Source organism: Mustela putorius, unplaced genomic scaffold, assembly GCF_011764305.1.
Source record: "Mustela putorius furo isolate JIRA1106 unplaced genomic scaffold, ASM1176430v1.1 tig00000585_pilon_pilon_pilon, whole genome shotgun sequence".
In the NCBI taxonomy this organism is placed as follows: Eukaryota; Metazoa; Chordata; class Mammalia; order Carnivora; family Mustelidae; genus Mustela; species Mustela putorius.
Window position 1 is genome coordinate 10,827,055 of NW_025421424.1, and position 70,658 is coordinate 10,897,712.

Below are 70,658 nucleotides of genomic sequence, written 5' to 3' on the forward strand. Positions count from 1 at the left end.
GCCGGGGACTGACCCCTCCTTCCCGAGGCCCAGGTCAAGGAGCCAGCATCCTTTCCCAGCCTGCCTGGCCCCCCAGCCCAAATAATTGAAAGGTTTTTCAGCCATCATCATTGGGGGGAAGGTGATAGAGCCTTTCCTTCCCTCTAGTGAAGGCACTAAAGAAGAGAGCAGGAGGAGGCTGGAAGGTTCCTGTTTGCTTAGAAGTTCTTTGAACCTACCTCCTGCCCCCACCCGCAGGCAGCCTGCAGAGACTAACAGGCTTCAAGTCAAATGCCGAGAGCCCTCCCAGGAGGGACCTGGGGAGAGCCCAGCATGGAGGACAGCCCTCGGGCCTCGTGGAGGTCAGCTATAATGGTTCTGCACAGGGGCAGAAGGCAGGGTTGGGTGGCTCTTAAAATCCTATGAAGGTGTATTTGGAACTCAGGAGATGCATTCTGATGTTCCAGCCCTTAAAGGGAATGGACAGAGGGGTGCAGGCCAGAGGCTCAGGCTTGGCCAAGACTCAAATCCTCATAACTCATACTCGGAGTCAGACAGTTGGCAGGGATGGGAGCGCCAGCTCCCAGGTACAGTCTGCTTAAGAGATTTCAGGCCTAAGGAGCAGCAGTGAGCTCTGGGAGACTGAGCAGGGCCTATGGTTGGTCCAAGTGTAGAGAATGATACGGGATCCCACATGGCCTCTGCCTGTAGGATAGTATTCATGGGAGTCACAGGACCAGGGCCAGCTAAGTCGACCCCCAGAGCCCTCTTTACTCAAGGCTGCTGGGATAGAGACCCAGTCTTCAACCAGAGAAAGCGGGTGCGGGTGCGTATGCGTGCACACACACAGACACACTAGCTCAGGGCCCAGCTGGCAGGACTTCTTGGCACTCAGCATTTCTCCATCTAGAAAAGTACAGATTCCTCCCACCTGGGCTAAATTCCAACAAAACTGGTTCATTCCATTAGACTGGTTAATTAGTTATGACGGTCCCAGCCCGCTCCAGCAGTGTCCTGGGGAAAGGGGAAGCCATTGTCTGGAGAGGCAGACCCAACATTGGCTCCTCTTGGATGCTTATAAAGCCCAGGGATCCCTCCCTGCTTGGGCCAGCCCTGGGAAGAATGGAGAGACCCAGAAGCCGGCCAGCTCTGACCCAGGGTGCTGCAGGGTGGATCTCCACTGAGTCTTTCTGCTCTGCACCTGGCACTGTGGCTGGCATGGAGTAATCTTAATAATGGTTTGCGGTTGAGTGACAGACATCATCTTCTCCCCATTTCCCGGGTCTCCTCCCACATAGGACAATGTCAGTGAAGAATGCACCTGGGTGCCTGATACCAGTGGGTAATGAATGACAGTGGTGGGACCTCCAAGTCAGATTATGAGTGCCTATAAGAGGCAGATGGCCCCTGCCTGATCCTTATTTGTATATTCCCAGTGCTGAGCACAATCCTTAGGATTCAGAACACTTAGTTCATGCTTGACGCATGGAACTCGTAAGGTGGGATAAGATGGGGGGGAAGGTAGAAGCCCTCCCAGTCAGAACTTGCATTCTCTAGACTGGGAGTCAAGAAACCCACGTGTCAGCCCTGGTTCCCCACCCCCCCCACACACACCCCATTTGCTTGCGGGAATTCTGGGTCGAACTCTTCCCCTCTCTGGGCCTCAGGTTCTCCAATTGTTCTAGAAGGAAGTTGGGCCAGATCATCACTAGGCTTCATGTTCTGGTTATTATCGCTGTGAAGCAAATGTCCTCCAGAATTTAGTGGTGTCAAAATGACAAGCATTTTATTTTGCTCAGGATACTCTGGGGCAGCGAATCAGAAGGGCTCAGCTGGACAGTTTTGGCTTCGGGTCCCTCCTGCAGCTGCAGTCCACGGGGGCTGCCGACCTCTCGAGCTCAGCAGGGCTGCACGCTCACTGCGGCATGTTCCCGTGGCTCACAGTAATGGCAGCCATCGGCTGGGAATTGAGCTGCGCCTTTCGACAGAACTGCCTCCAAACACACAGCTCCTCTAGCATCCTCGGGGCAGTTGGACTTCCTACGTGGCGGCCAGGTTCCCCTAGAACCACTAGCTCTAGAATGCCAGGTACAAGTGGCATGTATTTTCCTAAGCTAGCCTCGGAAGCCAGATAGCATCACTTCTGCTGTGCTCTGTGGGTCCCGGGAGACGTTTGCTCACCCAGATTCAAGGGGAGGAACACAGACTCCACTTGAAGTATTAAAGGATTGTGGTCATTTAAAAAAAAAAAAAGATTTTATTTATTTATTTATTTATTTGACAGAGAGAGAGAGTGCACACAGGCAGGGGGCGGGAATCAAAGGGAGAAACAGGTTCCCCACTGAGTAGGGAGCCCAGGGCTCGATACAGGGCTCGATAGGGAGCTCAATCCCAGGACCCCAGGATCATGACCTGAGCAGAAGGCAGATGCTTAACCGACTGAGCTACCCAGGTGCCCCCGAGGCCATTTTTTAAAAACCACCACATCCTGTGGTGTGTGGAATCGTTCAACCCTGACGCAAGCCCTTACAGGTGGGCTGAGGCTGTGGGGCTGGCTGTAGCTATTTTCTGGGGGGAGCAGGGCAGTGTGTAGGATCAATGATACTCCCTTCTTTGGAAACGATGCCTTGCCCCTCCTTTCTTAGTTTCTTTGGGTTTGGGGCCGAAACTGTCCTTTCTGAATGGCTCTGTGAGAATGGTTCATTGCATGGGTGATGGGACCCCCCAGAATGAGACAGGTCCCCCTGGACTTACTCCAGTTGCAAAAAGGAAGGAAGCAACTGTTTAATGAGTACTTGTTGTATTCCAGTATGGAAAGAATTCTACACTGTATTCTAGGAGGTGTTCCAGAAGGAGTTCCCTTTTCCCTCACAGCAATCCCTGTGCAGAAGAGATCTGATTGCCATCCTCCGTTTACAGACTAGAAATGGAGGTCCAGAGGCTTGTGGCCTGCCTAGGTTCACACAGTCAGTGACAAAGCCATGATTCAAACCGAGGCATGCCACCTGCCCCAGGCAAACTCGGGGCAGAATGAGCCGTTCTCAGGTCTTCCCACAGCCCCAGCTCAGACACTCACCTCCCCATCAGAACAAACCTGTTCTGTGCCCCCACTTTTGTGTCTGTAAGTTGATATCCCTCCAAGGAGAAAGCTCCCACCCAGATGTCAATGGTTGCAAATCCCTAGGACCCCATGATGGGCCTGGGGCATGGGCTGCCACAAGTTCTGTGGCCCCCCTTTCCCATAGGCAAGAGGGGTCTATATGCCCTTCCGTTAACCCTGGGCAGATACTGTGATCATAGAACAGAGCAGAAGAGACATTGCGTCATTTTCCAGGCCCTCATCTTAAGAAATTGGCAGCTCCCACTCTTCTCTTTTGAAAGGGCCTCTCTGAACACCCTGAGCCATCACTTAAGAAGTCTGGCCACCCAGAGAGGCACTATGCTGGAGAAGCTGGGTGTGACACTCTTCTGGGGACAGTCCCAGCTGAGTTCATCGGGATGAATGTGAGTGAGGCTCCCTCGGGCCCTCCAGACCAGCTTCTCTGCAGTTCAACGCTGCTGAGGGACCTCGGTTGCCACCAGAAGAGTCACTCAGACAAGCCCTGCCCGAATCTCTTATCCCCAAACTCACAAGATAGAATAAAATGCTTGCCTTAAGCCACTAAGATTTGGGGTAACTTGGTATATAGCAACACACATAATCTCATCCAATTCATTCCTTATACCTATTTTACAGACTAGGACATTTAAGCTCAGGGAGGTTAAGTAACTTGCCCTAGGTCTCCTGGGAGGCTGGCATTTCAGTTTGAACTTGGAGAGTCAGACTCCATAGCTCCTTCACACCCACTGCTTCTTAGTGGGTCTATGTGCATCTCCTGCAGGAATGGGGCGGGGGGTCGACATTTCAACCAAAACCCTTCCCTTCAAACAAATGACTGAATGAATTTACAAGGAGGGACATTTTCAGGACAGGGACTTTCAGGATTGAGAGGTACAGTGGGGTGATTTGGAGTCTGGGGATGGTGGGAAGAGGTGTTCCCTTCTGAAAACTCAGGACAACAGGACGATTTACTTATCTTTGTGCATCCATCACTGGCATGTGACCTGTCACTGTGGACACTTAATATATGCTCATTCAACACTCAAACTAATCCACAAAGGCAGAAGTGCTGGAGTTGGAAAGAAGGGGCAGTCCGAAGGTCTGGAGGGAAAGGTTTTCCTGCCATCTGGTGGCTGTTTCTGGAATGACACTGTTTTCTTTAAAGCAGGAGAAGGAATCGGAGGGCTGCTTGGGGGACCTTGGCTGTACATGCAGTCCCCGGTGTGGGGGCGGGGCGGGGGAAGGTGAGACAGCAGCATTCCAGACTGGAGTGGGGTGCGGTAGGGGGCGCCTTACCTTCCGCTGAAATTTGCAAAAGATGAGAACTTAGAATGTGGCTCCCCGTGACCCCTCTAGCCCCCTGCCATCCCTCTCCTCTCTCCCAGCCCCCAGCTCTTCATCCCTAGGTGGGTTTCCACCTGTGCCCTTCCTTGCAGAGTGATAGGTACCGGCTCTTCCTGGCACTGAGGCAGGATTTACCCCCACAAGACCCCACAAGCACTAAGCACCTTTCTCATGTCAGACAGAGCCTCCTTCTCCTTCCTTGGGAAAACCCGGAGCACAAAACACCTCCCTCTGAAGTTGTTCATGTGAGATTTTGTGTGTGGAGGACTTGGACCCCCGAAAGGCCTGCTACCAGTGTGTGTGTTGTTCAACACCCAAGATGATTCTCAGGAAAATAAACATGCATCCCTCCCCATGGTGCCCGAACTCCTCAGCCAGCCAGCACCCACAGCCCCACCCCAGTCCCCTCTGCCCCATCGCATCCCACACTTGTCCTCCAGAGCTTCTGTTGGGACCTCTGGCCTTCCCATCCCCTCTCCCTGGGTCCAGAGAAGGTCAGAAAGACAGGAAGGGTTTGGTAAGAACAGACACTTTATTGTACACCATGGGTGATGGGGCGGTGAAGAGAGGGGATCTAGGGCGGATGATGCCTCATCCCCTCCCCTGGGTTCAGTGGTCTTCACCCAGGGCTCTGGCCAGTCACGGGGCACATGGACTTGAACTGTTCTAAACTTGTACCCAAACCAAAAGTGATACCGGCTGTATGTGCTTGGGTCTGTACAAAGCAGCGCTCGGGTTGAGGAGGGACCCTGGGCCCTTCTTCCCCACCTCTGGTAGTTAGGCTCCAGTGAGGGGGCAGCAGGCCCCCAGTTTCAGGGCCTAGTGGATGCTCCGGGAGTCAGGTGTTTTCTAACCTGTTGTCTCTCCTCTTTTCCACCATGGGAGTACTCTGGTGGGGGAAGAGGAATGCAGCTGTGAGGAGGGACTAGAGGGGAGCCCCTGCCCATAATACTGTAGGCCTGCTCAGGGCCCGGCACCATGCAGCTTCCAGCCCCCAGCCTTAGCCTATGGCAGGTGACTCAGGAAGCCTTCTCCCGGCACTAGGAGAGTGCAAGTCCCCTCAGATTTATTGCTGGAGGGATGAGGCCCACCCCGCTGGTATCAGCTAGAATGCCCTCCCTATCCATCCCCATCTGGATCTCGGGCTTCACGCTGCCTCAGTGGAGAGGGCTCCCTGAGCAAGAAGCTGGTGACTGGGGCCAGAGGACAGAAAGGGGCAGGGACCAGGGGACTCTTCCAGGCACGCCCCACCCTGCCCCACCCTGCCCTGAGCCCGCTGTCCCCTGTGGGCACTGCTTGGACAGCACCAAAACCAGTAAGGGATGGGGACCCTGCACAGGGATGTGGGGGCCTGCCCCTCTCTGGCCCCCTCCTGCTCCTCCGGGGCATCTGGGGAGGGATCATACCTCATCAGATGCCCCACCTGTTCTTGACTCCCCCACAGGCATCGCCTCACTCCCAGAGGACTGTGCATCAGAAGGAGGAGAGGAGTGTGCATCAGAAGCTCAGGGGAAGGGCAGCTGTTCCTTTCAGAACTCTCTCAAGGACAAATGCGGGACAGAGGCGCTGCGAGCTGCTCTCCTGAGGTGTCACCATCTCAAGAAACCCAAGGCTTTTCCTCAGGATGAAGAGCTCATGAGTCCCGGAGGAACAGGGAGAGGTTAGCTAGAAAACAGATTTAGGAGCTCTTCGGCCCAGAGCCCCTCCTTCTCTGCTTCTGGCAAGCCCAGTGGTGTGAAGGCAATGAGTCCCCAGCACGAAACACCCGCCTTTCCCCACAGCACCCTGCCCAGAGGCCTTGCCTGACAGAGCTGGGAGGAGAAGGAGGCAGGGGGAGGGCAGTGTGGTCTTCAGGAAGGTGGTGAACCCTGGGAATCACAAATCACCCTACACGCACACACACCCACTTATGCGCACCCGCCGCGCACACACACACGCGCACGCGCCAAGCTCCAGGCCCTATGTCTAACACAGCGGAGACACAGCCAGGACAGGGCCTGGCCTACGGCAGAAGGCTGCAAGCACTACCCAGCTCTTGCGATCCAAGCAGACCGCCCAGCTCCGCCGCCCCGATACAAGCTGGCGGGCTGGGGCCTGGCCCAGCCACACGCTACAAAATTAAAAATATATCAAATATACAATTAAAATAGATCTGTACAGCACTGAGGATGAAAATAGTCCACGAGCCACGGCAGAATATGGGGTTTGTCAGTTAACCGCATTTACACCCACGTGTACAGATTGAATATACAATAGAAATAGACTAGAAGAGTATATATAGTACAGTGTCTCTCCCGGGGCCTTGCTTTTCCTGTTGCTAAATCTGCCGGGATTAGGCATGGGACCAAGCAGGAGGCGTTAGGTGAAGGTGCCTCGGGCGGGATGTTGTCCCCCAAAGGCTCATGTCTTTGGGGAGACGTGGGTCTCCTTCTCCCCTCACACTCCGAAAGGACGGGTGTGGCTGGAGGGCTGGGAATGGGAGTAGTTGTGGGGGAGGAATGAGTCAAGGAGATGGCAGGGTGAGAGGAAGGACCCCCCAGGGAAGGTAGGGGTCGGGGGGTGGACCAAGGGGCTAAGGGATGAGGGAGGGAACCCTGGGTCTTGTCTGTCCCTCCCCGTGCTGAGAACACGGGAAGAATTCAGGACCTTCCGTGAAGGTGCCGAGACCTAGCACTGTGGCCTGCAGCCACTCCACCCACCATGGCGCTCACAGATGGAGTTGGGCCGCCCTGGCGTGCCTGCGTGCGTGCCATCCATCCACAGCTGCGCACCATACACAAGTCCCTCCACCGGGCCGTCCGTCGCTCTACAGACACGATTCGCCAGCCAGGCTCTGATCCTCCCAGCCTGCGTTCTGAGGGCAGCTCTCTTCTGGGGGAGGCCTCAGGTCAGGGTGGGTGGGGTGCTGGGGGTGCTGGGCCCCAGAACAGAGACCCAGCCCTTCCCTTCGGCAGCCTCTAGTGTCCACAGCACTGTCTGCACCCTCCCCACCACAGGCTGGGCATCTTGGGGAAGGTTCCCAAGGTTATTTGCACAAGACGGGCACACCGCGCACAAGGAGAATAAGCGGCAACCCAAAGGGGCAGTGAAATTATCCGTCTTTCCCCAGGTGTGAGGTTTCCTGGGTTTGAGCCCCTGAGCTCCAGGGACCCCCATTCCAGGAGAGAAGCTGCCGCAAGCGAGGAAATTGGGCCCCAGGTAAGGGAATGTGCTTCACAATTGTGCTCCAAACTGAATTGTGCTGTGAACCATCAGGTGTGCTCTGGAAACCTCTCTGTGTACTGTCCCCTCCTCTCTCGAGGAAAGAGGCACAGGCCACAACTGTGGGCTCCCGGGTGGGGACAAAGAGGGCAGGCAAAGCCCGAATGGAGGTGGGGAAGGGTCCCGAGCAATCATCACCCTCCCAGGCAGGATGTGACAGGACACACCCTGCCCCAGGCAGGGCCAAGGACATGGGAGATCCCACCCAGAGCCTCGGGCTGAGGGGGCCCCCATGCCTAGCCCCCTTCTGATGCCAAGGCTGGCACTCAAGGCAGAGCGTGCCATCTGCCTCGCAAAACAGAACTTGGCGACTTCTACGAGATTCCATCCTAAGGCTGAGCCCTGAGTCCTGGCACAATTGTCCCATCCCCAGTCTTAAGTCAGCCCCTGGGATGCATCACCCCTAGGATAAATCATCAGCATCCTAACCCCACCGGGTGCTTCTCATCAGCACAGAGGAATGGCCAGGACTTAAGACCTACAGGTGCCAGGTTACAGAGAGAGAGAAGGTGTGGGGAGCAACCCCTACAATGGCCACTTGCCATCTCTCCTGTGCTGGGAATCAGGGCTTCTGGACTGTTTGAGTTAGTCAGCTGCAGTTTGGTGAGAGGATCTCAGGAGGTTAGACGAGTGGGGAGCCTGCACTGGGGACAGAGTCTCTCCCAGCCCCTGCTCAGGTGTAGGGGGAAGCTGGCTGGGACTGGGGTGGGGGATGAGGCAGGGCAGACCCCCTCTCCTTGGGCAGAGGGCCTGGCCTAAGAAGACAGGCCAGGTTGGGACAAGCAGGCTGGATGGGCGTGGTAGGGGAGAGGCAGGCAGGGGGTGGGGGGCGGTGGTCACAGCTCCGACTCAGGGGTGCCGGCCAGGAGGTAGCTGCTTCCGTAGCGTCCATTGGGGTTCCCGCTGGTCTCCAGGGGGGACGTGCTGCCAGGCCCCAGGTAGGAGCGGTGGGTGGGCATGGGGGATGGCGCCTCACTGGGCACCTTGCTGAGGATGAAGCGGGTCTCATCGTTCTCCTCCAGGTTGGAGATGTCTTTCATCATGCGGCCTTTCTTATAGGACACGGAGAGGGTGTTGGAGCCGTCAGAGAGCAGGTGGAAGTGCCGCAGGACGAACACCACGGGGATGGGCAGGGTCGCCACGACGATGAGGGTTATCAGGAGTGCCATGGCCCAATTGGGGAAGTACAGGTAGCGTTCGGCTGCCTGGTGGGGGGTGGGGATGAGGGCTGTGAGGAGCTCACCCTCCAGGACCTCCAGGCCCATCTCTTCCTGCCCTTTCCCACCCCACCCCTTGCCATCCTGGCCAGGCCAGCCATGGAGGCCCTCACTGTCGCTCTTTTAGTTAGCTGGTCCCCTTGGTTAAGGGGCCAAGCTCCCCTGGGTCTCAGTTTCTACATCTGTAAAATGGGTGGGTGATTCTGCTCCACAGACATGAAGAGAGAACACGGGTGAGACCTGGACGAGAGTGTCAACCTTTCTGAGCCTCGGTCTCCCCATGTGTGCTAGGGGATAGTGCCACCTCTCTCTCCCGGCTCTTGTAAAGACAGAGGTCCTGGCAGGGCCTGGCACACAGCAGCTACCCTCTGAGGATTCATCTCTATTACCTGTTGTATTAAAGTGACCCTGGGGTTTCAGGTCCCCCTCACCTCCTCCTTGATCCAGGCACTGTAACCTGGGGGCGTGACCCCCAGCTGGATGACGCTGGCCGTGGTGAGCACAGCCATACACAGTGGAGACACGAACTTCCACATGTAGAAATAGAAGCGATAGGGTCGGAAGCCCAGCATCTCCGTTAGCTCCTGCATGAACCTGCCAGGAGCAGAGGGTCCAGCATTGGCATCCCCACAGCGCCTGCGCATTCCCCCACCACCGCCTCCTCCAGGAAACCTTTACTGACCAATCCCTCCCTCCCAGGCTCTTCCATTCCTCACATCCAGGGATACCAGTTTATTATTTGGTGGCCCAGCTGGCCTCTGGGCAGGTTCTGGTGTCGCCTGCTAACCTCCTCTGAAAACCTCACGTCACACCGCACCCAGGGATATGGTATAATCCGCGGGACAAGCCGGGCAGCGGGGCAGACACCTGAGGACCTGGGCGGACACCATGCGCCCCGCCCCATTCACACTGGCCTGGGCCTGGTCTCCCCCTGCTGGAAAGAAGGTGAAGTGCACTTCCGTAGAGTCCAGAGGCCCTGACTTGGGGTTTCTAACCTCGGGGTCTGCGGGTGGGATGACCGTAGCTGCACGCTGTGTATATGAATGTCATGAGAAAAAAATCATCTCTACTTGAATAACACCTAACTGAAACCTTGCGTTTCTTTCTACTATAAATGCAAACCACCACCGTGGTATTAGCCACAATGACATGTATCTCCCTATCACATTACAACTGAACCTACCTACAAACGTCATTTATATTCATCACTATTTCACAATTACCATTATTATTACCCTAGCGAAATCTTCTGACTTAATGCAGTAAAAATAACACATACATGAAAAAAACTGCACATACATTCCCATACCAGATTTTAAAACAGTGTTTTTGCTGTTTTTCAACTTAACTCGTTTCCTATAATATACTATCTATTTTGTTTTGTCCACCTAAAAATAATATTCTGAGAAGGTGTGCAGGGTCTTCACCAGACAGCAGAAGAGTCAGAGCCCCTTCCAACCATGAATCCCAGGGCTGCTCCTGACCCACCATTGGGCCGGGCCCCACCTGCGTTCTTGTAGGAAGGAGATAACTGTAGCCAAGGCCATGAGAGAGCCTGATTCTGAGACTCAGTCCAGACATCAGGGGAGCCCTGGGCCTTGCAGAGGGAGTGGGAGGGGCCTGGCCCTGGGGCTTCCCAGGCTCACAGATTTGTTAAATGAGGAACAAGGCTAGGAGCTAATGGGGAGTGTGGCTCTGCCCTAGGCTCAGGCCACAAGACCCAATCCTTTCTTACTCCTGACTTCCCTGACCCAACCTGACCCCACACTTCCGGCCCTAACCACACCTTGTCGCACACCCCGAGGTCGATCACCTGAAAACAGCCACAGGCTGCTGAAGTTCCAGAATTCTTTGAGGGTGGATCCCTCTTAGATACCCACTAAGTGCTCAATAAAGTTAACAAAACTGAAGAGTTTGGGGTCTCAGGTAAGGGGGCTATGGTAATTTAAGGCAGTTTAGGGCGATGCCAGAAGCTGAACCCAGGAGACTCACATGCTCAGCCTGGCTCTGCCTCTCACCAGCCACATGGCCCTTGGCAGTCACGTCCTCTCTCTGGGTCTCAGTTTCCCTGAGGATCTCTGAGGGCACTCTCAGCTCTTACATTCTGTCTCTGTGATCTCCTGTCCCACTCAGAAGCAGCCCGGGGGGAACATGGCACTCTCCAGGGGGTCAGGAGAGGACAGACCCCTCCTTCCATCCCACCCTTCCCTGGGGCCCCCTTACTTCTTGGTTCCATAGATCCAGGCCACGGCGATGTTCTCAAGGATGACGATGACGGTCAGCGGCAGGGTGGCCGAGTAGTCATCAAACATAGTGACAAAGTAGTTTCCGGAGCGCTGGACGAACAACAGCCCCACGAAGAATGCAAAGACACAGCAGCCCACTACAGAGAGCCGGGAGGCCGGTGTGGGGGCACAGGCGCAGGGTAGGTGGGGCCCGGAGGGGTTAGGGGGGCACCCAGGCCCCTCCCTTCCCACCCCTCCTCCCTGAAGGCCTTCAAGTGGGGAGGGATCCGGTGCTGGGGTTGAGCCCCCACTCCTTTAGGAGAGATGGAACAGGTGCAGGCTGGCACGGGGAAGGACACCCCTGCCCAAGAGGATTCAGCAGTCCCTCAGAGAGAGGGGCAAATGACCCGAGGAAGAGGCCACCCGCAGCTCAGGCTGGGTCCAGATTCCCAGACAGCCTTCTCCTGGCTCTTGAGCGCTCTTCTCTGGGAGGCAAGCCAGGCTCCAACTGCATCCCAGTGAGGGCAGCGGGGAGCCTTCTCAGCATGGAGTCTGTCTAAGTCAGAGGCCTGTCCTGCTTGTCGTCCCTGAGGGCAGCCCACCGGGCCAGCAGGGGCTGCCAGGAGGAGTTACCTGTGAACATCTCTTTGGGCACCTTGAAGGTATCGATGATGGGTGTGGTGATGCCAGCCATGGTCCCAATCATACTGCCCAGGCCCAGGTTGATAAGCATCAGGAAGAACATGACAGACCAGAACGGGGAGGCAGGGAAGTGCGTCATGGCCTCGGTGAAGGCGATGAAGGCCAGCCCTGTGCCCTGCACGGACTGAGGGTGGGGCCCAGGCGAGGGCTCAGTGAGGCCCATGCCACTCCTGGAAGCCCCGTGCTCTCTTATCTTTGCCCCCAGAGCTTTAAGAATAACTCTCGCCTCTTTCACAGGAAAGGCGCCTAACGAGACGCCTAACGCCTCGTCTTTCCGCTAGTGGGTCTCAAACTTGGGTAAGTATCAGAATCCGCCCTACCCCAGGGAGTAAGATACCAATTTAGAAGTTCACCTGTGGGATCTGGAAGCTACGCCTTGGACAGGGACCCCAGGTGATTCAGATGGAGATGCTCACATTTAGAAATAACACCCCTCTTGAGACCTTCCTCCTCTAGGAAGTCTTCCCTGATTGCTCCAGACACAACTTCAGGAGCTCCTAGCCCTGAGCTCCAGACTTTCATAGAGTGGGCTCAGCCTCAGCTGCCTAATGGGACCACACTGGAGCCTTTAGAACACCGATGCCTGGGTCTCACCCTGGAGACAGTGCTTTGATAGGTCTGGGGGTAGAGCTTGTATCTGGGTTTTATTAAGTCCCCAGGTGTCTCTGATGGGTAGCCGAGAGAGAGCTACTGTGTTAAAGCTTGGGCCCCTGCTCATGGGGCAAGTGACCACACGCTGCCCACTGACGTCACTTTTCTGTTGTCCTGTAAGGACCCGTGAGGTGAGGGAACACCTCCTCCAACTGTATGAGTGTGTCTTTCTTGTCACTTGGCTCTTACTGAGGTCCTATTGTATAAGAAAAACGGCTACCATCCTAGTATCCATAGCACTGGCCTGAGGGCCAAAGAGGGAGAGATAGCAGAGGGTAAACACTAATAGAAATGCTTATTTTCTGTGAGCCATGTACAAAGCACAGTCACAAGGACATTACAGACAGCACTGACTCTCCTCCCCCCACTCAGAAACCGATTCGATGAATCTGAACACCATTCTGTACAATTCCTGTGATTTCGATGCCAGGTGTGTCTGCCTCATTTCCTCCTCGAGCCAGCCTACCTCGGGGCAGGGGTTTAGCTGATCCCTTTCCTCTCTCCCTCCCTGGATCCCTAGTTCGTCCTTGTTTCTCAAGCAAGTGAACGCGTCCCACGCAGCCTTCTGAGGCCTGCTTGAGAGCTCCAGCCACCCCAGTCCCATCTCTGGGTCCCATGTTCCCACATCTGACTTCCTGCCCACCCCGGCTGGGAAGGGCAGCCTGTCCCACACCTTGTCCAGCTCGTCCTCCAGAAGGCAGGGGTCGAGGCCCAGGGAGGCGAAACGGTCCTCCTTCACGGCCCTGATGACTTTGTACATCTCCGTGTAGTCCTTGGCAGTCAGGTGCGAGAAGTTGACGTGGGGCGGGATGAGGTCCCGGCTCAGGATATTGGTATGGAGGTACCCAAGGATTTTCTCGGCATTCCTGTGGCACAAAGCGAAGAGGGACAGGTAAAAAGGCAGGGGTGGGCACAGTCCCAGAGGCACCTCCCAGGCACTCAGGCAGATAGCCCCACAGGCCATCAATGGAGACACTTCTGAGCCTGAGCCTGGGATCCAGAGCCGGGGACAGAGAGAGCTCCACCCCCGGGAGGACAGGGACTCTGCGTCTGTGGCCCGCCCGCCCCACCTGGGTAAGACGGACAGGAGGAGAGAGGCAACCTACTCGACCACACACTTCTCGTTCATGATGTTGGCCTTGAAGCCCAGCACGGCAAACACCACGAGCGTGGCCAGCACCGAGGTGAAGAAGTTAATGAAGGACACCAGCGCGGCGTCGAAGTGGCAGTTGTTGTCTTGTTTGTTGTAGCTAGAGAAGGCGATGACGCCCCCGAAGCCCAGACCCAGGGCGAAGAAGACCTGGGTGGCCGCCTCCCTCCACACCTGGGGGTCCAGCATCTTGTCCAGCTGTGAGGGGGAGGACCAGAGACACACAGATAACGGTTTCCCGCCACACCCCTTTCTGCATGGCAGAGTGGGAAAGCCGGGGCTGCGTGAACTTGGCCATCCTCCACGCCCCTCGGAGCTTCAGTTTCCCCATGTGCAGAACACCGATAATGGGAATATTGACTTCAGAGGATGGTTGTGAGGCTTAAGATCAAATAAACGCTATGTGCTTGCTCAGCAACTTCTCAGTCAATTTTAACTGCCATCTTTGCTTACCATGGAGCTATTATACTGAGGAATAACTTCAGGGCCATTATGTATGAGGCCTGGTGCACAACTCCAGGGAGTGCCATTCACTTGAATGGTGCCTCCTAGAGTTGTGCAGTGTACAGCCTGTACAACGGTACCAGAGCACTAAGAACACCAATATTTCCCTGATACCTCCCCTCCACTTCAAACCATGAGAAAGGACACCAACTTCTCCCTCCTGCCCACCTGACCTCCCTTTCCCTCGGGGAGAGGGGGAAAGACCAATGTTCATTCATATGCATTGACATACTCTAGGTCACAAAAGTCGCCTTCCCCCTTCCCACCCACCCAGATTAAAACACAGCATCCAGATACTTCTGGAGAGGGGAAGCCCCTGACTAACTCTTTACGTGTCCTCAGACCTGAAAGAACCCTGAACCACACCAGCATGTAGAGAGCAGGGGACAATTCCCAAAGTGCTTTTAGTATCCATTTTCCTTTTGCTGTTTGCTCCTCAAAGCAGGGACCATGGCTTGGACCCAGCACAGAGCTGTCCAGTCAGACAGACCCAGGTCTAAACCCAGGTCTTTACATAGCCGACAAGGCTTAGGAAAATGACAGTGCCTATTTTAGGAGGCTCAGTTTTCCCATCTGAAAAATGAGAATAATAATACCGTGTCCCTCCCACAGTGATTGTGAGGATCAGATGTGGCAGCAACAAGTAAACCCAGCACATAAATAGCAAAATGAATCCTGCCGAAGTTCCTCTGACCTAGTCAGGACAGGTTTCTTTGGTGAGGAGTAGGAATTATTATTCACATTTCGAGAAAGAGTGAACAGAGACCCCCTAGGTGGAAATTCCTTGCTCCCAGTGACAGAGCTGGTTGCTGGGACAGAGGAGTTGCTCAAGCACAGGTGGTCTGATGTGGCCCAAGACACTGTCCCACACCATCCCCTGATGCCTCTACTCCTCTGAGCACTGCCCCTGGACCTCTGCAGCTGAGGTCCATCCAAGTGACAGACCAGGGAGGCGAGGAGGCACTAGACAGCCCTACTTGGTCTTGGCTTACCTCCCCTCACTGAGGCCCGAGGCTCAGTCCTTCCTTGTGTGCGCACTGAGGCATTGGACTTGAAGCTCTGTTACAGCCCTAACATCCACGACAGAGACCTACTCACCTGCCACCTCAGCAGCTCCCTGGGTCTATGTGAGCACCTGGAGTCCCTCCACTAGCTAAGAGGGTGTTGGCAAGCTTGAGGGGGGGCTGCTGCTGGGGGAGGCGCTGCAGGCTGACGGGGAAGAGGAAGACACTGGTAGTAGAGACTTTAGGATCGGTATGCCATTGGAGCCTTGGCCCACAAGCATGTGTGTTCTAGGGGAGATTAGGTCCCCCACCTTGCACAAAATAAAGTCATCTCTGGTCCACCAAGAAAGCCCAGAAGCCAGGCTTTAAGGAGCTACGAGCCGCCAACATCCATGAGCAGGCGACACTCCCCCCTGTCCCTCCCACTCTCTGCAGCCTCAGTAGTACCGTGTGGCCTCCCAGTGACTACAACTCTGAGCACCTACTGTGGGTCAGGCCCGGGGCTAGGTGATGGGGAGCCATGGAGAGCAAGCACAGGCAAGGTCCAGCTCCTATGGAGCTGACATTCTAATGGGAGAGACGACCATTGTCAAGTGACTCTGCAAACAGATGCTGAGTTGCAAGTAGGACAGGGGCCATGCAGGCCAGGTACCCAATGCTTGGAGAGCTTGTAGAAGGGGGCCTTGAGCCAGGCAGGAAGGCAGGGCAGGCTTCCCCAGGACGAGGGGATCCTTGAGTGACATCTGAGAGATATGAAGGCAAGGCTAAGAGGGGAGGAAAAGCATACCAGCAGAGGGAACAGTGTGTGCAGAGACTTGGAGTCAAGGCGGAAAGAGGAGGGCATGTGAAAGTTAGGGGAAGAGGCCAGGCTGCCTGAAGCCGCAAGGACAAGGCGGTAGAGGTAGAGGTGAGGCGGGGGGGGGAAGGGGGTAGAAGAGTCCGATCAGAGGTCCTGTAGGGATCCTAAGTGGAGGAATCCTAAGAAAGCACTTAATATGGGAAACCACTAAGGGATGGGGTGTCGGAAGGAAGCAACCAAACCATCCTTAGCCATGGACTGGAGATGGAGGGATGCTGGAGGGTCAGATGCCAAGGGGACAGCCACCCTTTTGGTCCGCGTACCTGGCAGAGTCCGAGAAGAAGAGAAAGATCTTGATGGGGTTGGAACAGGGCAGATCAAGGCATTTGCTGCAGAAATGTTGAATTTAATGTGTCTTTACGCTATCTTAGAGGAGATGTCTAATGGGCAGGCAGACAAGTGGGTTTGATGGCCAGAGAGAGACTGAGCCAGAGAGGAGGAGCAGGTATGCCAGGAGGAACCCCAACTGTGGAGTCGTGAGAAGAGGCAAGCCAGGCAGCAACTCCAGGTTCAGTGCAGCAAAAATGGTCTCCCAAGGGAGGGAGAGGAGGTACAGCAGGCCAGACAGGAGGAGGAGCAAGAGAGGGCTGGATCCAGAGGCCACAGGAAGAAAGCAGGGCTGGGACGGGGAGAGGCCCATGCTACCCAGAGAAATATACCAGGGTGAGCCTGTCCCTGGTGGGCTGGGTCGAAGCTGATGGGGCCAGAGTCAGGTAGGAGCCGGGAGAGCTGAAAAGCAGAGGGGAAGAAATGAAGGTAAGGTGGAAAATCAGCTCCTTGGAAAGCTCGTCTTGGAACAGGAAGAGAAAGACAGCAGGTTCAGGCAGAGGGTATGAAATCAGTGAATTTTATTTTTTTAAAGATTTTATTTATTTATTTGACAGAAATCACAAGCAGGCGGAGAGGCAAGCAGAGAGAGAGCAGGAAGTAGGCTCCCCGCTGAGCAGAGAGCCCGATGCGGGGCTTGATCCCAGAACTCTGGGATCCCAGAACTCTGGGATCATGACCTGAGCCGAAGACAGAGGCTTTAACCCGCTGAGCCACCCAGGCGCCCCCAGTGAATTGATTTTTTATCTGTTGTCTTGTTTTTGTCTTTAATGCAGTGACCTGAAGATAGGTAAAGGCGGAGGGCAGGGGATCTAGAGGGGTGGGGAGCTGTCTCCCCTCGGAGACCCTGGAGCTGCTCACGGAGGGACCAAGACAAGAGAACGGGATGTGGCAGGCAGGTACAGACCGGTTTGGACGTTCTGGGCCTGTGGGCGAGTTTCTGTCTCGGTGGTTCCTGTTCACCCTGGAAAGCAGGAGGCCAAATCATCTGTTTGGGGTGAGGTCAGGACATGCAGACAGGTGGAAGAGGTTGAAAACAGTCACAGTGAAGCAGGGAGAATGAGATGCCAGGGAAATGGGGTACGGTTAGCCCACATTGTTGCGGGTCCCCTGTGCTCAAAATGGCATCTTTATAAAAGTAGGACAGGCCCACATTTCCTTATCTAAAAGCCCTGAGGCCAGACTGGTTGTGGAATTTGGGCTCTTGTTCCTAATTCTATTTTAGAAAGGTAATGTGGTGCGTATGCGGCATAATTACATAACACCCCCTGTGGGGTCTGGGGCCGCACCCCATAATCAAACACATCAGTATTTCTGTAGCAGAATATGAATATTCACACCAAGTGAATCAATAAAGACTATAAATAGCCTCACATCTGTTCAGGTCACTTTGCCGCCAAACGAGTTCCAGGAGAAAGAAAAAACAACTTTTGTTTTTCGGGGCTATTTGGATTTTGGTATTATGAGTAAGGACACAGGGGCCTATACAGAAATTCGAAGATTATTTTTAAAAGGAGAACAAAGTCATCATTGTCCCACTGGGAAAGGTCTCTGTATCTCCCCTCTCCTGGGTGGGTTCTTAAATGATCCTCCCAGAAAGTTCTGGAAATTACTTGCACCTGGAGGGCAATGATGCTCACAAATGTCAGTCATGTCAGTTTTACCAATCGGCTGGAACCTGGGCACCTCCCTTGGGCTAGAAACCTAGACCTAAAGGCTAGCCTCTGGGTGGTCCGGTGAGTTCTAAGCAGGAGGAAGCACAAGATTTTGTAAGAGAGGGTAGATTGAGATGGACACAAGCCCTGGTCATCCCCCTTGCATTGGGAAACATCCTTGATGGTTGTGTCTGCCAGAAAATCTTTCCCCACTCTTTGTCCTTATCTCTAAAGGCAGTGAACTTACTCTTCGAAAGCATAGCAGTCTCCTACCTCTAGCCTCTGCCCAGGCTGTTCCCTCTGCCTGGAATTCCCTTCCTCCTACTCACATTGTGGTGAAACTCCCATTTATTTCTCAAAACTCAACACAAATATCACCTCCTCCCTGAAGCCTTTCCTGATGTCTCTGGCAGAGGTCGTCATGGTTGTTGGGCTCTTGCCGCTCTGGTCCACACCTGCATCTCAGGTTCACATGTCTGCCTTCTTTTCAACACTTTGTGTTTCTGAGGGGCGGAGCCCATCTCCTGTTCGTCTTTGTGTAAGCAGTGTCTGGTACACGACAGACAAGGAAAAGAGTCGGGGGCAAGAGACAAGGCTGTCTCCTCAAGCTGAGCTGAGCGGGGAGGACCACACCAGGCACTGTGAAATTGTCCTGGCCTTTTTCTAGGAGGATGCAGGCTTCTAGGACAAGAAGATCCTTACGGCTTTAAACTTCTGCTTTTTAAAGCATGGCTATTTTAATATTGGCTTCCTTTCCTTTTCTCTTGCTTCCCTACCTCCCCCTTCCGCGCCCCCCCACTCCTCCTCCTCTTCTTCATCTCCTTCTGGTGATTATTTCATTTTTCATCTGTATCAATCATTACTAAAGTTTTTACAGAAGGATCTGGATCATCTGTGATACCCAGGCATGTCATTGTTAGGATTTTTATCACTCCCTGATGCTAAAAATAAGACATGGGTGAATTCCTAGACCCAGCCACTGTTCAGGGCCAACCTCCATCAACATCGCCAGCCCCCCTAGGGAGGCTACCATAATCAGACTGCATCATCTGAGTTCCCCCTCCAACATGGGGGACAGGCGCTCTAAGGACAGGGTAGAAATATCTTAGATAATGTCATGATTTGGAATGGGAATAAAAATTATTTGTATGTTGTGAAGACTGTATTTGCTGATCTTTCCTCATTTTTAAAAATTATAGAACAGTTACTATAAAATGCACAAAAGTGGAGAGGATAGTATAATGAACCCACATGTACCCATCACTCATTTTCAACAACAACCAACATAGGGCTTATCTGGTCTCCTCTGTACCCCCAACCCCCAGCCCTAGATTATTTTGAGGAAAATCGGTGGATCCAAGTCTACTATTAATGAGGCCCCAGGAAAGAACCTGACAGTGCCAAAATTTGACCTTGAGGAGAAAAGTGCCCCATGTGCGCCTGGGCACCCCTCTCAATGGGGCTTGGTGATAGAGATGACCAGATCTCCATGTTCATCTGGGGGTAAAGTGAGTCAGTCACCTTTAGGATTCAATGCCTGTCGTTGTTTGAATTTAAAGGGGCTCTATCAAGATTTCTGAGATGTTAGTGCATAATTCCAACAAGGTCCTAGGAGCGCCTGGGTGGCTCAGTTCGTTAAGTGTCTGCCTTTACCTCAGGTCATGATCTCAGAGTCCTGGGATCGAGTCCTGAATCAGGCTCCCTGCTCAGTGGGGAGTCTGCTTCTCCCTCTCCCCTCCGCTCTTGCTCTTTCTTTCAAATAAAAAATGAAAAGAAGACAAAGGGGACCTATGAGGATTTCTGGGGTGCTGGTACATAATTCTAACAAAGTCCTGATCATAGTGTCCAAGAGGCTGAACTCATGGCCAGACCTCAGGAAGCCCAATGTCCTTGCCGAACGTCAGGATGTGACTGCAAGAGGAGAGGTGGGAAATGGGCTCTCCCCACCGAAGACAAGGATTGCACCCTCCTCAGTGTCAGGAAGGAAGAGCAGGGGGGGTGGGGCAGATGCCCTGAAACACAGCAAGGGCTTCCTGTCCCCTCTTTGGCACAACGGCTGAGTCACTTCCTCACACAGAGAACAAGGTGTTTCACGCACTTGACTCAGAAGCACGAAGATGCTTCCGGAATCCACAAGCAGCTCTCCAGCTCCTGGCCTGACCCGGTGCGTGACCACAGCCCACGCCCTTGCTTCTCAGCCCTGCCGGGCCCCTGCCGGTGCGTGAGACACCAGATGGCACTGGAGCGCCAGGTTCCCACCACCCAAGAACAGTGTCACCTTCACGAGGGAGAGAATAATAATCACTAGGGCTTCCCATGCACTCTCTGCACACGGGGAGCAGCCCTCCATTCTCTCCGGAAAAGGCTGTCAGGGAACTACCGTGGTTCATCCCATCTCGCAGCTGAGGAAAACGGAGTGAGTTCCCCAGGGATCTTGCCCTCGGACCACAGACCTCAGAGTGATGAGCCGGGACCCGCTCCAGCCAGTGTGGCTTCAGAGCCCATCCTCTGGGAACTAGCTTGGCCTGTTTTGGTCATCCTTTCTAGAAGCCCTCCTCTACTCACGGGGGTCAAGGTCACTACCCTCTGCCCCCGGGCCTTCAGTGCCTCCGGTCCACACCGGAGATGTCCACCGCCCTGCCCCAGGCTCAACACTACTTCATCGTGCTGAGTTGGGGACCCACAGAGTTAGTTCTTGGGCTTCTGGAACTCACAGTCCATCATCCCTCAAATCCCCCATCTCCACACCCTTCCCTTGATGGTCCTCCTTGCTCTGACGTGGTGGTTCTCCAGTCTGGCTGCACCTCAGAACCACTGGGGGCTTTCAATAGTTGCTGCTACCTGGATGCCATGCCTGGTGATCCCGATTAACCGGTCTGCCGGCTGGAGTTTGATTGGTCAAGGGTGGGCCTGAGGCCAAGGCTTCCCCTCAGCCCCCTGTGGTAAAGGCTGTTCTCGAACTTGCCCATGCTGCCCTCAGGTCTGGAGGTGGGCGGGGTGCCGCCCCTCCCCCCAGGTCATCATTGCTATCCCAAGGTTCTCTCTGTCCCACTCTACTGCCATCAGAATTCTCGGTTCCTTCAGCTCCTCCCTTCCACCAGTCCTGTCCTTCACCCCACTCCTAGGGTCATTCCATAGCCTCTGTCATATCTGAGAGCTATGCTCCAAGTAGGACCTCAACGTTAAGGACCCTGAACCCCCAAGCACCCCATCTTTCCAGCTCACTCCTTTGAGTATTTTTTTTTTAAAGATTTTATTTATTTATTTAACAGAGATCACAAGTAGGCAGAGAGGCTGGCAGAGAGAGAGAGGGAAGCAGGCTCCGTGCTGAGCAGAGAGCCCGATATGGGGCTCAATCCCAGGACCCTGGGATCACGACCCAAGCCAAAGGCAGAGGCTTAGCCCACTGAGCCACCCAAGCGCCCCATTCTTCTTGTATCTTGATTCCAAAATTCTTTGGCCTCCCTGGGACCTACCTACATTTCACTCCCCCTGACCCTGTGTGTCCTAACTTCCCTTCTTAATGGGCTTAGTCAATGGCCCATCCCTTGGCTACTCAATTGCTACCCTCTTAACTCCCCAGCCACCTCCCTCTGTGGTCGTCGCTTGTCATTGCCTCCTGACCCTGGCCCAACCCCCCACCGACCCCCAGCAGCTAAGCCCAGCTGGAGAAATCACACAGCGCACACCTTGGGACCTTGGACGGATTATTCAACCTTCCTGTGTGTCAGTTTCCCCAAGCACAAAATGGCAAGAATAACCTCTGCCTCCAGGGTCATCATGGGCATTAAATGAGCTGGTGTATGTCAGGTGCGGGTAACAGTGCCCGGCACCCAGTGAGCACAGTCCACTGTCAATCACAGGATTATTCTAAGTAGCCCCTCACTGTGGGAACTGGCATGCTTTCCGAAGCGTGAACCTGGAGGAACTGTCCAGCTTGGAACCAGATAAATGTTAGCGGCGCCATGCTGGCTGACTGCACCCCACACCCATGACCCTGACTGCCAGGGTCCCCCCACTCCACTGTGCTGCACGCCTTCCCCATCCCCTGCACCGTCACCTCACACTCACCCTTCCTTAGGCCCCCACCATGCCTCCACCATTCGGACTCTCAACTGATGCCCTCACTTCCTCCTTCCCAGACAAAACGACATACTCCCCCGCGTCCTCCAGCTGGGCACCGGGTCCCACCTCTCCCGCTCATTCAAGCACTCTGGTTCCCTCCACCCAAGAGCAGTGATTTCCCACTCTGTGCTGGATTTTTAAAAAGTGTACAATTTAACAGTTCTTAGTGTATCACAGAGTTGGGCAGCCATTGCCACGACCAATTTTAGAACTTCTTCACACCCTAAAAAGAAAACCCACACGCATTAACGGTCACTCCCATTCCTCCTCCAACCTCCCCCAAAACCCAGCCCTAAGCAACCCCTAGTCTGCTTCCTGTCTCTACAGATTTGCCTATTCTGGATGTTTCATGTAAATGGAATCACATGATATGTGGTCTCTGGCAACTGGCTTCTTTCACTTAGCCTGATGTGTTCGGGGTCCACCTGTGTTGTAGCAGGTGCCAGTACGTCATTCCCACTTATGGCCTAATCACATTCCAACCCATAAACACACCATTCTTGATTTTTCCATTCATCTCTTCACGGACGTTTGAGCTGCTTCTACGTTTTGGCTCTTCTGAACAATGCTGCCAGGAACATTTGTGTACAAGTTCTCATGCGAACGTGTTTTGGGTTCTCTTGGAAATGTGCCTAGGAATGGAACTGCTGGATGATATACTAACATCCTTGATCCCATGGCCCTCTCCAGTATCTACCCCTTTCTCATTTCTCTGCTCCCCTGTAGAGCAAAACTCCTGAAAACAAGTAGTCTTTACCACTTGTCTCCTAATTCCTCATGTCCCATTTTCCCTTGAACCCACCACACTCAGACTTTGTCCTCAGCACTCCACCAAAACAGCTCTTGTTGAGCGCACCGGGGACCCCTCTGCAGCCAGGTGCACTGCTCATTTTCTGATGGGTCAGGCCCATCGCCTGACCTCTCAGCAGCTTCGGACATAGCTGACCATTCCCTCCTTAAAGAAGTTGCTCCTCTCTGCCTCTGGGATCGACATATCCACATCTCTCTCCCCTTCCTCCTCCTCTTCCTCTTCCCGCTACCCTTCCTCCAAACCCTAAATGCTGGGTCCTGATGCTCAGTCCTCTTCTCTATGTTCATTCTATAGGTGACTTTCATTAGTCCACAGTTTCAAATTCTCTGATTCCCAAATTTATACCTCCACCTGACCTGCAGACTCATCTTTCCAACTGCTTACTCAACATCTCCACTTGAATATCTTTTTTTTTTTTAAGATTATTTATTTATTTATTTGACAGAGAGAGATCACAAGTAGGCAGAGAGGCAGGCAGAGAGAGGAGGAAACAGGCTCCCTGCTGAGCAGAGAGCCCGATGTGGGACTCGATCCCAGGACCCTGAGATCATGACCTGAGCCGAAAGCAGCGGCTTAACCCACTGAGCCACCCAGGCCCCCTGAATATCTTTTTTTTTTTTTAAGATTCTTATTTATTTATTTGACAGACAGAGATCACAAGTAGGCAGAGAGGCAGGCAGAGAGAGAGAGAGAGAGGAGGAAGCAGGCTCCCTGCTGAGCAGAGAGCCTGATGTGGGGCTTGATCCCAGGACTCTGGGATCATGACCTGAGCCGAAGGCAGAGGCTTTAACCCACTGAGCCACCCAGGTGCCCCTATCTTTTGTTTTTTTAAGATTGTATTTATTATTTATTTGACAGAGAGAAAGTGCACAACCAAACACAAGCAGGGGAGAAGCAGAGGGAGAGGGAGAAGCAGGCTCCCAGGGAGCCTAATGTGGGGCTCGATCCCAGGACCCTGGGACAATGACTTGAGCTGAAGGCAGAGATGCTTAATGGACTGGCCACCCAGGGCCCCTCCACTTGGATATCTATTAGACATTTTGGACCTGCCATGTCCAAAACAGTAGTCTTGAACCTGCTCCTCTCATCATTTTCCCTGTTCTCCATAAATAACGACTCCATGCTTCTAGATGTTCGGTCAAAAGATGTTGGAATCACCCTTGACCATTCTCTTTCTCTTGCCCCTCAGGTCCAATCCAACAACAAATCATGTTGACCCTACTTCCTAAATGTATCCTCAATCCAACGACTTCTCATCACTTCCATTGCCATCACCTGGACTCAAATCACAGTCACCTGTCACCTGGATGGAGCTGTCTGGCAGGTCTTCCCATTCCACCCTTGTCCCCTCAGGTTCTCTATAGCAGCCAGAGGGATCCTTCAAAGACAGAAGTCAGACCATATTGCTCCTCTGTTTAGAATCTCTGATGGCTTCCATTTCACCAAGAGTAAACACCAAAGTCATCCCTGGCCCACAAGACCCTCATGGTCTGCCTCCCATGACCTCCTTGACCACCTGTCCTTACCTCTCTCCCCTCCCATTCCAGATCCAATCGCCTCCTTGAATTGGATGCCAGGCACATCCAATCTCAAGGCCTTTTGCTTACTGCTCCCTCCAGAATGGAATGTACTACTTCCAGATATCCACACAGCCTGCTCCCCCATCTCCCATGTCTTTATTTTTTTTGCCACTTTCTCAGGGAGGCCCTCCTTGAACCCTAGCTGAAGCAACCCCTCTCCTTGGTGTCCCTAATCCTTCTTTCTCTGCTTTATTTTTCTTCTTAGCAACACCACCCAACAACTCCTTACTCTTGTATTGTCTGCCTTCCTAAAATACAAGATCCAGGAGGCTTGGGAAGTTTGTCTGCTTGGCCCAGAGCTGGACCCACAACAGAGCCTGGAACATAACAGGCATCCAGTGAACCTTTATGGAATGAAGGGATAAATGAATGATGGCCATTCAGGTTGTTTTCAATCTTTTGCCACTAAAACACGGGCTGTAGTGACCAATGTTGTGCACAGATCAGTTTGCTTGTGAGTGAATATATCAGTAGGACAAGTACCTGGGAGTGGAATTGCTGGGCCAAAGGACATGAACAGCTGTAATTTTGATAAACACTTTCTGCAAGTTTTAGTGGTGAGAAGTCTACCATAATCTGTGACTTTGTGTTGAGAAAGTCACATGGTGAATTCTGTGGCCCTCCATGCTAACTTGGGTTTTTCTTTCTTTCTTTTTTTTTAAAGATCTTATTTATTTATTTGACACACAGAGAGAGAGATCACAAGTAGGCAGAGAGGCAGGCAGAGCGAGAGGGGGAAGCAGGCTCCCTGCTGAGCAGAGAGCCCTATGTGGGACACGATCCCAGGACCCTGGGATCATGACCTGAGCTGAAAGCAGAGGCGTAACCCACTGAGCCACCCAGGTGCCCCACTTGGGTTTTTCTTTGGTGGAAAGAAAGTTATCAGGAGAGAGGTTGCCCAAGGAATCCAAGAACTTAATTAGCCATCAACATGAGTTATTGTCCCATCAAAGATGCTAGTGGGTCATCATGGTATCCTGGCCACACTGCATTATTCCTGATGTTTGAAGAATTTGTAAGAGGACATTCAGCATATCCATGGAGAGTCTATGCTTTTTTCAAGTGGATTCAGAGATGCCCTGGCCAAAAGTCTTCTTGGACTCTGCCATGGCTGCCAAATGGCATGACCCCTAGGGATTTCATTCCCATTATGGTCGATATAAATGGAGCAGTGCACAGCCTGAGCAGCTGTGTACAATGACCCTAGTATTCAATAGCACTGTTCTAGGTCAGGAACTTGAAATGGTTCCAGGGTTCCTCATATCTCACCAATCCTGTGCTGGAATAGTCCCAGCTCTACAAGAGTAGACTGCCCAGTATGGACAGTCAGAAGACAATTTCTGAGAGTGGATCCACCTTTCTTGTAGATGACTTGGAGGAATTTGTAAATAATGGCCTCACCCAGCCATCATTACTAGCTTTGTCTGCAGCACAGGTTATGAAAGGAATCCTTGACGGAAAAGTTAGGCCTTCCAAGGACAAGGGCTGCCCCCAAAGAACTGCTCAGACAAGCCCACAAGCTCTATCCAGACTAAAAGTCCCAAGAGCTAGATGGGTCAGGGCCACCTGCTGGGTCTTGATGACCTGGCTCTTCTAGGGCCTTCTGGGTTCCATTTCTTTAAACTTCACTTCAGGAGGACTCTGCCCCCTGCAGATGCTGAAGTGGTATCCCGCCAGGAAAAGGTTTTTGAAAGGAGGGTCTTCTATTGTTCCAAGGGCACACCCACCATCTTGCAACCATCTGAGTGGCAAAAACAGAAGTCCCTGGAGCCACAGGGATTCTCCCATACAGCTGGTGGGAGTGTTGACCTTGGCTGCCATTTTGAAGAGCAGTGTGGCCACCTTCTAGCATTACTGAAGGTACATGTACCCTTTGAGATGGCAATTCCATTCCTAAACACAGACACCCTCAGGAAAATTGTGCAAGTGGAGACCTGTGTAATAACATCTACTGTAGCATTACTAGCCATGGGGAAAGCTGGAAACAATATAAATGAACCTCACGTGCTCATACATGAGCACAGTTTAGTGCTACAGTGGACTACGACACAACAGGGAAGATGGATGAACTAGAGCTGCAAACAGCACTCGAAATAAATCTCAAGTACCAGTGCTGAGCAAAAATAAAAGCCAAAGCAAGCCACAGGAAGATGCATTATAACATGATGCCACTTTTGAAAGTACACACAAATGCGGTATGTTGTTTACACATATGCATACATGCATTACGAGATAAAATACATGTATTTTAAGAAATGTATTAGGAGGGGGTGCCTGGGTGGCTCAATTGGTTAAGCAACTGCCTTTGCTCAGGTCATGGTCCTGGAGTCCCAGGATCAAGGCCTGCATTGGGCTCCTCGCTCAGTGGGGAATCTGTTTCTCCCTCTGCCCCTCTCCCCTCTCATGCCCTCTCTCTCTCATTCTCTCTCTTTCAAATAAATAATAAAATCTTTAAAAGAGATAGAGAGAAAGAGAAATGTATTAGGAGGATACACCCCACTTTCAGGATAGTGCTTATCTTTGGGGGAGGAAAGATATGGGATCAGGGCAGGCTATGAGGACACTTTTATGGTCTCTGTAATATTTTATGGCCTCTCCAATGTTTATTATATTATTATATATGTGTATGTTTACATGCCTGAGACATTGTATGATTAAACAGATGTTTGAAAGAATGTCTGAGTCAAATGGGGAGCTGTACTGTGTGTGCTGGGACCAGAAGCCAGTCTCGTGAATCCATCCCGTCCTAGGCTCTCTCAAGATGGATGCCACCAAGGGGCCCGCCCATTTGGAGACATGTGTGACTCTCCCTTTTTATGAACATCTCCAGAGTATACCGTTTCCTCCCAAAGCCCAGAAAAGTATAACTAAAAGACTCAAGTGAAAAGGTTAGACTGATCCTCATTCTAGAAATACAGTAGAAGTAAGTCATAAAAACCACTAGCTTTCTTCCCATGGCCGTTTCTCCCCCCAAACGTGCCAGGTTTGCATTTTGCTTCTTTGTAGGGTATCACAGGTTCACAATGACCTCATGGCAGCCGCATGGCTCAGGCGGCCCACTTCAGCCTCAAATATTACATCCAAGACTGCTGGGAGCCAGCATTATTTCCTACCTGACGAATATGAGTGCTGTGTGTCTTACTCACTGCCATCCCCCAACATCCGGGGATGTTCCCAGCGGCAGAGCCGCTGGGAGGGAACAAGGATTCCCCATCGGATCTGGGTTCTAGTCCCTGTCATCTCTATGAACTTCCCGTGTGAGCACCAGTGTAGGTGAGCACGTGTGTGACACGGCACTGTTGAGGACCAAGGTTGGGGGCCTCAAGATGGTGGCATTCTGACCCATGACCGCAGCCTAGTCTCACCGAGGAGCTGGCTGCTCACTGATAGGTTGGTATTTGGAGGTGGACATCCCCAGCCTTTCCCGCTGGGGTTCCTAAGGTACATGGCTTGGGGCACCTTGAAGGCCTCCCAGTATGCGTTTGCAATCCCCTGACTCCTCAGGGGACCGGCCCATGCCAGCCATGGCCGGGGGGAATACAGAGGCAAGGCCACATGGTGGCAAGACCACCATCAAGAAACCTGAGTGTAGATCTTCAGGATGCCTATGGCCCTGTGACAGCCCTGTGAAATGTGCCCAGCGGCCCCTCGCTGGGCTATGGGAGGATGAAGTGAGAGATGAAAGGAATGGATTTGGTAAGGGTAAAATCGTGCCCCGCATGGTCTAGTATCCTGAATAAAACAGTAACACTGTTCCCCTGATTTGGGAACAAGCTGGGATTCCCGGCAGGGAGATAACTTTTCTTAGGCATCTCCTTGGTTCTTGCTGTCACAGATCCAGTGATGAAACCGCCCATGCCCCAGCCAAACCTGCCTTCCCACCAGGGCCTCAAGCATACCCAGTGCTTTTCCACACTTGCTCCTGCCCTTCCTTTGACTGCAATGTCCAACGGCCGTTCGTTGAAATAGGATCTGCTTCCAGGTCATGCCCTCCCTGAAGCTTCCCTCCGGTTCCACCCAAACTGACACGCTATCCCTCTCATTGGAACCTAGGGGGCAGGTGCATGCCCCTTCCCCAGTGCATGCTTCCAGGGGTCTGTGATGACTGCTTGACCCATGACAGGTCCTCAGTGAGTGTGAAATTGCAGGATGCTGGCCAGGCCCACCAGAGCTGTCAGTGCCCCCAGATGCTTACCTTGGGGGTGAACATGTGCAGAATGCCATCGACAGCCCCTCGCAGCAGCAGTCCCCGGACCAGGAAGCAGGCGAGCACCACGTAGGGGAAGAGGGAGCTGAAGTACATCACCTACAGAGAGGACAGGGACCTACAGTGGGGCAGAGGGCCCCCTGCGGCCAGCACCGTCTCCCTGCTCACAGCTGGGGCATCCCCCTCCCCGCTCACAGTCAGAGCACCCGAGCCTCCTCTGATGGCAGCAAAAAGAGAAGCCCTGGGACCCCTGGGCACAGGGCCAAAACCACCACACACCTGGCACTGAGCCAAGGCAGAAGCAGGAGCACAGACAAGCTGGAGTCAGCATGGCTGTGCCTGGGGCTAGCCTCCCCCTTTCGAGAGCTGGCAGGGCCGGGCCTGCAGCCTCCCCACCCCCAAGGGCCGCCAAGGGGGCGAGGAAGCCTCTCCTCTCCCCTCCTCACTTTTTCATGTCTCATGCCCGCTCTTCGATCCCTGACTCCAGTGGACCCCCTAAGGCTCTCCCCTGTCCTTAGAGTTCCTTTGATGGAAGGCATCCGGGAGGTTACAGGCATGGCTCCCAAGCCAAAACATCAGAGAAGGTCCTGCCTCTTGTGATTATACATCACCCGCTGTTTTCCAGCACGTGCATTTCTCATGCATTTCTACATCCCCCGGGCAGAGAGCTGCCCAGGAAAGAGATGCTCACAGCACATCTGCTGTGCTGAAACAATTCAAGAAGGCTGTTTGGGTGGGATGATGTTGAAGGTGTAAGCATGTATGCGTCCAGAGCTAGAGCACCTGAGTTCTGATCCTGGCTCTGCCATTTACCTACCATGGGATCCTGAGCTATTCATGTAACCTCTGTGTGCCTCTATTTGTGCATCTATGAAATGGGTGTAAGGCTTCTGAACTCAATAAGGCTGCTGTGGACCAAAAGTGTTCATATGTATGGCAGTACCTGATAAATTCGCCCAAGTGTCAGCTACTATTTTGGCCTGTGGAGAGGGAAGAGGGGTTGGCTGAGACCAAGTTACCTTCCTAGAGCTTAGCTTCCCTACTTGAGAAGCACATTATGGAACCTGGAGCCTTCCAGCTCTGGGACTGACTGGCTGTGTGACCTCAGGGGAGGGGCTTTCCCGGCTCTGGGCCTCAGTTTCCTCATCTGTAGAACGGACGGATAGAGCCATGGCTTTGGCAGTCCAGGAATACTGATATGTCACAAAGAAGAAAGGGCCCTCACTTGAAGGGGGTGTGTGGGGTTGGCTGGACTACGCCCTGAGAGAGTAGGGGAAAGCCACCCTCAGATGCCCCAGGCCTCTTCACTCACAGCAGCTGCCTGCTCCAGGCACCCTTTAGTTCACACACGGTGATCTGCCGATTTTCACCAAAACCTGCTCAGGGAATGCTCTTCTAGGCCTTTTGCTTGGGAACCTAAGGGACTAGGATCTCGACGAACATCCCTGGGTCTGTACTCCTAGCTTTCTTCCTCTTTAAAGTCTGTGGAGCAGGTCTGAGGTATATGATCCCAGAGGTGGCTGGGGGTCAAGCCCTGATTTTCCACAAGCCCTCTCCCAGCCAATCCTGGTGGACTGTTCACAGGGAACAGGGACACAGCCATGACACACCCATCGCGCCCATGGCGGTGGACCCGTGTCATCATCTTGAGCCTCCAAGAGGCCAAGCCCACTCAGCAGACCCTGCATGGCATGGCAGAACCCAGGGTCCTCAGCCCCCTGCCTGCCATGCTCTTCTGCAGCTGCCTGTGTGGGTCGGACTCCTTTCCCGACTCACCTTCCCCGAGGACTGGATGCCCTTGACGACGGCCATACCCACGATGCTCCAGGCCACCAGGAGACACAGGGTCATCTTCCAGTTGAGGCCGCCGCTCTCCGAGATGGAGTTGGAGATGTCCAGGGCCTCTCGGTACCAGAAGTAGGTAGTGGCTGAGCTCTTCTCACACTCTGCCTCCACCACTGGAACAATAACAAAGGCCCCCTCAGGCAGGACTGTGGGGTCACCTCCTGTGCCTGATCCCCACCCAGGGCGGCAGCGGGTGAGCGGCTGGCTGAGTGTGGCTAGCGGAGGGGGGTGCTGTGCTCCTTGTAGGCTAGCCAGGATCTGGCAGACCCTGAAGATTCCAGATGGGGCTCCAGATGGGGCCCAGGAGGCTTCGGGACACATGGATCGGGCTGAATTCCCACATGCCACCCCTTCCCGCTTCCATCTGTGGAGGACAGTAAGGATTAGGCAGAGCTGGCCCCAAGTTCCTCAGGAAAGGTCCTGAGCTAGGAGCCAGACCTCTGGTGTCTCATCTCAGATCCTGGTGTGAACACAGGAAAGTCACTTCTGGACCTCAGTTTACCCATTGGTGAGGTAGGATAAATCATCCAGCCTTTTATCAGACTGGCATGCAAAGTAAGGCTGTTTCCAGATAGGATGGTATTTGAGTAACACAGGACTACTAAAAACAACTAAACAAAAGCCACACTTTCCAGAGTTTTCCCTACACTCATTTCATTCAATCCCCCTAAGAACTCTATGGGACAGGCTGGCAAGGGCCATCAGAATGGACCAGAGAGGGTAGGTGTCTAATACAAGGTGACGAGTTAATGAAATCCCAAACCTGTGCCTAAGCCTCTTAGGCTCCTTCAAGCCCTTCCTGGGACGGGCTGGCTGGGGTCCCCAGGGTGGTCCTACTCATGGGGGTCCCATACTTGCCTGCCACAGTCCCATTCCTGATGACGGGACATTCGCTCCATGGCAGCGGGTACTGGAAAGACTTGAAGAAGTAGAAGATACTCCACCCGATGATCACGTTATAATACAGCCCAACAAAGAGGCAGACCTGAGGACAAGGGTCCATGGTGGGGGGAGGGGTCATGAAGGCTGCAGTCCCCACCCTCACCCCCACCCCAAGTCCACAGGCCTCCCTTGCAGGAGGAAGAGGAGGAGGAGGAAGGGGCTCTGAGGGCCTCCTCCTAATCCTCTGTTCATCTGGTATTCAGGGAATCCACAGAGGAATGCTTCAGATATTAAAGATCTCTCCTCTAAGCAATGAACTCTTAAAATGTTAATCCTTTCCAGTTTGAAATTCTTCTAAGATGCTTAAAGCATTTCCCCATCATTTCCTGATGACTCGGGGTGACAGTTGCAGAGTTACCCTTTGGGACTGTGGAGGCCTGCACAGCCTTTGTGTCCCCAAACAACGGCCCCAGACTGAACGGCTCTGGAGGCCCTGCGGATGCTTCCTACTGGTGTCTTGTGTCCTCCCTCCCCTCAGGACACCGCTCTCTCTTTGGTCCTGGCAGCAGCCTGCCCCCAGAAAGATGTCACTTCTCGTGTCTTTGAAACATGATCGCTAGTCTTGGTAGAATTCTACTTAGAAGAGGAAGGTGTCAATTCGGATTGAAGGTCTGAGCGGTTTCTCCAAAAGCCATGCTTTCACACGATCTGGCTGCTGAGAGACCCCTTCCACCTGCAGGGGCCCAGCTCTGTTATGCTGATCCTTGTCTCCCACTGTTCCTAAGCTTCACCCCTCCTGGTTGGGCCACAGGGCTCTTGTCTGAGACCTTCTCCTACTCTGTTCCTGTGCCTAGCAAATAGGCAATGAGACCTCATGCCTCAGGGTGGCCTTTCCCTGGGCCCCACGCTTGCCCAGTGCAAATACTTTTCAATCAAGGAAAGAGGAAGTGCCTCCCTCACTCGGGACTGAAGGGCTGGTAAGCAGACAGAGGTATCCCGGACAGTCCACGTGTCCACAGAGAACTCCAGCGGAGATGTCCCAGCCTTTCCTCCTTGGTAACATTTCCAAATATTATATCCTGCCCCAGGCAGCACAGCCCGCTTTCAGTGTAGGAAATGCATGGCCCTGGGACGCCAGCTGGAAGCAGTTCTCGAGAGCAGGGTCTCCCTCCCTACTTTGATCTGGCCCCAGACTCTGGTCTGCAAACCCCGTCCCCCAGAAGCGGCTCTCCCCGGCCCGCCAGCTCACGCCCAGTGCCAGCCCCCGACTCACTATGCAGCTGGAGAAGCCGATGCCCCCAAGGCGGGGACACACGTAGTGCCACACACCGATGCTGCCACGGCGGATCCTCTGGCCCACAGCCAGCTCTAAGAAGAAGAGCGGGATCCCGATGATGACCAGCAGCACGAGGTAGGGCACAAGGTATGCACCTGGGGAGGACAGGGGTGTGTCGGAGGGCATCCGGAGTAGGGCACCAGGCTGAGGGCAGACGGCCACGTCCTGCAGTCTTGCCCGCACCTCTGACCGTCCTCAAACTGCTCCAAGCCTTGTGCTCCTCCAGGAGGGGTCTGGCTCCCACATGTGACCCACCACCACACACTGCCTCCCCTGCCCCCCCTTCTTCCCCTTGACTCCCCCGATCTGAAATTCTGGGGGAGGACTGCTCACAAGGTTAGATTCAGAGACAGACAGACAGACACCGTACCATCTCTTCAGAAATTCACAGGTCAAGTCCCCGGTCGCCTCCTGATGTCCTGGGAGGACACCTGTTCACACTCACTCCTGACCCCAGAGGAGCAGCCCCAGATGGAGTGGGCTCTGCTCCCTCACCCCCCAGAGGCCCAGACCCCAGGCATGGTCTTGCCCGCCTCTGAAGCAGATGCTGATGCCACAGACCGGGCAGCTCCGGGGAGGCAGAGCCTGGAAGCTTTCCAGGAAGACAGGGTCTGACCAGCATCACCATGAATCTACAGCCAATTGGGAGGAATGAGACAGAGAAATTAACAGTTTGGAAATGCATAGCCGGGAGGATCGTCATGGAGAGACAGAATGGATCTTGATAAAGATTCCAGATGATAAATTAAGTTCACGGTCCCTGGCCTCCATGCAGACGCAGTCTCAATTCTAAGTGACAGGGCATTTAGCAGGAGAATTAAAATCGTGTCTGGACACAGACGAGTGATCTCTGCGGAGAGCTGTGCCAGCAACCTAGTCTTGTTAGCAAAGCCATCAGACGGCCCCAGTCACCAGGGCTCCGGTGGCCACCCGGCACCCCCAGACCAAGCTAGGAGTATCCAGAAGACCCCCAGCCACCTGTCTGCCACTCTGCCCCCCAAAACAGGACATGCCACATGTAGCCAATCTGCTCACGACCCTAGAGGACCAGGCATTTCCCAGGCACTAGGCGTGGCACTTGGCAACAGCCCGGGGTTTACTACAGGTCTACCCTGGGCCAGGCATGAGCAGCAGGGGGATCTGGGGGTAAAAGAAAGCATAGCCCTATCCCAGTACAGTTCACAATCTGGGAGGCAGGAGCGGCAGGTTCCTGTGAGCAATGTGAGCACATGTGCGCACACACACACACACACGCACACACGGACCAGTCCCAGAGGGCCAGCTGAGTTCCAGGCCTGCCAAGGAAGGGGTCAGAGTCCAACACAACTAATCAGCAAAGGCTTCCAGGGTGGTAACCCACCCAGCCTCACACGACAGCATCTAATTCATTTAACATACAACTATACGCGGTCACACATACACATAAGTTCCTCTTGTCACTAACAAGGAGGGCCATCCTGGCGCCCAAAGGAGAGGAGGCCTGAAGGACTCCTAGTTCTGTCTCCTGCTCTGGGGTTCAGGGAAATGCAAGAGGAGACTCGTGACATGCAGAAAAGTGAAGGGACGCGGCTCACTGGTTTTGTATTTCAGCCATATCCCCTCGGGGGCAGGGGGGCAAAATGTGCAGGGAGGTGGGTTTCGGGGTGTCCAAAGGGTAGGCTGGTGTCTTCTGTGAAGGCTTCTCTCCTCTCTCCCAAAGAACCAGGGAGAGTCTCCACATATGTGCTGTCCATAGAGCGGCTCTCAGCCAAGATTGGCCACGGGCATGCTGCCACCTGCCACTGGGGCCAGTGGCCCGAGTCGGTCGGGCCCAGGGCACGGACTTGGCGGCGGCTCTCCTCCGCACGCCACGGCCCAGTCATCCACAGTGCTCAGGGGCTGGGGTCTGGGTGAGGCTTTCTGGGTAGGCAGAGGTCCTTTTTCTTATCAACCCTTGTTGAAATCATTTGGAAATGCACCCTTTCCGCCTTTGAAAATACAATTTGGAGACGCAATGGGATTCCCTTGGCTATTTCAGTAACTTAGGGGAACTCTGAGTCCTCCCTCTCAACAGCTGGGAGCACTGCTCAGGGTGTCAGGCTCTAGGAAGCTGGGCTGTAGCAACTACGAGACCTCCTGGATCTCTGCAGTCTCCGACTTGGTCTATACTCTGGGTCTTGTTTCTGGCAAACACTGATGTTATTTCTGGGATTTGGAAGACCACCTGGGTCTCAGCCTGCTGAGATGCATACCAAGTAGGGGCTGACACAGCCCCTGGGGCTGGACCTCCTAAGCCCGAATCCTGGCTCTGCCGCTTACTAGCTGTGTGACTTTGGGCCAATTCCTTGATCTCTCTGTGCCACTTTTGGTCTTCTAAAAGAAGATGATAACATTCGGCAGAACCACATGAAACTGCTGATATGTGACCATCTTTGGCTCAGAAAAGCACGCATTCACAGGCTTCCATGCTCCCTTTTGAACGGGCCGGCGTGGGGGTATGGGGGGCTGTTGTGAGGATTATACAAGTTACTTCGTCTTAGTCAGCACTTAAAGAACAGAACGGTTGCCTCTTTGTCATAAAACTCAACAGAAAAAAAAAAGAAGCCAATTAAGAGAACCAGATCAAAGGAAACTTCAGCATCAAGTGGAGCTAAGCAGAGTTCCAGAAGGCCCACCCAGATTTAAGCCAGGTTTGCCCGGCTTCCCCGCAGCTCAAAACCACAGAGCTGCCTCTCTCCCAACCAAGAGTTTTCTCCTTCCTTTATCTGAAATGGGATCATTTGACTCCTTCCAGAAAGCGTTTGGGATGACTTACCCTAATACTCGTAGGCTATGGGAGCGTTAAAGGCAGAGATACGAAGGGATTCTAGGAATGAGACAGGTTGGAAGAGCACGAGCAGGAACGGGGAAGAGAGAGTTCAGAATCCAGAGCGCTAACAACTCTTCTGGGGGCTGTCTGCGGGGTCTAGGTCCAGGGCGATGGGCTGGTGACACCGTGAGCAAGAAAGCTTTGGCAAACTCACTGCTCTGGGAGTGTGTGTGGTGGGGAGAGGGACTCTGATTCAGTGCCCAGGGCCCAGGCAAAGGACAAGGTTAGAGGTTCCCGACTGGAGTCCCAGAGGTGACGTGTCCTCCGACGTCAGTGGATGCTTGTTGTCATCATCTCTCAGCACATAAGAAAACCACACACCCAGATTTGGGCTGATCTTGTAACCACTCTCAGTGACCTGAGTCTGGCCTCGTCACCCAGACCAAAAGCTCTAACTGGCAGTTACTGATTGATTGACTGATTGATCGACTGATTGGGGCGGGGGCGGGGAAAGACCTTTCACAGCATGGAGAGCATATGGTAAATGCTCTAGTGGAAAGATAAAAGCCTCTGGCCTCAGTTATATAGGCTCCAAGGGCCATTCTCACTTCCTGCCCTTCAACAGAGATTGGAAAGAAGGGGAAGCCTCCAGCCAGAGTTGGCCTCTGAGCCAGAGAAGGTGTGTTCTGGAGAGGAGGGAGTGTCCCTGAATGGGGCTGCATCTCTGGGAGAGGCTCCATGGCCAGAGCCCCAGGGAGCAGAGACAGAAGGAGTCAGGTGAAGTGCCTACAAAGCTGTGGCCAACCATCAGGCTGGCATGGGGCAGTCCCAGACCACGGGGACTAAGAGCCACAAGGGCTCTCTGCTGACTCAAGTCACTTTCCCAGATGTCCCAGCTTGTAAATTCATCGTCGTTAGCCTGCTAGGTTTTCCTCTTTATTTTCTGTTATTTTCCCCCTGGTTTCAAAACAAATTACTTTTAGAACAGTCCAGCCTGCCTCAGAGGGGCTGGGGATGATAATGCCCAGGGGCTGCGACCCGGATTTGACACCAGGGGCAAGATCCTCCAGGGGGATTAAAACACAAGGGGTTGTGTGAGGCCTCCTCCTCCTGGGAGGCAGCAGCAGGAGTACTCAGTTGCCAGGGCCAACCTGTCCAGCTTAGAATCCTTACTTTTTCACTAGCTGTGTGACCTTGAGCAAGTCATCTAACCTCTCTGTGCCTCAGTTTTGCAGTCCCTACCACGAGGATGATGACTCTTCCCTCACATAGAGTGTAGGGGGAATCAGTGGTTGAATTGTATGAAATTGGCATTTTGGTTGTTCCAAGACGCTCAAATACCAGCAATTTCATGCATTTTAGCCTAATATCCAATAAGTGCTGAAGCAGGGCCAGTAAGCATTTCGTTAGAATGGCCAACCGCTGCTCTTCACTATGCCTCAGATACAAGTTAGTTAAGCATTCCACACGTAAAGCCCACTGAATCCTCCCCACTGTGCCGTGAGGCAGGATGGAGTCTTACTCCCATTTTACAGATGAAGAACAGAGAGGCACAGAGAGATCAAGCAACTTGCACGGGGTCTCTGGGCTGGCCAGCTGCGTTGGGGTCTGCCCACGGGCCATCCCGGGCTGGAGAGCGTGTCCTTACTGTCACCGCTCCCAGCAGCCTCTTGCTTGCTGTTAACCATTGGCTCTTTCTGGGGAGCCTTCCTCGAGAATCCCGAGCCCCACCCTCCAAGAGCCCCAGCTCTGCACCAGCACAGGGCTGCTCCTTTCCACGCCTTGGCCTGGCCCGGCTGTGGAATGCCGTCGGGGCAAGCGGGGCCGCCTCTTACCGCCTCCATTTTTCTGGCACAGGTAGGGGAACCTCCAGATGTTGCCCAGACCCACAGAGAACCCAATCTGGGCCAGGATGTACTGCAGCTTGCTGTTCCAGGCCGGCCGGTCCTCGGCCTCCAGCTCCTCATCTGCCGCCTTCTGCTTGCCACCGGCCTCGCCCGCCACGTTCAGGATGCTTTGCTTGTAGTCCACCGGCTCCTCGAGGGCCAGCAGGTCGGCCACCGACTCCGTGACATGTTCGTTGCTGTGCTCACGCTGTGTCACCTTGCTGTTCTTCGGCATGGGTGCCGCCTGGGCCACGCAGCCCTGCTCCGCCGCACTCAGAGAAGGTGACTCTCGGCTGCCGTCAGCTCCTTCTCATCCGGGGACCTAGGGGAGCGACCGGGTGAGCAGGAGAGGATTAGCTGACTGCAGCAAGAGAGGCAGGGTGCCCACATGGGCCCCAGTCCCCCAACACTCCGGGGCACACACTCAGAGGCCGGGCAGTGATTGGCCTGGAACACTGAGCTTGCCTTCCTCCCCCTCACAGGGTGCCCACCGAGGAGCTCAGAGTCTGCAGACTCAGTTTTCCCACAGGCCTTATGTGAGCAGCACTGAAAGGTACACCTAGGGGCACCCGGGTGGCTCATCAGTTAAGAGTCTGCCTTCAGCTCGGGCCATGATCCTGGGATTCTGGGATCAAGCCCCGTGTCTGGGTTCTTGCTTAGCAGGGAACCTGCTTCTCCCTCTCCCTCTCTCAATCCCCCTGCTTGTGCTCTGTCTGCCAAGTAAATAAAATCTTAAAAAAAGAAAAAGGAAAGAAAGGTAAATCCACTAGGGGCAAAAGAAGCCAAACCATACACCAACCCTAAATAAAGGGCCCTCCATGACAGTACCCCCCCTTCCCATAACTGCATGTCCTAGAGTGTTCAAGAGGCCCCCACAGCCCTCCCCCTGCCCCAGGTGGCATAGGCTGGTGGCCAAGCCCTACCCCTCCTGAGCTCTACATAGCTCAACCACCCGGTGGGACCCAGGGAGGCTGGTATCTGCCATCTCTAGGGTCTTTCTATTCCAAATATGGTTCATGGGCCAGGAGCATCATGGGGAGCTTGTTAGAAATGCGGACTCTCAGGATCACCCCCAGACTGACTGAGTCAGTCTCTGTATTTTTACAGAACTCTCTGGTGATTCAAAGGGACATTAATGCTTGCAAAAAAAAAAAAAAGTTCGAGCTCCAACCGCAGGGACCCTGCACATCGGCCCCGGCATACCCTGCAGTCCCCAGGCAGGAGCACTGACCAGGTTCTGCTAAGCATTCTGGCACGGCCGCCCTAGAGGCGTCTGCTGAGTGCCAACAAATGCTGGGTCATCGCTCAGCGCTGACACTATCTGAGGGCCACTGCAGCCAAGAGCCAGTTCTCCATCCTTCAGTGACAGCTTTACAGCAGATAATGTCTGCACGATGCAGGCGGGGGAGGCAAAACCCTCCCCAGCTCCTACCATTCCTCATCTGTCTTTCATGCTTTTCCTTAAAGAAATAAAGCACCAAGGAAATGAGTCCTTTGAAGGATATCAACATGCTGTGTTTCAATGCACCTCCTCGTCAAGGGGAGGTTGGAGGATTTAAAATTAAACATGCATACACCCGGCCTGCCATTGCCCTGCATCTTTCGAGGGATGTAAATTACCCAGTAATTCCTTAACGAAGGGAAGGAGTTGCCTCTGGAATCCGCAGTCCCGTCTGTTCTCATCTGTGCCGTCGGAACAGCGCGGGGCAGCGGCACCACGAAACAGAAGCTTCACCCAGACTGCCTGGCCGACTGAGTAGAGACCCAGGCTTCAGGGGGACCTGACCAGCCAGATCCTGTTACATGTGTAGTGACGCTGGGAGACCCGAGGGATGGGGGCCGTCTACACCGGTCTGTGTGGTTCGCCAGCCCTCCCTGGGCCAGGCCGGGGACCACAGCAGCAGGTGACACCTCCCTGCTTTCCGCATCCAAGGGAGACCATGAGTCTTTAGTGACTACACCGCCACCGCCCCCCTTCCGTCAATCCCAGGAACAGTCAAGGTCTTGGGCTTTGAAGGGACTGAGACAGAACTTGTCTGCCTAAAAGACCTCAGAATTCACTATAAGAAATACAGCTCTCGGCTGGGACTCCTCTTCACATCCGGTCAGGCGAACATTCCACTGTGTCCCGGAGGGAGTGTGTGTTCCGTGGACCCTTCAGCCCTCAGCCTCCCCAGGCTGCCATGGGGCCCATGCCTCTTAAGGGAAGGGTGCCCTCAGAAGGCATGCAATGGGGAGGCCTGTGTTCTTGCCGGTGCTGCCAGGATGAGCCCCTCCCCCTTCCCTAGTCAGCAGGTCCCTCTCACCAGGGCAAATAGAGAAAACTTAAGGCCCATGCAAAGTCTGGCTGGCTGGCTATCCTAACTCCCCTACAGTTTAAACAAGAGTTTTAATTAAAAACTAGAACTGGGGGGACGCCTGGGTAGCTCAGTCGGTTAAGCATCTGCCTTTAACTCAGGTCTTGACCTTGGGGTCCTGGGATCAAGTCCCGAATCAGGCTTCCTACTCAGCAGGGAGCCTGCTTCTCCCTCTCCTTCTGTCTGCTGTTCCCCCTGCTTGTTCTCTCTCTCTCTCTTCACCCCCATCAAATAAATAAATAAATAAAATCTTAAAAAAAAAAATAAAAACTAGAACTGCAGAGAAGGGTTGGGGTCCCTCTGGAGATGGCAATCACTAGGGTCCCAGCTCAGAGCCTGACTGCAGGTACTGGGCCTGCAGTGGAATCTGATCAGGATGGATATGTAGTGCATTAAGTATGATTTACTGCCCATCATCCCACAACTGGAGAAAACCGAAGGGGATTCCCGCAAGTCCGCAGAATTTATCCTGCTGCTTGGCCAACTGGAGGACAAGCTTTCCCATAAATAGCCGAGAATGGCAGCTCTGGTCACCAACAAAGAAAAGGCTGCAGTTGGGGTGGGGGGTGCGAGTCTCATTAAAGCTAGGAGGACTCAAGGACAAAATCAGCACATTCTGGTAAAGCCAGGGAAGGCTGGCCACAGCAGCATCACAGAAACCATAGGAATCAGCTCAGCCAAAGCCTCTTCTTCCCAAGATGTGAGTGAGCATCCTGTATCACAGGAGGGGGGCCCAGGGGCCTCCTGGGCCATCAGGCTCACAGGACAAAAAGTGCTGGTGCAAATTTGCAAGCAGAGCCCCTGGGCTGGGCGACAATCCTGACTGGAACGTTCTGTGCCCAGAAACACGCTCAGTGACAACCGAGTCTGACACATAGAATATTAAAGCTCGAGGGGCCCTAGCAATATTCTCATTTTCTATATGAGGAAATTGAGGCCCCACAGATGAAGTGACTTGCCCAAAGCCACTGGATCAGACTCCGCATGGGGGCGGTGGGAAACAGGAAGAAGATGGAGGTGGTGAGGACGGCGGCTTTGCAATCAGCGGGCCCAAGTTGGAGAGTTCCCATTTCATTCATTCATTCTCTCCCCTGACACCCATTTACTGAGTTCCTTCTCTGTGACAGGCTCTGTTCTAGGTGCCTGGGATGCAGCAGCAAACAAAATAAGCAGTATGTCCTCCCGTGGAGTTTATATTTCTCATGGAAGGGCCAGATACTAAAGAAAGAAACGTACCATGGCCCACGGGGTACAAGATACAAAGAAATAACATGGTCGGGGGCGGTGTCGCAAGCTGGAGGGCCGCCATTTTATGGTCTGGAAAAGCATCCCTGAGGAGGGGATGTTTGAGCAGAGGCACTCAGGAAATGTGTGCCAGGTGAGCGAGCAAACAGATGAAATGGGAGCACTCAACCCCTGGCCTGTCTCCAAGCCCCTGCCTTCCACCACAGCAGCCAACTATCAGGACTTCAGTGTGCTGAGAGGGGTGGGCAGCCATTTCACCTTAACAATGCGGCTGACAGTCCTCTTGGGGGCGAAAAGGGTCTACGACGACGTGACGACAGCTCCCCCTCCAAGGGAGGGCTCCCATGGGGACTCGGTGGGCGGATACATCCAAAGTGCCCAGTCCCGGCACCAGGAAGGATCCTGCTACTGGGAAGCCTTGCATTGTTTGCCTTAATTCACTTAAAAATATGCAAGCCCTCCCTATTTCTATTTGGTCACAGAAATGCCATTGCTCCTCAGGAAAAGCCAGAGTGAGTTTGCAGAGGAAGAGGGATGAGGGTGGAGAGAAGCATTTTCCACCCACACCATCTCAGAAAGGTCCGAGCTCTGTCAGCAGGGATGGGTGCTCCCCCCCCTCTGCCGGAGGCTGCTGAGGCAGCACCCTACAAAGCCCAGCCCACCCCCCTCAGGAACCCGGGGCCACAGGGAAGCAGGTAAACGCCACGCAGCACTGGGTCTTGGGTCTAAAGATCAGCAATGTTATTACAAATATAAACGTGGCCTCATCTTAATGTTTAGCAATATTAGTAGTGGAGGGACAGCTCCTAGTTGTGCTCATTTGAAACCACTTACAAACAGTTTTTACTCAGTCTACTGGCACGGTCTGGGGAGGGGACACTGCTCAGAAGCCAGAATGCACGGGGTCAAACCCCAGCTCATGCTCTCCGGCTGCCTGGCCTGAGATCCGTTTCCTTGGCGGTCAAAGGAGGATAACGGTGCCTGCCTTCCAGTGTTGTGGGGAACGGCAGTTAGGTGGGTCTCAGAATGGCACCCAGCAAGGGCTCACAATTGTCACCTCTTCTTGACACCTCATTGGATACATGGCCAGCCCGGGGAGTGAGCAGAGGTAGTCACGCTCCAGGGCAGGACAGCACCTGGCTCACACCACGTGGCTGTCAGCACCCACGTCTGCTCGCTCCTGCGTTGCCTCCATGTTTTAAAGATGATGGGGCACCAGTGACTTGGGGCAACCCTACCTTCCTACTCCCTCCAGCTCCCTGGGAGTCCCTGGGCTTGGGAAAAGTCAGCTTTCAGACCAGGCCATGGGAATCCACCATGTACCCAGTCAACAACCCTGGGACAAGCAAGATCAGAGAAGGACCCAGAAGCGGCAGATTCCTCTCTGCCCCTGACTTTACAGGCCATGGAGCCAGCCATGATCCAGGTATCAGGAAGCCAGCTAGGTGCTGGTCCCAACCAACCACCAGCCAACTGTGCAAGCTGGCCCCATTGCCCTGACCTCTCTAGGCCTCGGTTTCCCCATGTGTAAAATGGGCTGGTCTGCACGATCTCTGAGGCCCTTTTCAGCCTTGCCTATATCCAGGGTGTGTCCCTCCTGCACATGGATGTGAGCGAGGTGTGATCTGCCTCGGGCACTTGACAGGGCAGGTCCTTCCACCTGTCTCACCCACTCTGTTGGTGGAGAGTTTGCTGGGCTGTTGCGGGGAACGCTCTGACGGCTGGCCCAGCCAAACTCGAATCATGGCCCTAGAGGAGTTGGGACGGGCCGGATGTCAGATAACAGAGTTCTGGGGTGCGCTCTGAGAGGAATGCCTCGGTTACCTAAAGCATAATGCCGGGGGGCTCGAGAACAGAAAACGCCTGGCTGACAGATCCGTCACTTAGCAACAGAGGCTAAGCTTCCAGCTCAGCAGAACACGTGAGAGAAGCAGCCTGGAGGGAGTGAACTGCGAAATCTTCTTAAAAAGGAAAAAAAAAAAAATAATAATAATAATAATGTGACGAGGAGGCAAGCAGGTAAAAATACCCCGGGGCCAGAGGGCCAATAGGTCCCCAACTACTTTTCAAGCGCGGCTCGCAGTCATCCCCTCCCAGGTGACGGGCGACCGCCCACCTGCTTCAGGGCCAGCCCTTCTGCTCCAGGCAGCCAAAGCTGGGGGCCTTCTGGAACAGAGCATCCAGTCAGCCGCCTGAACATCCGCCTCCTGGGGTCAGCGTCTCTCTTGTTCAGGAGGGTTGGACCAGGTAACTCAGGGGACGGACTCGAGGGAATCACTTATTTTCCCAGCCAGACTCCTCCCAGGGTCTGTGTGGTGGGGTCACTTTCTTTGGGAAAACAGGGAGCCAAGGTGAAGACAGACACCCCCCACCAGGGCCCCACTTCCCTGAGCCCCATGGGGCACACCTTGCTCAGCAACCCCCCCCCCAGGGTCTCCTGGGGACAGTAGTGCACATTCTTAAATGCAAACCTTTATAGTGGAGAGCTGAGAAGAGCCCCCAGGAGGGGAGGCCAGGGGAAGAACACCCAGCCGCCTCGGCCATAAAGGCAGGGTCCAACTCAAGGCTCATATGTGGTGGGCAGGAAGCCAGGTCATGGTCCTGCTCTCTGGACAACTCCACAGCTTCCTGATTTCCATGTGACAAGCAGTTGTGGCTCAAACACCTCTACTAATTACCTCAGAGCCTCTGGGCTTCAACTGAGCCCAGAACAGATCAGACTGTTATCAGAGACACAAATTGTCCTACAAATTATTTTTAATTGTTTTATCGAAACTTCTGGTAGTCACCTGGGGGCAAATTGCTCCTGACAGGCCCTGGCGGGTCTCGATGGCTGCTCTCCTTGGGTTTTCTCATCCAGCTCCATTCTTGACCTCTCCCTGCCCCCCCACCCTCCTTCCCAAGGGCACAGAGCCCTGTTAGCTTGTCTGAGCCCACCCTCACTCCCACCTCTTGTGCTCTAGTTCAGACCCTTCCTCAGTCAGATGCCTGCAGCAGGCTCACTTTCCTGTAGGCCTTCAGGGCAGCTTCCTGAAATTCCATGTCACCCACTCCCACTGCGTCCTGGAGAGAGCCCGCTGCCCTTGCCAGACACATTTGCGGCTCCTCCCCCGGGGCCCCTTCACCCCCCAGCCTCCGCTGGCACTTCTTCTCCAAAACCCCTCTGCATAAAACCTTCCCTGGTCTCTGCCTATGGAAGCTTCCAGCCTTCGAAGGTGCATCTCAAGGTCCACTGCATTGCCTCTGTGACATGTTCTGTGATGCTCTAAGTGAGAATTAACGCTCCTTTCTTTCCCCTTCTCAGCATGCAACTTGGAATACTCTTCATGCTTTTCCCATAGCTACCTGTGTGCACCCCTGATTCCTCCTCTGAACAGAAAGCTCCCTGAAGGCAGGAACCAAGGTGTACCCAGCTTTGCGTCCACCCGCCAGTGTCCCTAGCCCAGCCCAGCCTAGCCCAGCCCAGGCCTGCCACACAAGGAATGGAACAAGGTCCCTACAAATGTTTGGGCTCCCTGCCTTCCCATCCTCCAAGGGCAGCCTGCTTCCCTGTTCAAATGCTAACCACTGCCTTCACCTTGAAAGAGAGGCAGGGGGGAAATGCTAATAATGCACTTGACTGAGAGATATGTTTAAACTTGCTAGGTGTCTGCCTGTCCGACTAGGGTGACTAATCGGGTGCAGCCCTGCAGCCCATGGGGGGAGGACCCCAGGACTGGGAAGCCAGTCCTCTGTTCTGCAATCATCTGTAAAATAGGAAACAGTGCTTACCTACCAACTGCATCTGGTTACCACATGGTTAGAGAGAGAAAGCGAAAGAAAAGTTTATCGATGAGGCAAATAAACAGAATGGTAATGTCCAACTCCGTTTCAGAGATTTGTCGGGTTGGTGTTTTGGTCTCTCACCTGTATTTCAAAGAATACCATTTTTGGTTCTGCAAAACCAAACCTTCGTGTATTACTATTTTACGTGCTCAATAAATATGACATGAAGGAAGCGAATGAGTGGACTCATGAACGGGTGCATTTTGAAGTCCCCAAATTTTCCAGAGTCTGATAGAGTTTCCCAGCTCCAAAATTTTCCTATTTTCCGATGCAATATTCTGATCTCAAGAAGACATGATGTCCCCAAAGGCGCCCCAAGGAGCAATTTTTTTTTTATAAGGTTTTTATTTATTTATTTCACTCACACACACACACACACACACACACACCCAGAGGGAGAGAGAGAGAAAGCGTGAGCTGGGGGAGGGGCTTAGGTAAAGGGACAAGCAGAGTCCCCGCTGAGCAGGGAGACCTGCAGGGAGACAACTTTGGGGCTTAAACCCACAACCCTGAGGTCCCAACCTGAGCTGAAACCAAGAGCTGGGCACCCAGGCGCTCCCCCAAGCCGGCGTTTTAAAGCAAAGGTGAACTAAGAAGCCCAGCCAGCATTCACAGACATTTTTTGTCTTATAAAGGATCCACTCTTTGTGCCTCACTTTCTCCACGTCGTAGACAGGGTCCATTTTCACCTCAGAGAAATATACCCTAGAGGGGCACTGTCTTGGCCCAGAGCATTCCACAAGGCTGGTGGGACCATTCCGAACAACAGCTCAGGCAAAGGAGCCAGTAGAATCTTCCTCGGCCGGTCTCACCTTCCTGTTGCATTTGCGGAGTGTGTTCTCTGCAGCTGGTATTTTGTTTTCTTAGTCAAGAAGGAAGGGAAGCAGGAAAAGGGGCAGATGGTCCAGAGGGGGAGGAACTGGCACTGGAAGAAGTGGGCAGGGCTAGCGCAAACAAAATCTTCTGGTTCAGCTTTACCATTTCACGTGAGGGGGAAAGGCATGCCCGTGGGTGTGTAAGCAACAGCAGCCCCGTGGCCACCCCACAGATGTATTAACCTTGTGCCAGACTCTGGGTGCTAAGGGAACTTCTGAAGGCAGGGAGTGGTGTAGTGATAAACAATAACCACGACACACAGGGGACCCTTCTTGAGGGCTGGCTCTCTAGCAGCCCCTGTGTGCATCAGCCATCGTCTCCTGCCCATTACGGGATGAGGTTGGTCCCACAATTATTTCCATTCTACAGATGAAGAAGTAGAGGTTTGAAGGGATTGGTTACCTAATTTCACTGAACTTAAGACCCTTTGATTCTGGCACTCTCTTGAACTTACCAGGGAGGGTCAATGGAAGTTTTCCACCCAATCACCACCCCTACCCAATCAATAGCCATTTTGAGATACAACTGATTGTGCATGGTGTCCTGAATTGACGAGGTGACAACGTACAGAAAAACGCATCTTGGACCTGATGAGGTAAGGCAATGGGTTCCTAGACACAGCTCAAAATCTGGGGGCCCTGGGTCCACACCAGCGTAGTCTGACTCTGGGGTCTGGCTCTATACCTCAACACAAGCCCAGAAAGATGGGCTTCCGAGCAAGGGCACCCTGGTTGAAGTCCTGCTCTCCTTACTAGCTATGAGTCTTCAGGAAACTGCATAACCTTTGTAGTCTTGGCTTCTAGATCTGAAAAGATGGAGAAGACGGCCCCAATCTCACAGAGGCATCAGGAGGATAAAAAGATAACACAGGCACCAGCCGCCCCTTCATGTCTGGGGAGACGCGGGGGAGATGGGCTTGACCCAAGTCTAGAGGCAAGCTGCCCATGGTCTGGCAAAGCAGAGTGTGACAAGCATGTGGGTCCCTGATGATGGGGGGGGGCGCTGCTGGGAGACACAGGTGCTGGCGCTCCAACTGATGTGCTGCTTTCTTTACTTTCTTCATCCAATATTTACTGAACACTAAGTGCCAGGGCCTGTTCGAGCACAGCAGGGAACAGAGTAAACGGTGTCCCTCCCTCATGAGGTTTATATTCTTGTGCAAAATGACAAATAAAAATCAGACAAATATATAATCAATATTGTGTATACAGACACATATCTATAGTATACATAAAGATCGCACAAAAATATGTAATAGTGAATGTGAGGGGATGGAGTGAGACAGGGATGCTACGACATATAGGGGGAATAGGTGGGCACATTCTCATAAAGACCCGATAGAGGGAGAGAATGAGCCATGTGAGTAGCCTGAGAAATCATTCAGGGCAGAGAAAATAGGGAAGTGCAAAGGCCCTGAGGCAGCCTGCTTGGTGAATATAAGGACCAGAAAGAAGAGCCTGAGCCTAGAGCATCCTAAGCAAGGGAAGAATGGGAAGTGCTGACAGGAGGATAGCTAGACTCCAGAGAAGACTTGCAAAGCATGGAAAGGCCTGGGTTTCTTTTCAAGGCTAGGAGGGAGTTGTTTTAAGTGTCTGAGCAGGGGAGTGATGTGACTCAACTGTTTTTAAGGAGATGACTACAGGACAAGTGAAAAAACAGGGAGGACAGGTGAGAGGGGATGGTGACCCAAGCCTGGGTGATGGGTGAGGTTTAAGTTTTAGAGAGAGAAGGAAAAGGAGGGCCCCAAGCTGTTGCAGAGCATATCAGGTCCCAGACAGGCAGAAGACTCATGAGACTGTCCCAATTGGAAAAAGACACAATTTTTAAAAATCAGATGTGAAAATTAAAAGTTCAGGAGCAATGAGTAAAAACCTCACTACCTTCTTTCCTCATTCACAGGAGGCTCATGGTGGTAACAGATGGATCCTCACAGTATCTGTCCAAATTCTCTGACCTGGATTTTCTTAAAGCCACTATTTTGTCTTGTTTCAGAGAGAGACAGAGGGAACCAAGGGGGTCCAATTACCTGAGTTACCCACCAGACTGCTGAAGTGCACTTGAAGGAATAGAGATCAGAAACCCTTAATTACCGTCCCAACATGATGTCTCTTTCCTGGGAATGAGAAGGGTTGTGTCTCTTTGCTCACCAGCCCAAGTGCAGCTTTGTGGAAGGGGTAGCCAGAAAAGTGCTCCTACTGGGAACAGGTCATAGGACAGCTGAGATCACAGCAAAGAGAGGAAGCATTTTTTTAAAAAAGATTTATTTATTTGAGAGAGAGAGAGAAGGAGAGTGCACAAGTGGGAGGAGGGGCAGAGAATCCACAAGCAGACTCCCCGCTGAGCATGGGGCTCAATCCCATGACCCTGAGATCATGAACTGAACCGAAATCAAGAGGTGGCCACTCAGTGGACCAAGCTAGATGCCCCAGGAGCAAGTATTTTTGAAGACCTACTGTGCTTACATACATAATTTATCCCCCAAAAAACCTGGGATAAAAAATGTAATTCTCATTTACAAAGAAGCCAAGGCTAAGGGAAGATAACAGGTTCAAGATTAGCCTGTCATGAAGTGTCAGAGTGGGGATTCAAAACTCTGTAGCCCATTTCCTTTCTGATATATTGGTGCTTTCCAATCTTCTGTATGTCATAATACACAAAGAAAAGAATGCTGGTTGGGACACTGGGGCTACTCCAAAACATGAAGGCATCACTGTTTCCGGGCCACGAGCTACCCGTATGTGGCACCGGTGAGGAAGTTCTTGCACGGGGCCCGGCTGCGTTGCACAATGACACACCTGAATCTCACTCAGCACGTCAACAGTGAGGCGAGTCTGTCTACCATCGTTTCTCCCTGCGGTTAGGAGTTTCTTCATTTGGCTAGGTCCTTCCCTAAAGCCAATGGCATAATGAGAGTTGGGGAACTGGTCAAGGAGATTCCTTCCAGCTGCTCTAAAGAAGTCCCCAAATCACTAGCCAGCGGGGCATCTCTGTGGTGTGCCAGGACCGTGGACAGCGCCCACCCGGCCATTCTGGGAGCTAATTGTGGGTTGCGGCTGCCCTCCTTCCCTTAGACCCACCCCTAGGGAAGAGAAGGTCCACATCCTCACTGAATACGCACCTGGCAGCACCTGATGGAGGCACTCCAGCAGGTGACTGGTCTCATTCCTCGAAAGAGAGCTTTAACAAACGGCACTCCTGGCCTGGAGTGGGATTTAAAACCACAGGAGCCGGGAGTCTTATAATTAAAGAGAAAAATGCAAGCAGCAGAATTTGGGGGTGTGGACCAATGAATTATTTTTGTGAGTAAAAGAATAGGTCGCAAATTAGTGGTGCACAGAATCCAGGGAAAATTCTAATTAACCCAGTAATTAGAAACGATGGAGTACAGTGAGAGGCAACTTGTTATCTCCAAATGAACCATGAGTAGCCCTGGAAGATAGAGAGGCAGCTCGGTGGGACAAATGCAGGAGATGAGATGAGCCCAGAGCCCAGGAGCTGGGCATTATTTTCTCCTGCCTATGCCTTCACTCCACAAGAGGCCCCAGCCAGATAGGGCTTTAAGTCTCAATACCCAGGTTGGAGACTCAGGCTACTCAGGACTCACCTGACCCAGAATTATTCTCCAACAAAATATACCCAGTCACGAACATGAGAATAATGTAGTACAGCAATCCATCTTGCATTTGAGCTTAGGTTCTCACCTGTAAATCTTCTGAACACCGTGAATATCTAGTGCTTTTTTTTTTAAATAACTAGTTTTAGCCATGATTGAACCACATTTTAATTTAAATAATTACTCATGGAGGTGGGAGAGGGGGAATTTTCAAAGCACTGTATCTGCACAAAATGGCTGCTTGTGCAGCAAGGGCTTCTGGGAGAACTCTTCATGTCCTCTGGGGGTGGGGTGGAGAAGCAATAATGCTTACACTCCAGTTTTCCACCCTCACCTACAGGAACTTCCCCAAGATCAATGGTGGCTTGCAGGTACAAGGCAGGATAGGACAAACGGGCCTATTCTCCCAGGGCTGATGATTTCTCAGAGAGCAAAGAGATGAAGAGGCAGGAAGAATCAGAAGCCACATTTCCTAGAGCAGCCAAGGACTCCAGGGCAATGCCCCAGGGGTGAGGACAGTGGGCTCTCCATGGGACAAGACTAGGAAGCAAGCAGCATCCCTCTGAGCAGCCCATGCCAGCAGCTGCCATAAATAACCTTGGAGTGTTAACAGTTTCACTCTGGGGTCTGGGGCCTGACCAGAAATCCCTCCAAGTCCCTGGCACATGCTCTCCAGCAGAGAAATCTGACACACCAGAGCTCCCAGCAGCAACACGGCCGCCTTGATTCTGCGGAGGCAGACATCCTCCGGGTACCATCCAGCCTGCCGGGACTCTTCCCTCGCTGCTTTCAGCACCAACCCCTGACTTGGATAAACTTTAAGGAATGAGGTCAGGAGTGGTAGAGATCGGGAAGAAAAAGACCAACAGGACAGTAAAGCATGACAATGGAGCCTGGGATCTTTGGCTGGATTCCAACCCACCAGACACAACAGACCAGATTTCCCAAACCGTGGAAGTTTACGTATGTTCATTCTCTACCAAATTCCCACTGGTGGAGGCTCATTTTCTGCTTCCTTGGGGCACTGGCTTAAAGAACCGGACCCACAGGCTTAGAACACCTTGTTTGGATAAATGCTCAGGTAGCCAGCAAATATTTATTAAGAGCATACCGTGAAGATATCACCTAAGTGGTTCGGGGCATAAAGTCTGGATCCTGCTGTACCTGATCAGATTGCCAGATTGCTGCTCACTATCAGTGTGACCTTGGACAAATTATTTCACCTCTCTGAACATCAAGTCCCATATCTGTAAAGTACAGAGAGCACTATCCATCTCCTGTGGTTGTAGCGAAGATTAAATGAGATGGTATATGAATAAAGCACTTAGCATAACACTGAAGCCTTCGGTAAAAACCTGGGCGACACTGTTGTGTGCCAAGCATGGCGTGGGTTGCTGGAACCTAGAATGGCAGTCACCTGCCCTAAAAGCACGCCAAGCTGGCCTTTCCCCACAGGTCACTAACCTGCCCATCTAGGTTAGCGCACTAATACAGATCCACCAGTAGTCTTGTGCTTCTGACCTCTGGTAGTCTGGGACACAAGGTGGGGGAGGATGATGGAAAAGGACTTTGTTGGGGCTGACTTACAGAGTCTTTTCCCAGCCTGGGTGCTCCAGATGTTTTGCTGTGAGAACGCCTTGCAGCCCAGCCCAGGAGCAAGCCATAACTCAAATCTGCTTCCAGGAAGAAAGCTCAAATCCATCTTTCCTTTAAACTATTCTGCTGCTTATCTTAGCAACCTTAAAGGGACTGGTGATGAATTGTCCTGCTGCAGCTAACTTAGACAGGAAAGGAGCATGAGGGGAGGGAAGGTACACAGGCAGAGGGACCCTGCTTGTCAAGAATGCCCTCATCTCAGAAATTTGCTGCCAGATCCAGTGGGAAGGGCATACCTCCAGGGTGTGTGTGCCTCGTGCACACACATGCACACACACACACACACACACTGCCAGTAGTAGACTGGAGTCCCCTGGGCCTCTTGCTACACGGGGGATCCCCTTACTGCCTTTACTTTTGAGGCGCACACTTCTTAGCTACACCAAGTCTAGAGACATTACAGAAAGAGAGAGTGAGGGGCCAGGATCCCTCGGGAAAGGCAGGAGAATAACACAGTCTCCTCTCCAGAATGGTTGTCATGCAGCTTCCAACTCCATGGTGGACAGGACAGGTGGGGGGGGGGGAGGAGGGCAAGATCTTATCCAAGGGCAGGGGCCCTTGGAGTCCACCCAGCTAAATGCCACAACTTGAGAGCAGGCCACAGTTACCCACGATCCTAAGGAGTAAAGGTCCATGCAGGAGTCTCGCCCCGGAGCTGTTGCAGACAGCCGAGCACACTCACCAGACCCAGCACAGCTCTTCCCGCCACCCCCCGCCCTGTAATCCTGCTCTTACTCAGGGTGTCCTGGGGAGACCCAAAGGTTGGGAAGAGGTCAGTTTAAAGCTGAATTACGGGTCCTTCTCAACCACGTGAGAAGCCTTGACACTTTCATTGGTCTCCACACCCCTTCTCACACCAAGGCACAAGGGCAGGGAAAGAAAGAACCACCACTGTTTAAGGACCATAAAGACAAGTGTGGGGAATCAACATTTCACAAGCATCTGCCAGGTGTCCAGCAAGGGGCTCCAAATAAGCCTGAGAAAAGGCACTATAGGCATCCGCATTTTATAACTGAGGAAATCAAGGCTCTGGAGGTAAAGTGACTTGTCCAAGGTCACCCCATGCCAGCATGTGGCAGAGCACAGGGCCCATTTCTGTCCACAATCACAGAGCCTCCCACGGAGCCTCTGCTCCAACCCACCACCCAATCCCTGCTTGCCTTGCCTGTGGGGCCAGAGCTCTAGGACCCCTGCCCAGGAGCCAGACAGCCCGAGCTCTGCTTAGCTCACCCTGAGGACTTGCCCACCTCTGTGACCCCAAAACCCTGGGAGCTCTGGGGTTTTTTGCTTACAAGTCCGGATAAAGAACTCCATTCAACTCATAAATAGCTGACACACAATTCTGTGTGTGACTCAGGCCAAATGAACTGACTCCAATCAGCACCGGTGGGCATGATTTGCCTCCTGCACTGAGTCACTCGGGCCAAGCTGCAAGGATTTGCTGAAACTCACCACCTACTTAGCTGCAGCTGCTTCGTTGGAGAAAAGGCCAGCACAGGAGCCAAAACCTCTGATGGTTCCACTGGATGGGCCACAGCCAAGGACAGTCAGGTGTGACCTCAAAGCCCTTCCTGCTTGGGTGATGGGTCTACCTCACTGGACTGTGGGACAATGTAGGCACAGCACGAAATTCAAGAATCCTTTGCTGTTAACCTCAACACACTCTGACCTTGCTCTCTAGGCATCCATCAGAATGTCCAGCACCATCTAACAGGCTCCAACTCAAGTTTTGGTTGAATATTTGGGGAACCATTACAGGATTTTCTTAGCTCCTGGAAGTTCCTATTAACAAGGACAGCCCCCTCACAAGCATCGTTTTTTCTGTATACCGCTGCCCTGTCTCACCAACCCAACCTTCCTGTCTCACTCTCACAGCTGAATTGCACCCCCACTAAGGCAGCTCTGGTTAGAAATTTCCTAATTCCTAAAGGTTTTCCCAAAGAAGGAAAGAGGAATGGGATTTAAAAAAAAAAAAAATTTTTTTTTTTTAACTCAACTTGATAGCAACTGGGTCCTATAAAGGTGAGTGACCTCAGGATTTCCTAACACTTAAAGTCCGAGAGGGCTGTTTGGGCTTTAAAAGACAGCACTGGGCTACCTTCCTCAGCGGCCGCGCCCCTAGGGGAACTGCCCTCCCCAGACTACAGCGAGCACAGTTTGGGAGCACGATGCGCACAGGTATAAACGTGGCAGAGGCCTCTCCCGAGACAGTCCTCCAGACCCGCACCCCGCGCACGTCCCCCATGTCCGCCATTCGGTTGCCAGACGCGCTTCCCTCGAGGGAAGATGGGCTCCCCGCTAGCTCCGAATTGAGCGCGGTCCAGCCCCAGACTGGGAATTAAATATTCATCTCGGGCGTAAGCTCTCTGCTTCTCTGGCCAATGTTACTGTCAAGGTCACGGGCCTGAAGCCCAGCAGCTGGGGCTGGGGTCTCCAGCCGCGCAGGAGCCTCCTCGCGGGAACTGCGCCCTGGGCGCGCAGCTCCGGGCGGCCACACCGGCCGGGTCTCCAACCTGGTCCTCCGCGGGGCGCTTGCCTCTGCACCTCTGCCCGGTTACCCCCGGAGTTCTTGGGCCCTCCTGAGCCCGGGAAGCTAGAGCCGGTTGGCCAACCCGTGAGCGCGGAGGTGCGCGAGCCCCGGGGCTCCGTCTCCAGGCAACAGCGGCTGGAGCGGCGGGAGGAGCCCGGGGCCCGCTCAGGGCCGGGCGGGTACCTGGCGGCGCCTCCTCGCGCCTCTGTCTTTAGGCCTTCCTGGCTGGGGCGGGGCCGGAACAGCTAAAGTTGCGGTGGCTGGCGCGGTAAACCCGGGCGGGGCGCGGCCGGCGACTCACCTGTCCGGCGTGGGCAGTCGCGCGGACTCGGCCCCTGCACTCCGGCCGAGTAGCTACGGTCCCAGACGGGTGGCGGGCGCACCGCCCCTCCCACGGGCAGCCCGAGTCTGGCGGCGGCGGGCACCGGCCGGGTCTGGGAGGGGACCTGGAGTCGCGCGTCCGCGCACGCGACTCTGCTCGCTCCCTCCCTCCCTCGCCGCCGGTCCCGGCCCAGATCCCGCCCGCTGCGCGCTCGAGCCTCTAGAGAGCAGCGCTGGGACCCAGGTCCCGCGATGGAGACGGCGCGTGCGGCTGCGGTCGCCGGCGCCGAGTGCCGCCCTCCCTGTGCCCTGGCCGCGCCGGCTCTGCGGAGCGGAACGGAGCTGGGCGGAGCGCGGCGCGCACTGTTCCCTCGCTTTCCGAAAGGCCACCCTGGCGGCGGGGCGCCGTGACGCAGGCTTGACTCACGCGCGGGCCCGCGTCAGTGCGAGGCTCTGGGGCCGCAAGCGAGGCTCTGATGGCCGACGATGCAGGCTGAGGGGGTGGGCCAGGAGAGGGAGAGGGGCTAACCTGGGACCAGCCTCTTGTGGCGCCAGCCCAAGGGACCCAGACCCTAGGACAGCATTACCAGGGCTTCTGTCCTCAGAGAGGAATGGGGCCCCGATGGCCAAGGGCCTGCGGAGTCCTGGGCCTTATTTCTTCACCTTTTAAGGAGCAGCTCTTTGGCCTTCCTTTGTGAACTCAGCTCCAGCCAAAGTGCGTACTCCCCTGTAGCCACTTCCCCCTCCCTGCCTTCCTTCACTCATTCTTCCCCTGCTTGGAATTCCTTTTCCACTCCACCGTTCTTCTGTCCTACCATCCTCAAGACCGTTTCCCCTGCGGTTCAACTTCAATATAGTACTTTTCTGCTGAGCTTCTCCTGTATGCCACGGGGTTGAGAAGATCACAGAACTGTTGGGGGAACCTCTGGGACAGGCAGAGGGGGGTTACCTAGAGAGCCACAATATCAGGCCGAAAGACTGGGGAACCCTATAACATGGGGAAAATAGGGGACGATGAAGGGAAAGGAAAATTCTGACTGGGCTCTGGGCAGGCCTTGAGGAAGGAAGTGGGATCCTAGCCTCAAAGGGTGGACAGGACTTCAACAGACAGAAAAGGAGAAGGTTGGCCCTTGAGGGGAGAGCATGACAAGGAAAAAGATATCAGAGAGTGGAGAAGGTGTGCAGCAGAGGTGACTGACTGCCCAAGTTGGAGGAGTGGGGTAACAGGAGTGAAGTTAGGGAGGGGGAGCCATCATTCCCAGCCTTGGAGGGCTGGTTGTGTGGAGAGAGTCTGGGATGAATTCTCTGTGCTCTAAGGGACCTTGGCATTAGAGACAGTGTTTGGGGAAGGGAGAGGCAGGGGGAGGTGGAGGCTGATTCTCAGTTGTCCTACTGACAGGCAAGAGGGCCACTGTCACAAACTCTGAAGGTTCTGAGATTTTTTACCCTTGGATTCTAAAGAGTGAATCTGCCACTGTTTCATGGAAGCTGGCAGAAGACATGAGACTCCATGGCCAGAGACAAAGGACTTCATTACCTGTAGTGCAGCAAGAAGCAGGAGCTTCCCTTGCAAGTCAGTTTCCCTTGCTTTCCAAGTTCCTTGGGAAGGGCTAGGTCCCTGTGATCCTGCATACCCTGAGGAATTCTAAGTTTAGAAGCCCCAGTGCTTTATAATGGGATGCAAGCAAACCTGCCAGCATTTGCCCTGGAGAGAGACAGTGTTATCTTAGACAGCAAACAAGCCCATCTTCCACTGAGGGAGAGTGTCTCCTGAAGCTGTTCACTATGCAAATACCCTCGAAAAGATAGTCTGAAGCAAACAGCCCTCAGTGCCTCTGCCCACAAGGCCTGCAGAAATGTGAGACTCCCATGGAGATTTATCTCCCAAAAGACATCTATCCTTTCACTCAACAGCTACTGAGTGCTGTTGCCTGGTGCTATTCTAGGCCCTGAGGACACAGCAGAGAACAGGACAGGCGATGATCCCTATCCTCGTGGAGCTGACATGCAAGGAGACTCAACCAATAACACAGAGTGGGGTGAAGAGGCACGGCAGGAAGTAGCAAGTGATCCAGGAGACGTGCCAGAGGTGAACCAACAGAATGGGACACTGGACCTGGTGGGGGATGGTGAAGAAGGGCGGGATCAGAGTTAGGTGGTTTTGGGGCAAGGGAACTCATTGCAGTAATGGTGTGCTGGTCGGGAAGGATAGGACTTTGGACCTTGCAGACCTGTTTTCTCTCATCCCAACTGCCACTTCCTAGAGACCTTGAGCAAGTGATATCGCATTCTGATCCTCAGTTTCCACATCTGTACAATGAATAATACATCCCCCATAAGGCTGTTATGATGATCAGATGAGATGATTTTTAAAAATATCTGGTATTACGTCTGATATATATGCTTAAAAAATGACTGTTATTAGTGGTATCATTAGATGATTTATTATTATTAACCAGGATAGGGAATTTCAAAAGAGGAACAGATTTGAGGAGCAGTAGGGAAGAAGGTAATGAGATCACGGATCTAGGACATATTGAAAATAAAATGTCCGTGGGCTATCAAAAGGATAACCCCAAGATGTCCATTGCTTCCCTACCTGTATGTCACATCAACCCCAGTTAAGCCCTAACCATGAATGAACTCAATACTGGCTTTCTCTATGCCAAGTTCTCTAGAGAAAAACTCACTATGGAACACACAGGTGTCCCTCTGCTTTTCATGGTCATTAACCTCAAGTGGGCTCTGAAGTGGCACAACAACCTTCCTAGGATTCTCTGGTCAACTTACTTCTCCATTCTGTTGGAGGCCACTCCAGTCTTCTCCACTCTCCTAAATACCCATCCCACTGTAGCACCAATACCACATAGATCCCTGCTTTATTTTGGCCAGAAGCCCCCCTTGGTTTTCCACTGATAAAAGCAGACCTACCCCCCTAGGCCCCTACATTTGCACCTGCCCTCTCCTCCTCCTTCCTGGTACAGCATTGGAGAGTCTCTCCTGCTCCCTGAGATTAGCCCCCATCTGCCCACTGGGTCCCCTGGTCCCACGCTTCTTGAGATCCTCAGTCACTGTGGGTTACTCCTCTTCTCTCTTCCTTGTCCACATTTCCCTTGCTACTAGATCCTTCTTAGCAGCTATCTTCCTTTTACAAAGTCACTAAAGCTCCCATCCCTACCTTCTCATTGTCTCCCACATAGCCTACTTCCATTCCCTCAATCCCCACTCACTCTCCAACTTACCTCTGCCCATCATGCTGCCAAATGGCTTTCTCTTACTAAGGTCACAAGGGATTTCTATGTCACTAAATCCATGGAACAGTCTCCAAGTCCTCATCTCCCTGACCTCTCTATGATACTTGTCTTGGCTCTCCTTCCTTCTAGCACTCTCTTCCTTAGGACTCCACATTCCCTGGCTTTCCTCCTACCTTCTGGCCACCTCTCAGTTTCCCCTTCCAGTTCAATTCTGGGCCTCCCAGAGCCCTAGCCTTTTCACCCTTTGTACCTCTCTCCTAGAGCATCTCCCAGACCGACCACTGATTCCCACCTCTACATGTCCATTCCAGATATCCTCTGAGCTCTACATGCTCAACTTCCTACTCCATCTTTCCCCTTGACTCCTTTGGAATCACATCTAATGCAGATATGTAAGAAATACATTCACCATTCAAAGTTCTACACTGGAAACTTTCTGTAGTTCACTTCCTGCTCCTCCTCCAGTCTTCCCTGGCTCCATGAAGAGCTGAGCCAGTCAGAAACCCAGTAATCATCCTTGAGACCTCCTCTTTCTCCCTCTGTTGTGCAATCTACCACTAAATCCGGGAGATTTCATCTTCTAAGTACCTCTAGATTCTGTCTGTTTCTTTTTCATTCTGCTGCCATCAGTCAGACCAAAATAATGGCTCACCTGGACTCTCACCATCACCTCCTGATGATAATTCCAGTCTTGCTCCCTTTCTCCACACCACAATGGCACGATCTTTTAGAAGTCTAGATATGACCACACTCTTCTCAAGCTTGCAGAGTTTGGCTCACATCTTCAACACGTCCTTCCAGGCCTTGCCTTGGCCCTAGCCTCATTTCACACCTTCCCAAATGGCCTTCCCTACAGCCCACTGCCTGCTCCAACTTTCTCCTGGCTCTCCTATGCACCCACTCCTTCTTGACTTGGCCTTCAGCCATGTTCCCTCTCTGACAGAGAGCCTCTCTGTCCCATTCTCCTCTTCCCTCACTCCCTGCTCATCTACCCAGTTCACCTCAAACCCCAATTCTTCACACCTCTCCTGACCACGGAGAAGAATTCAATCTACCTCCCAAGAAGACATTTCTTCTTTGTAGCCCTTTTCATGATCGTAACCAGATGCCTAATGGTGTGACTGGCTGCTGAGTGATGGTCTCCTTGGCTGATGGGTAAACTCCATGAGGGCAGAGACCATGTCCTTCTTCACCACAAGGTGGACTCTCCACAGGGATTTGATGAAAGAATAGATAAAGCGGTGAGGTTAGAAATATGGGGTGGGGGGTGCACTTGGGTGGCTCAGTGGGAGAAGCCTCTGCCTTCGGCTTGGGTCATGATCTTGGGGTCCTGGGATTGAGCCCCGCATCGGGCTTTCTGCTCAGCAGGGAGCCTGCTTCCCCCCACCCTGCCTGCCTCTCTGCCCACTTGTGATCTCTCTCTGCCAAATAAATAAATAAAATCTTTTAAAATAAATAAATAAATACATTGTTTTAAAAAAAAGAAGAAATATGGCTATAAAGTTCAGGAGAGAGGGCTGAGGACAGACTTGGACATCATGAGTGGAAACGTGGTGCTGAAGTGGAGGGGAAGTACATAAAAGACAGTCAAGAAGACAGAACTTGGGGGGCTGTGCCTGCTTTGGAGGGGCAGGAGGAGCAAGAAGGGTCAGGAAAGAAGACAGAGAGGAAGAGTCAAGAGGTGAGTGGACAATGTTTATCACAGAAGAAAGTGTTTCTAGAAGGAGAAGGCAGTCCACAGTGTCAACATTTTCAGTGAGGTGAAAGAAAATAAAGTTCAGAAGATATCCCTGATTGAAGGTCCCAGCATGGAGAGGGAAGGAACACTTCCACCAGGAAGTCTTCCTGAACCCTCCAGCTCTCAGTGGCCATCTCCCCTCTGAACATCTAGAAAACTGATTCTTTCTTGCCAGGACTATAGAAAGATGTTTAAAGTATATCGGATAATATTATGAGGTAAGAATATTAGTAACCCCAGCTTACTCAAAGAGGAACTCAGGCTTGGTGTCCAAGTCATACAGCGAAGCCATCCCAGGACCAAAGTTCTTGCTCTCAACCTTGACATTTAGGGCTTTATAAAGTAGGTCCCCCTTCCCATGTCTATGCCTTACCTCTCAAATTAAGAGTGTGGCTGCATATAAGGCAGGGACCTCTTCCTCTTCATCTCTCCATGCTTTGCGCTCCCATACCCAACACAGGACGTACATATAAGAGGTGCTCAGTCAAAGCTTACAGGTCGGGAAGCCCTGTCAAGTATGGCGGGTCCAACACAATGACCTAATCCATTCTTCTCAATAGTGGTCCTACTTGGAAGAGGAGACACATTTACTGGTTAATCTCCCCTCCCCAGCTCTTCCTCTTCCACCCAAGCCTGTCTTCCTGAAAAGAAAGACACTGAAGTAATGCTCCTACTTTTTATTTCTCTGTACAGGAATCCAAGGAACGCTACGCCCCAGAATCATTAAGTAGTAATATGTAGGAGGAAGTGTTGGCCATGGTTTTTTCCAGGACACAGGGAGGCAGCCCAAATTGCAATTAACTTAAACTGTGTTTCTGAGTGTCTGAAACACACAGATGCTAAGCTATGATCTCTCCTTTGTCCTGAGGGGCACAATTATTAGTTTTTCCAGTGTGGGTGTTTTTGTAAAAGGCCCCAACATTGTTTGACTGTGTTCTCTTCAGGATGTGACGCTTATATCTCCTCCCTTTAAATCTAGGATCTGTGCTGCGCGAACAAGGGAGGTAAGTCATGTATTTTTCTGGACCCAAGCCGTCAGAAAATGGTAGCTTCCATTCTCTCTCTCAGGATGCTTGCTCTTAGAACCTGACTACCATTCTGTGGAGCCTAGAGAGAAGCCGATGAGGAGAAGAGGTCTCCAGCCTCCAGCGAGGGCTGAGTTCCTGACCTCGCCAGCCACAGGAATGCATCATCTTGGAAGCAGCTCCTCCAACCCACTCAGTCCCCACATGTGGACAGTGCATGGAGCCACCCACTGAGTCCTTCCCAAATGCCTGATGCCCAGAAACCATGAAATAGAGAAAGATAATGATCACCTTCATTTTATGCTTTAATTAATTATTTAATTAATGCTTTAAAAAATTAATGCTTTAATCAAACTGTGTATTAGGATGCTTCATTACACAGCAATAACCAGAACATGGGGCACCTGGGTGGCTCAGTGGGTTAAGCCTCTGCCTTCAGCTCAGGTCATGATCTCAGGGTCCTGGGATCGAGTCCTACATCGGGCTGTCTGCTTGGCAGGGAGCCTGCTTCCCCTCTCTCTCTGCCTGTCTCTCTGCCTACTTGTGATCTCTCTCTATCTCTCTGTCAAATAAATAAAAATCTTAAAAAATAATAATAATAACCAGAACAGCCGGGTAATTTTTAAGTAAGCATGGAAGCAGCAAGGAAGTCAGTGACCACATGCTACTTTCACACCTTGGAGACCTCCCTCATCAACCACTTAGAAGTAGAAAATTGGCCTTTTCCCGCAGCCATCACAGGAACCCCATCCTCCCAGATTCATTGACTTAGATGAGCAAAGGGGAGGAGCAAGCCTCACCCAGGTAGGATTCAAGATGTAAAACACAGCGGAGGCAAAAGTCCCCACCCACTGCTGATACTGTATGTGTCTTTAGAACAAATGCTAGGCCTATTGCAGTTCCCTAAGGATGGTTATCCTGTTATGGCTTCTGAGGATAAAGCCAAGCCCTGTAGGTCTGTGGAATTTCACACGAACCAAGAAGGAAATGCCAGCATCAACTCCCTGGGGGGAATGGAAAGTGGAACCTAGAACAGGAGCTCTGACCTCCTCCCGGGCTACCCCCACTCATGGCACTTCTGCTTCCTAACTTCCTTTTCCTTGCCTGCGGCTGCCTCCTTACTCAATTGTACTTTGTTTTTCCAATGAGACCCTCCCTATAGGCGTCATCAGCTCTCCGATCCTTTGGAGTCTGCAGAAGAAAGGACCCACATCTGCCCTCTTCAGTTAGAAAATGAGCAAGAAAGGGCGTCCCAGCTCTTAGCGGCAGGGATGTGGGAGCAGCGAGGGGCAGTAGGACATGAGTGTGTTGGAAACTCGGCCCCTGCGCACCGGCACCAGAGCTCACAGCTTCACACCCCTGTCACTAGTGTGGGATCTCTCAGGACCTGGTATTCCCACCTGCAAAATGGGGATAAGAATAACGACCTCCTGGACGCCTGGATGGCTCAGTCGGTTGAGCGTCTGCATTCAGCTCAGGGCATGATCCCAGGGTTCTGGGATCGAGCCCCTTGTCAGGGTCCCTGCTATGCGGGGAACCTGCTTCTCTGGCTCCCTCTACCCTACCCAGCTGCTCAAGCTTTCTCTGTCTCTCTCATGCTCTCTCTCTCTCAAATACGTGAATAAATTCTTAACAAATAAGTAAATAAAAGAATAGCACCCTCCTCGCAGGATATTGATCATTAAAAGGAACACGTTTATACTAGCAGCAGGCACAGAGCAAGGCCTCTACAGGACCACTGCTACTGGGATCATGATGACAACGCAATGATGGTGATGGTGACAACGACACAGTAGAGAGCTGGGTCACAAGCTTGGAAAGAGGTGCTTCTGGCCAGAGCCCTCTGTCCTGGGCTCCAGCGTAGGTGGAACAGAACTGCGCCCAGGGAGGAAGCTCTGCTGGCAATCCCAGCTGTCCCGAAGGTCGCCGGTCCAAACTTGAGCGCGGTGGGAACCTGAACGGGGGAGGGACTTCCCTGGCAGTCAGTGCACAGCAGGCAGCCGCCCCCTCGCCAGGCCCATCTGGTGGGACTGTGGGGGTGGGCAGGGCAGGCAGCAGCCCTTCCTGCTGCTCCCAGCCCACCTGCTCCTGGCTCTGTGCTGTGGGTCTCTTTGCAAATCGTCTTTGGGGAAAGCTCCCCTGTATCTGGGACTGTGCTAAGCTCAGTCAGCTCATGGCTGAGTTCCCAGGCGGGGTTTACACCATCAGCCAAAGACAACATGGAAGAAAGATAAACAACTTTCCTCTGTATTGGACAGGGCCTAACAAAAGCCCCAAATCGGCCCCAGCAGTGAGAAGACAATGATGGACTTCATCCATATATAAAAGAAAGCAAACTTTCCTGAAGGACTTTGTTAGCACCTACGGGTTTGTGCTCAGTTCTGCTTTTGCCCTGAGCATTAGGTTTCCTGGAAGAAGGAATAGGATTCTGTCGTGCACCAGTAGCCTATATGTACGCGCATATAATAATTCAAGTAAGAATCTTTGTAGAAACAACAAAAATGAGTTCGTTACCCTTGACAGGTTTGTTTCCTGTTTCTCTAAATCCACCATTCTTGGTTCCATCATTTGGTTCCATCACATTTTTTATGTGAAAAATAACTAGAGTTTTTGTATATTTCAAGCATAAATAGGAAGCAACGATGGGAAATGGCTGCTAAAACAGCTAACTTAAGCTCGGGCTGCATAAATAGAATTATCATTTTCCAATGACGGCATGGATATCACCAGTCCATCTCGCTTCCTCTCCAGAGCTTGAGGACCGCTGCAGAGAAATAGTGAGAAAACAGGGATGTGCTTGTGAAGGGACCTACCGTGTCCCCAACCCCATAGACCTAGGTCTGGATCCAGCTGGGCCTTTTGGAAGTGTGGCTTGGGGAACTAGTGAGAGATAAAGCCAGAAGGTGAGTTGGATCCTCTAATGTGGAAGACTGATGTGTTAGTCTGAAAACCTCTACTTAGGCTGAAAGGTAATAGGGAGACATTGAAAGTTTTAGAGCATGGCGGTGACATTATGGGTACAACTTCCCAGCTAGACTTCAGTGGGAGGCGGCAACCCAGAGCACTTCAGAATTATCCCCGCCCCCTGAGAGGAGACCCTTATTCGTATTCCCGATTCTACCTCCCAGCAGCTTCTAGAGAGTCTCTTCATTCTTGACCGGGAACCCACTCCTTGGTCCAGGTTCTGAGAGAACCCCAGTGGTGAGCAGGTTGGGGGAGGTGGGGCAGAAGTGAGGAGGAATTCGAGGAACGAGAGTCAGGGAGAGATCAAAGGCCCCGGAAAAACCAGGGAGGGGCCTCCCAATTCTTTCCTGCACCCCATACTTCACCTTCCTCCGCTGGGACTCAAGCAAGCCGCTGAACACTTGGGTCCTCATCTCCTCTGTGGAAGTGAGACAGTGAAGCACAGGATGAAGGAGAATGGACAGCCCTCTGCAGGAACAGGAAGCACCCCACAAATGCAGGCCAGGCCCCAACCCCAAGGCAACTCCAACCTTCTCCTTATTGGAACTGCAACACTGCCCCGGAGAATCTGACTCCCAGAATCCTTTTCAAGCAGGATGGGGGCCCTGACTAAATACAGCCCTGCGTGAACATCAGGAGTACAGATCGAAACACACCTTTGGGATGGAGGATTCTAAAGTTTTCTTCACTTTACACAAGGACTCGCCTTGTTCTCTTTCTCGGAGGCAGTGTGATGCACACTGTCAGATAAATCAAGGTTCTGAATCAGCCTTGCCAAGCGATCTTCGACCATCACTCAGTATCTCGGACCTTCCTGGGTGCCTGGGTGGCTTAGTGGGTTAAGCCTCTGCTTTCGGCTCAGGTCATGATCTCAGCGTCCTGGGAGGGCTCTCTGCTCAGTGGGGAGCCTGCTTCCCCCTCTCTCTTTGCCTGCCTCTCTGCCTACTTGTGATCTCTCTCTGTCAAATAAACAAATAAAATATTTTTTTAAAAAATATTTTACCTTCTTGTTCTTCATCTGGAAAATGGAAATAATATCCAATTCTCTTATCTCACAAGGTCCTTGTGAAGATTAAAGAGATAAATCAAGGCAGTATTATCACTGTTGCTATTAGCAGTAGCTCATAAACCACCACGGTAAGCATCTTACACTTACTTACTCATTGGATCATTAAAAAGAAATTTTCCCTGAGCTTTAAAATATAATGTGTATTATCCTTTTAAAGGCTGAAAGTTCCATTTACAAAAATAATTTGCAACTGAACAACTTAAATAGTTTAATTCAGTAATGTGACTGGATGCAAAATGAACATGTAAAACATCTATAATCTTCGGATATACAACAATCGATAAGAAGATAATAGAAAGGCTTCCATTATCATAGCAACAACAAAAAAAGAAAAATACTTAGAAAAAACTTTAAAAGATGTATAGAAAATATTCATGAAGAAAGCATCCTAATCCACTGAGAGATTAAAAACAAACAAACAAAAACACATTTGGACAGAAGAAAAGAAAGAGAAGACAAAATATAATAAATGTGTTAATTTTCTCTAAACTGTAGCTTTAAAATGATCTCAATGAAAATAACAAAAAGTTTTTTTTTCTCTTTTTAGCTAGATGAGCTAATTCGAAGGTTCACATGTAAAAAGAAACCAGCAAGAATAGCCAGAGGAGGGATTTGTGTGGTGTAAGGCACTAACTCTTTAGGTGAGAAACTGTATTATAAAGCTATGAGTTTAAATTCATGTTATCCTAGTATGAGAAGTACAGGAGGAAAACACAGAGTTCATAAGTAAACTCAGACTTAGTCATTTAGATTATTATGAAGATTATATTTTTTCAAATGACTAGGGGAAAGATGGATTTTTTTTTTTTTTAAAGATTTTATTTTTTGAGGGACACCTGGGTGGCTCAGTGAGTTAAGCCTCTGCCTTCTGCTCAGGTCATGATCTCAGGGTCCTGGGATCAAGCCCTGCATCAGGTTCTCTGCTCAGCAGGGATCCTGCTTCTCCTTCTCACTCTCTCTGCCTGCCTCTCTGCCTACTTATGACTTTTCTCTCTCTGTCAAATAAAAAAGATTTTATTTATTTGAGAGAATGCTGCACAGGCAAGTTTGGAGAGGGGCATAGGGAGAGAGAATCTCAAGCAAATTTCCTGCTGAGCATGGAGCCTGACAACGGCGTTCGATCTCACAACCCTGAGATCATGACCCTGAGATCATGACCTGAACCAAAACCAAGCATCAGATACCCAGCTGAGCCACCCAGGCACCCTGGGCAAAAATGGATTTTTAGTAAATGGTATTGATTTGGCCACCAGAAAAGAAGTAACTCTGAATGCCTTCCTTACTCCTTATACCAAATTGTACATGTATCAGGATTAATAAATGTGAAAAACAAAAGCCATAGGAATGTACCCAATGCAGTACTTGGATATTTATAGCCTTAAATAGATGTATTAGAAAAGAAGAGAGATTGAAAATCAATAAGCCAAGCAACCATCTCAGGAACTTGGGAAAATAGATTCAAAAGGAACAGAAGGAAGAAAATGAAAGACAAGATAGAAATTAATGAAATAGAAATGTAAATATACAGTAGAGAGAATCATCAAAGTCAGAAGTTTGCCCTTTGAAAAGTCTAATTTATTTAACAAAACCACAAAAATACTAAAAGAAAACATGGAGAACTTATTCTGATGTTGGGTGGGGAAGAACTTTCTTTCTTTCTTTTTTTTTTTTTTTAAAGATTTATTTATTTACTTGACAGAGATCACAAGTAGGCGCCCTGGGGGAAGAACTTTTTAAATATGATATAATCACTGGCTCCCTTCTACCTCCTCCTGCTTTATTGTTCCCCAAATCACTTATCACCAGCTGGCATTTGACTCACTTCTCTTTTCATTTGCTTGTTTTTGGCTCCTCAACTAGACCAAAACTGTATCCCCAGCACTTAGAACAGTCCTGCCCTACAGTAGGTGATTAGAGGTATCTATTAATGACTGTTTAGAAGGGGGGAGAAGTATTTCTTTCATATATAAAGAGTTCCTAAAAATCAGTAAGTAAAAGAGAAGGGTATAAAAAGAGAGTTCGTGGAAAATAAAGTACAAGTGGCTCTTACATTTATAAAAGAGATGTTCCATTTCATTCATAATAGGAGAATTGGCAAATCGAAATATCATAGGATGTGATTTTTTACCTGTCACGTTGACAAACAACATTCTCTTAAGAGGTTGGTAACAAACAAGTTGTTAATTGGAGATGATTTAAACTGTACAGTCTCTGAGGAGGATAATGAGACCATATTTATCAAAATTACAAAGACACATACCTATTGCCAATTAAACCACATCTACCAAAATTATGAAGACACAGACTCATTCTGAACATGTGTTTGTTTAAAGACATTTGTTTAAAAATACTCCTTGCAGCAGTTGTTTATAAAAAAAAATGAAACAATTTAGACATCTATCAACAAGGAAATGCTTAAAGAATTTATGGTACCTTCACACATCGAAATTCTTCGCAGCCATTAAAATGAACAAATCTGCTCTATATGTTCTGATGGGGAAATGTCTCCCAAATGCACTGTTAAATGAAAAAAGATGCAGAATAGTGTGGAGAGGATGGGATCACTTATGTATGTTGCATGTACTTGGAGAGGCATCAAATATTTCTGGAATGATACACAAGAAACTGATAATAGTGCTTGGCTCTAGGGTTAGGAACTGCATGGCTGCGAGCAAGCAAGGAAGAAAGGTTTAGTTTATAGAGCTTAGTTGGTTTTAACTTTTCTTTGACCATGTGCATATATTACCTGTTCATTAAAATAACAAAAATGCATTTCTTCTTGCTCCTCTAGACTATCCCTTTCCACACCTCCCCTCTCATCCCCTGTGCTCAGGCACACGCGCTGCTCTCCGCAGCAGGGCACGGAGGGAAGAACATGGACTGTGGGATCAGATCCAAGTTCTCATTCTGATGTGCAGCTCAGGTCCTCACCTGTAAGAGGCAGATAAGAGCAGTTGGTGTATTATAGGGCATTCGAGGATTAAATGAGATAACATATGTCCAGTGAGTAAGCAATAAGCAAGAGTTACTGTTAGCATGAACTTTGCTTTTCCGGAACATGGCTCATACCCCCATGGAGGGCTGGGTGGCTGAGCCTTTGAAGTTGTGTGCTTGGAAGTGTACTTCCTCCAAACTCTGAAGGAAGAAAGAAGTGGTAAAGTCTCTGAGGAGTCATAGTATCTTCTAGTGTTTACTGAGAACAGTGAGAGACATTCCTCTTGTTTGTAAGGGCAGGTGTAGGGGACGATGAAAGGGAGATAATTGTCCGCATGCCCGCATCCTGGGGCCCCAAACTCCCAGCTGGGGATAAGGCACAGTCCCTCGGACATGGGAAGGGGGTGGGGGAGTCTGCTGTAGTAGGAACAGCATCCTAGCAAGGGAGTGTGCCAGGAGACACAGGAAAGGAGGGGGCTGTTGGCCCCACCAGCTTGGGGAGGGAGAATCAGGTGCAAAACCTGCCTCACTCCAGGGCCAGAGGACAGCTTTCAGTACCAGAGTCAAATATAGACCCATTTCCATAAAAGCACCAGCCTGTTTCTATAAATACTTCAGCCAGTTTTCCGGGGTTCTCATGTGACTTTGATGCCTACCGGCTGCGGGGATCCGTCACCATGGTTACCAGGCCATGTGACCAGCCACTCTTCATTCATGGCAGGTTGCCTTATCCTGGACTGGGGGTGGGGTGGCAAAGGGGGGCTGGAGGGAGGAGAGGAGAGGGGGAGTGGGGATGAACAATGAATAAAGATCAAGTGTCCAGTCTTGGGGGGAGACATGCAGAGCCCTCTAGCCTGCCTGCAAGGATGCTCTGACAGGATTATTGATCTCCCCATGCTGCCTGTCAGGGAAGAAACATTTTTATTCGAGAAGCAATAGACATCCTTGCCTTGAGTCCGAGAAGCAAAGGTTCAGAGCTGGAAGTCACCTTAACAATCCTCTAGGTCACTGCCCTTGTTGTCAGATGAAGAAAACCAGGCCCAGAAAGGTGGAGTGACTCGTCCAAGGTCACGCAGGGAATCAGTTGCAAAACTGGGTCAAGAGTAGGGCGTGTGTCCGTTAACAGGCTCCTCGACAGGTGACGGGGGCTCAGCTCTGCACCAGGGCCACAGAGATAGAAGTGCCGCTCTGGTGAGTGGAACTTTAGGTCTCTTTGCTCCCAGGTTATCCCACCTGGCTAGGCTAGGTCTTCCAAGGGAGTGTGAAAGCAGAGCTCATTTTTGGTCTATGCCAAGGCTCGGCCCCAGCTCCCTGGCTGATAAACATAGAGGGAGTGGCCAATAAATTATGAAAAGTCCTGTAGTGTCCACGCAAAGCCAGATGTCATCCGCAGTAATCTATGGAAACCTTTTTTTGATGGGCGTGTCCCAGATCTGCCCCCGTCCAGCTGAATCTTCGGACATCACCATGGCCCGTGCCCTTCCTTGCTCGCTCGGTGCCAGGACAAGGTGAAGAGGAGGGGAAAGAGCGCTCCCTGCCCCTGCAGAACTACCACGTTGCGGAACATATGGATAAGCAAACAGAAGAGAACCCTGTTAACAAACAGCTGTGTTCAGGGACCTCCTCAGGCCTGGAAGCAGGAAGGGCCGCAGAAGTTAGGAAAGGCTTCCAGGAGGAGGTGGGGAGGAAGACGTGGCCTGGCAGGTGGAAGGGAGGAAGGATTCTCAGCAAGATGCTGGGCGATGGGACAGGACCTGAGAGCACAGGGTGAAGGACAGACCTCTGCCTGAGGTGGGCCGAGGAGGAAACTCGGGCCAGGTCTTGGGATAGGATGCTGGCACCCATAGAGCCGATTCACGTAATTCAGTCACTGTGGGGGGTCCAGGAGGAAACAGATTCAGGGAAGACAGGCACTGAACTATTCCTGAAAGAAACGGAGAGTGAAAGCAGACGTCAGCGGTGGGCTCTGTCACCACGTGGTCTTGGGACCACCAAGGTCCACCAGTGGGGGTCTGGCTCACTCTCCCTTATTCATCTATAGTCTCTAATGGAGCTGAGCACCATGCACCCACCTGCCCCACCCCCCTCACGGACTGAGAGCCTGAGAGTGGACTGACCATAGCAGCCCATCCCCAGCCTCCAAGGCTTCAAGCAGGTACCCTGATGAGGAGGCTGGGCTTCCCAGGGAATAAGCCATGCCTTCTCTGGGCTTCACGACCTATGCTGCGTGTGTTTACTTCACCAGGACCACCAACTGCTGGAGGCCAGGGACCAGGCCAGCTCTAACCCCCTCCCCTGGCTCCCAGCAAGGGTGCTGACTGCAAGCCCACACCCACGCCCGTTCCTGCTGGGCAGTATGTAGCCCACGGTGCAGACATCATACTCTGCCCACAGACCTGAATTGGATTCCCGGCTCTGTCGCTCATTTGTGCCTTTGGGAGCCTTGTTCAGTCTCTCTGGGCCTCAGTGGCATATCCGTGAAAGGGGATGATGACCCCTACTTTGAAGAACAGTTGGGGAAACTAGAGATGAGGGGTACACAGTGCCTGGCATGCAGACAGTGATGTAGAAGGCAGTCGTCTGTATGGTGGGCACGTGAGTGGGGACACTTCCTCATGGGTTTCCGGCTTCGGGCTTTCTCGCCCCAGGATTCTCCTGAGCCTTCCCACCAGCTAGCACCTTCCTGGGCACCAACCCTTCTGCCTAGAAGGCCCTCTCATTTGGCTCCATTCATCAGAAGCCTCCCTGTCCTTTAAAGCCCCATTTCAATGGCACTCCTCCCTGCTGGTTTGCTCAGGTCCCCTCCAGCAAACAGGGCGTCCCCTGGGTGGATTTTGTCAGCACCAACCACAGTTCCACAGTGTTGTCCCTCAGCACACAGCGTGCCCTACCTTCAGCAGCAGTAATAAGAACTATCACTGTGGAACACCACTTATCACCCTAAGAACCTACCGTAATGAGACAGAGAGGGTAAGCGACTTGGGCATAGACACACAGCTAACAGGTAGCAAAGATGGAAGATAAACTCAAGCCTGTCTGGGTCCACAGCTTCTGCATGGAACTTACTCTTACTTGACCATCTTCACACTCTCCCACTAGAATACAAGCCAGCGTGGTGGCGGCAGGGGAGGGGGGCGGCGCACAGCTCCTGGGGTCAGCTGGAAATGGGGATAAAGCAAACCTTTGCCACTGACAAATTGGGTGACTTTGTGTAAGTCCTTGACCTCTGCACCTGTTTCCTCCCCTAGCATTGTGAGCCGTTCAGCAAGATGGTATGACATGCAGCAAGGGACCCGTCCCCTAACGGCGAGTGTCACCCATCCCTCAACCTGCTTTCCCCAGGAGATTGGCTCTGCAGCAGGAGGGTAGGTTGGGACTTGAGGACGAACCAGCACAGCCCCATTCTAAGGGCCGCTGTGCATCTCTTCACTTTCTTCCTGACACTACCATGACAAAGAAGACATCCTTAGCACCTCATTTTACAAAACCAGAGCTTCAAGAGGGTGAGAAATTTGCCCAGTGTGACATAACTAAGCCGCAGAGCTGGGATTTGACCCAGATCCGTCTGACCTCAAAGCCCGAGCTCTGAACCGTGATTCCGCGTGGTCTCTGCAAGGTAGGGGTTGGATGATTCCTCACCCGTTTCTGCTGTGAGATAGATGAAGCTGGGATCACAGCTTCCGTTCTGCAGATGGGGAAGTAAAATCCTGAGAAGATTAAGTGACTTGTCCAGGTACCCAAACCAGTTGATGGTAGAGTCGATTCTAGAACTCAGGCCTCCTACACCCAGTGCTTCACTTTCCCTGATGCCTG

General features: G+C 52.2%; 1 protein-coding gene and 1 long non-coding RNA gene across 2 annotated transcripts; one reads left to right on the plus strand and one right to left on the minus strand.

Moving 5' to 3' along the window:
• Positions 1-4,918: 4,918 nt before the first annotated feature.
• Positions 4,919-54,248, minus strand: SLC6A17 (solute carrier family 6 member 17). The gene is made up of 12 exons (XM_004769728.3): positions 53,842-54,248; positions 37,388-37,760; positions 32,702-32,859; positions 31,405-31,531; positions 30,478-30,659; positions 28,690-28,800; positions 13,586-13,827; positions 13,153-13,345; positions 11,760-11,952; positions 11,125-11,284; positions 9,333-9,495; positions 4,919-8,889 (listed from the first exon to the last, which is right to left on the minus strand). The coding sequence occupies exons 2-12, from the start codon at positions 37,671-37,673 to the stop codon at positions 8,521-8,523; spliced, it is 2,184 nt and encodes a 727-aa protein (XP_004769785.1). The 5' UTR covers positions 37,674-37,760; positions 53,842-54,248; the 3' UTR covers positions 4,919-8,520.
• Positions 54,249-54,252: 4 nt separating this feature from the next.
• LOC101672578 lies at positions 54,253-60,264 on the plus strand. The gene is made up of 3 exons (XR_200710.2): positions 54,253-54,576; positions 55,808-55,950; positions 59,922-60,264. It is a non-coding gene; the product is annotated as an uncharacterized LOC101672578 (long non-coding RNA).
• Positions 60,265-70,658: the final 10,394 nt, after the last annotated feature.

Bases quoted from the DNA above. Each gene is read 5' to 3' on its own strand.
- SLC6A17 (XM_004769728.3), bottom strand. From the start codon at position 37,673: ATGCCGAAGAACAGCAAGGTGACACAGCGTGAGCACAGCAACGAACAT. The intron at 28,801-30,477 runs GTGAGTCGGGAA...TCCTCTCTGTAG, and splicing joins GCATCCAGTCCTCGGGGAAG to GTGATGTACTTCAGCTCCCT. The intron at 11,285-11,759 runs GTAACTCCTCCT...GGCTCTCTGTAG, and splicing joins GCCCAAAGAGATGTTCACAG to TGGGCTGCTGTGTCTTTGCA.